This window comes from Schistosoma mansoni, assembly GCF_000237925.1.
Source record: "Schistosoma mansoni, WGS project CABG00000000 data, chromosome 3 unplaced supercontig 0105, strain Puerto Rico, whole genome shotgun sequence".
Classification (NCBI taxonomy): Eukaryota; Metazoa; Platyhelminthes; class Trematoda; order Strigeidida; family Schistosomatidae; genus Schistosoma; species Schistosoma mansoni.
The window spans coordinates 368,164-440,252 of NW_017386009.1; the positions used below are offsets into that span (position 1 = coordinate 368,164).

At 38.8% G+C, this 72,089-nt stretch overlaps 3 protein-coding genes across 3 annotated transcripts in view; 2 read left to right on the top strand and 1 right to left on the bottom strand.

Moving 5' to 3' along the window:
• The window catches only part of Smp_131810 (hypothetical protein), a gene marked incomplete at its 5' end in the record, with an annotated part of 28,496 nt that extends 25,918 nt beyond the window's left edge, over nt 1-2,578 (bottom strand). The window contains 2 exons of the mRNA XM_018791294.1: nt 2,420-2,500; nt 2,550-2,578. Coding sequence (XP_018645508.1) covers nt 2,420-2,500; nt 2,550-2,578 — 110 coding nt within the window. The remainder of the gene's footprint in view (nt 1-2,419; nt 2,501-2,549) is intronic.
• A 9,637-nt stretch (nt 2,579-12,215) lies between these two features.
• Nucleotides 12,216-50,066, top strand: Smp_131800 (protein kinase; the record flags this gene model as incomplete). The annotated part of the gene is made up of 13 exons (XM_018791295.1): nt 12,216-12,312; nt 12,347-12,465; nt 12,504-12,612; nt 18,514-18,655; nt 21,053-21,227; nt 23,937-24,038; nt 24,588-24,773; nt 25,929-26,033; nt 28,149-28,676; nt 31,210-31,312; nt 32,140-32,208; nt 38,800-38,861; nt 48,966-50,066. 13 exons carry the CDS (start codon nt 12,216-12,218, stop codon nt 49,065-49,067), a joined length of 1,899 nt encoding a protein of 632 aa, XP_018645509.1. The 3' UTR covers nt 49,068-50,066.
• A 15,968-nt stretch (nt 50,067-66,034) lies between these two features.
• The window catches only part of Smp_017520 (hypothetical protein), a gene marked incomplete at both ends in the record, with an annotated part of 33,786 nt that continues 27,731 nt past the window's right edge, over nt 66,035-72,089 (top strand). The window contains one exon of the mRNA XM_018791296.1: nt 66,035-66,259. Coding sequence (XP_018645510.1) covers nt 66,035-66,259 — 225 coding nt within the window. The remainder of the gene's footprint in view (nt 66,260-72,089) is intronic.

The following is a 72,089-nucleotide window of genomic DNA, read 5'->3' on the forward strand; positions in this document are numbered from 1 at the left end:
CTTTCTTAATCTGCTAAGTGAGCATATTCATTGTATGACAATGAAAACAATGTAAATAACTGATACACGTTAGGCACTGTGAATAAATTATCTCCACACTACTGATTTACCCTAAAAGCAACTAATAGGATAAAATGGTACTTCAGTTTTAAACTAACAGATACTTAGACATTTAATTCCATATCCAAACATCGAGTGAAAGTAAAACAGCCTTCTCATCCTAAAACTTCCATTAGAGGGTCCTTACTTACATTTATGTTGTCATAAAACTATAAACACACTCGCAATTTAGGTCACGGTAAATAAATAGACAAAATATAACGAATATATGAATAAACTAATATCAAAGTTCAACAAGCTAGAGTCATGTTTGCGAAAAATGTAAAAGGGAAGTTATTTGAATATAAAAATTAAAGTTCCTTTGTAAAATATTTTGAATGATGTAATCTTACTAGTGAAAATAATTAAATTACTATCTGAAACGATAGCTCAATCGTCGGAGGACTGAACCTCGAACAACGTAGTGATGGTATCCCCTCGTTACTGTTAAGCGAAAATTCAGCTTTATTGGCTGAATCTGATCTAGCGAAAGCGGAGTCATTTGCTAACTATTTCAGTGAAGTCTACTCTACGTGTAGTGTTACAACTACTTGTCTCGTTGACAATGAGATACCAGCCATAGGACCTTTACACGTGACAGAGGATATTGTTCTTCCTTTGATAACTAACCTAAAACCTTGTAAGATACCGGGCCCCGATGGGTTACACCCACGTTTGCTGTCGTCGCTTGCGGACATTATCTCAAGACCGCTCACGATGCTCTTCAACATGTCCCTTTCACAGGCTCAACTACCTAGAGACTGGAAAGACGCCATAGTTAGTCCTATATTTAAGGATGGTCAGAGACGGATCGTATCTAACTACCGGCCTGTTAGCCTGACCAGCATAGTAGTTAAGTTACTTGAAAAATTAATTCGGGCTAAGCTACTGAGTCACATAGATTCGTACAATCTGTTAACTCCCGAGCAACATGGGTTTCGTAACAAGCATTCATACTTGACTAACTTACTCATTGCGAGAGAGGATTGGACAGCTGCCCTAGACAACGGCCTGTCTGTCGACGTGATATTCATAGATTTTTGCAAAGCGTTTGATAAGGTTTCACACTTAGGTCTTATGCAAAAGCTCTCGAGCTTTGGAATAACAGGTGATATACAGGAATGGATAGGAAGCTTCTTATGTGACCGCAGACAGAGAGTAAGGGTCAATGAAACGCTATCCGAATGGAAACCGGTCAAAAGTGGTGTACCCCAAGGCACCATCTTAGGCCCTTTACTTTTCCTTCTGTATATTAATGAACTATCTTTATTACTTAAGTCGTCGACGTTACTGTTTGCGGATGATGTTAAAATCTGGAGAACAATAAGAAATGAGACTGATCGTTGTTATCTGCAAACAGATTTAGACGAATCAGTTAAATGGGCTCATGATTGGGGCCTGGAAGTTAATTCCAGGAAGAGCGTGTTCATGCACATCGGGCACGATATTAGTTATCACTATATCATTAATGGTACATCTCTGCCACGCGTTCAAGAGCACAAAGACTTAGGAGCAACTATAAGTCACGACTTGAAAACAACTACGCACTGCAATGCGGTTGCTTCCAAAGGCTATCGTGCGCTATGGTCGCTTCGCAGAGCATTTAAATGCTTCGACGAGGATATGTTTCGAATTTTATATCCCACCTATGTAAGGCCACACTTAGAATAATGTATCTAAGCAGCTAGCCCTTGTTTGATAAAGGATACTAAATCGCTTGAGCGTGTCCAGCGTGTAGGGACAAAATTAGTGAAGGGTCTTTCTAAACTCCCTTACGATGAGCGTTTAAAACGTCTAAACCTTTTCCCCTTATCTTATCGTAGGACACGAGGTGACCTTGTACTGGCATTTCGTATCTTTAATTATGATCTGGGTGTTAATATGTCTTATCTTTTTGCTCCCTCCAGCACTAATAATCGCCGAGGTCATAGCAAGAAGGTTCTGAAACCGCGATCTAATAAACTAAAGGTGGGGTCCCGTTCTTCTCATCGAGTGGTCAATGACTGGAACACTTTACCAGAACAAGTGGTATCAGCACCATCAGTGAACATTTTCAAGAAGCTGGACCTTCACTGGAAGGATATCTGTCAGGATTAACACAGGTTCATCAACCTACTATCCTTATTGCTGAAGACTGAAGACTGACTGAACTGATATGAAAGTTTAGACTCAGCCCTGTCTAATTGAATTTAGGCACATGGACATTATTATTTACATCTATTGAAAAACAATGTATGGTCAAAAGTGAGGTGCGAAATTCCGTACTTATTAAATTACGTTGTTATTTTGCGCAGTTTGTTTTTAACAAAATCACACCTACCGTACTGTATTAGCAACCCGTATATAAACATCACGCCTCAAATTGAAACCTTCTCCATAAAACACATCATAAAATAAATACCTGAAAAGGTTATTAATGGACACGTGCTCGAAAATGGATTATTTGATACCTTTTGCTGTAAATGCAAACTCTTGACATACATGCCAAAATTATTAGGATAATACAGGATAAATTCATTTGGTGCAGTACTTTAGGAAGACTTGTAGTCGATTGAAGGTTATTACCTACAGAAAAAAATTAAAAACTTATTTTTAGCTAAGGACCGGAACCTTATAACTTAGCGCTTCAGCCATTATCGTTAGCAGTGTGTAGCTTGTCTGTGAATGATTAGGACTTAAAACAACTTTAATGATTTAACTGACCGAGAATTTGTATCACATTACATGAGGTGTAAAAGGGAAAAAACTAAGGCTTGCCCGGATACAATCATCAACTGTACAACAAATAACAAAAGTTTTAAATAATGTAAAAGCGTTTCTAGCCTAGTCTAAATTTCATTGTTTTTTCTCGGGATTAAACCCGCCTCCATTGAGGAGGACTATATACATGTTATTTAGAGCAGCTCAAAGCCTGTAATATTTCATACAAGGGTTGATATTAGTAAATCTATGATAATAATGGCCAAGGCCTTCCATACATAATCCTTTTCCCGCAAAAAGATTGTGGATTATTTGGAAATGTAAGCAAAATACCTATAATTATAGTTTAAAACCACTATGATATATAAATGAAGTATTGAGATAAATCAAAATTATCTCAGCAAAATCACCGTTCTCGTTGAAGATCGTTCACAGAAAGAGGACACGCCAACCACATCCTTCTTTTATCCGCACAAAGCAGGAACGACATAGCTACGCGTAACAAATCGTTCGAAAAGCCGCATATCGAAGATAACAGTTTCAGTTTCAGTTTGGAAAGAACAGGAGGTTTGATAGATTGCGTTGGTCTTGGCAATAATGTTCTCTCAGTTGATCCAATTTTCTTTTGGAAGAGTAGACGGATGAAGTCTCAAGCACGTGCTGAGATAATGGATTCTACTCCTTATTCATTCAATGGAAAAGTCGATAGTCAACTGACAGGAAATTTGTTCTGGGTTAGTGAACGTTTTTGGAGTTTCCTCGTAAATTTTCTGTTTTTCAAGACAAGAGAAATGAGGGTATATCAGATGCAAATTTATCACTAAGTAATTTGAAAACTGTAATCAAGTCGCCTTTGGTTCTTCGATATGACGGCGGGAATAGGTTTGGCTTGGCCAGTCTAGCATCATACGGGAGCTCCTCTGTTCCGGGAGTTAGCTTAGTTGCTGTTCTTTGAACCTTTCAAAAAAGCTCAGTCATTTTTATGCAGGAGCTAGCCGCTTGTATGCAGTACTCATCAAAACTACTGTGTCCACTTTAATTGAATTTATATCACTTAAAATGACCTTGTGATTATTTATTTTGACTTTAATTTTGTGTACTTATTGCATCAGCGCATACTTGGTCAACTTTAACTCAATTTCTATCGGTTAAGGTTTGAGATATTTTTACATATCCATTTTCGTGTTACCATTTTTAGTTAGTTTTTAAGGTGGTGGTCTCTACTCTCAAATATGTCCAGCCATATTGCCTATTCCCTATGGAAGAAGGAGTGCAATGTGATAAGTGTATGAATCAGGTTGGAGGCAAGACCCAACCAAGGAAGGTCTTGAAGTTGGTACTCGGTAATTTTGAGGAAAGAGACGTAGTATTGAATAACGCACGCAAAATTCGTGATTCAAATATTCATATTCGACCATACTGGTCGCTTGAGAATCGGATCAAGTGGAAGAATTCCCAGAGAGAGTTAAAAAGTCGAAAGCTAAACAGTGAAACGAACCTTCCGATTAAGGGTTTTCGGGTAGTCAGGTCATAGAAGCCAATGCTCCCGAGATCTGTATGGGTAGAACGTATGATTCCCAAAAACACCTTAAGTGTGTGCTACACGAATGCCCGTAGTCTTCGAATTAAAATGTCCGAGCTAAGTTTGGTGGTGGATGAATTAAGTCCCGATACAATTTTTGTCACAGAAACTTGGTTCACTGCAGATATAGACTGTTCTCCCATCATTGCAGGCTACATCTGTATCAGAAGTGATGGAGTAATAAGCCGCAATGGATGAGGCATAACGTTATATGTTAAGGAACGATTTCGTGCACAATCAATCATATCGAGGGCGCACGTTAGTGGTACAAGTGAGGTAGCATGCTGTACAATTAAGTCTAGTCAGGGGTTGGTGACTTTAGGAGAAATATATCGTAGTCCGTGTTGTCTTGCTGACGACTTTATCTTGAGAAACATCTGTTCTTGGAGTAAGGCATAAGGTTTTCCCGTCAATGGAAACTTCAAAGCACCACATATCAGCTAGATAGAGCTTACGGCTTCAGGTGAGGGTTTCGATAGCGACCTTCTATCAACAATCATTCAGTGTGCACTTGTAAATTTGTCGTAAAACTGACACATATTGGCTTGAAACATGATCACTCATTGCTTGACCTTGTCCCCACACACCACTGTGAGGATGTCATCGACATTCAGCGCCTTCCCCCACCAGTGAATAGTGACTACGTTGTACTTTCCATTAAGTTCCGGACACATGGTATAGAATTTGCATCTGCTCCACCCCATCCTAATATCTGGAGAGACAATATTCCGGCGATCAGATACTGTGCTATCTCGATTGACTGGTCGGTCAATGCTGATGGATCGATCAAAGACGAATGGAATAGGTTTAAGGCTACGTTCGGATCCGTAACTCAATTGTTTATCCCATGTTCAACATGTAAGTTATCACATCGACCTCCATGGATTAATAAGGTAACCCGGAAGCTGTTGAAGCTTGGGAAACACTTGTGGAACTTATTTTTGTCAACGGGACAGGAATCATTTAAATATGCGAATAAAAAAATTCCGGAATATATGTGAAAAGATCATAGCGAGATGCCGTACTATTTAGGAAAGACAGTTGGCATATGATAGCCGTACATGTCCGAAACGATTGTTTTCGTATGTTAAACGCAGAGCAAAACTTAGTGATGGTATTCCCCCATTACTGTTGCGTGAAAGTTCAGATTTACTTGCTGAATAAGATTTGGCAAAACCTAAGACTTTTTCAAACTATTTTAGAGAAGTCTACTTTACTTGTGTTGTTACAAATACATGTCCCATTCACACCGAGATACCAGCCATAGCACCTATGCATGTGACTGAGGAAACTGCCTTTCCATTAGTCACCAACCCCGAACGTTGTAAGACACCAGACCCTGATGGGTTGCATCCACGACTGCTATAATCTCTTGCGAAAATTATTTCAAGACCACTCGCGACGATCTTCAATATGTCCCTTTCACTCGCTCAACTCCCTAGAGATTGAAAAGACGCTATAGTCAGTCTCGTATCTAAGGATGATCAGAGGCAGATCGTATCTAACTACCAACCTGTCAGTCTAACCAGCATAATCGTTAGGTTATTTGAATAGATAATCCGGGTTAAGTTACCAAGTCACATAGATTCGCACAATCTGTTAACTCCCGAGTAACACGGGTTTCGAAACATGCATTCATACTTGACTAACTTACTCATTGCGAGAGAGGGTTTGACAGCAGCCCTAAGTAATGGTTTGTCTGTCGATGTGATATTCACAGAATTTAACAAAGCGTTTCATAAGGTTTCACACTTAGGTCTTATGCAGAAGCTCTGGGGCTTCGGAATAACAGGTGCTGTGCGGTAAGGGATGGGAAACTTCTTACGTGACCGCAGGCAGAGAGTGAGGGTCAATGGATTTCTATCCAACCGGGGGCCGGTCAATAGCATTGTACTCAAGGCACTGTCTTAGGACCCCTACTTTTTTCTCTCTACGTCAATGAATTATCGCTATTGCTTACGTCGTCGACATTATTATAATGATGTCTGAAGCGTGGACTACCAGTAATATTTACCACCTACATACACCTCTTCATAACTATTTTCTATATCGAAGTGATAGGTTGAAAGGACGAGGTAAAGGATGCTTTATTTGCGCTCACTCTAGCTTAAACACACTTATGTGATATGCCTTAACTAAACAAACTGAAGGATTTAGTGTGGATTGTTTTAAAGCCATCAAATTCCATTATCTTACTTTTCGACTGTGTCTACCGTCAACCTAAAGCATAAATAGGTTAGATCGCAACATTGTCAGAGATATTCACACTAGCATGATCCTTTCCATTCACAGGAAAGATTATTTGTGGTGACTTCAACATGCCTGAAATTTCTTGGTTGCCAATCAAGGCACCGAAACGTTATGAATCATTTACTGAATGTCTTGAGTCTGAAAAGTGGATTTAGTGTGTCAGTAGCCCTACCAGGCATCAAAATATCTTGGACTTAATTTTTACCAGTGGCGTCACCCCCAAAGCTGTATATTTGAAAAACTTTCCACGTAGCGATCATAACATTCATGTATGTAACCTTAATATAAAAACAACGACCGCTAGATGTAAAACTGCTACACTTTGTAGAAACTATCACGAGGTCGATCGGAAAAACTTCCGAAACTGCCTCAGAAGCACTGATTGGGGAACTTTCTTTACTGCAAACAACACCGAAACACTAACTATTAAATTCTATCAGAACATCACAAATATCTTCAACAAAATCGCACTTTTAGAATAATGGAAGTGTAAGTTTTCTAAAGATCTGTATATACCAGTCTCAAATCGAAGACGTCCTTAAAGACACTGTACTCGATTTCACAACTTTAATGACTGTTCCTCTTTAGTAACTATGAGAAATATTTGTCTATGCAGAGGCAATACGTACATAAAAGCAGTTGAATAGGAAAAACGTGCTGTCGAACTGAATAACGACTCCTCCCCACTTACCGAACTCCTCCAAAATAAACTTAAACGTGCTAAATCAAAATAAGGAAACGTATTTATTAGGGACAAATAAATATACGAAAATATTAAACTTGTTACAGAACTACTTATTGAACACTTTTGCTCCTCATTAACTAATGAAAAACCACTAAATGAATCAGAACCTATCTCAGTACCTCCCAGTGAAATTTTTGATTTAGACTTCAATGTACAAAATATTTCTAAGGCAGTAACATATTTCATCATAGAAAAAGAAGCAAATAAAGAGACATAGAACTCGAGATATACTGAACACTAGGAGCCGTGTACAGTTGCCTGAAAATTTCACAGTGCAAACTTACACGTGTGATAGTTATCCTTTTATACTTCTCGAATTCGTGATGATTATATGTTTGCCAGATTGCTCACTGACATTTTCAATGGCGTTATCTAGCGATGGTGAACGCACAAGCGACTGTTCCTATTTTCCAACAGAAATCTCCTTGTACATGGGTTGCCAACCATCAGCAAATTATTTTAGGGATAGTTGTGATTCATTATGAAAGATTGTGTAACGTATTCTTTCAAACAAAAACTGGCACTAAACAATTGCGGACAGTAAAGAAACCAAAATCTAAAACGTCACATATAATTCAAAGTTTCAACGGTATTTCCAGTTCTATATCCCGCGATTTACATTTAAAACGAAACGCACACTTAATAACCCTGAAAACTTACTTAAATCTTATATCATTCGAAGCGCCACTCGCTACAAAAGTGCAACCAGTTGGAATAGTCTTAAAAACCATAAAAGTATCCTCCTCTCATATTTCAGGATTTATTCAATACTATTATTATTCATCTCAGTCCATAAAAGATCTTCTGAGTATTGTAGGGCCGGTGGCATATAATGAGTCCCAGCGAAATCGTTCGGCGGGGAGGCGACTAAAACTCTGACAGTGTGCCGACAGTCAAGATCAGGAACAGCCAACACCTATCTACCAACCACACAACACGAACTAGCCCATACAGCTGTGGTTGAACTATAATTTTCAACTTAATCTTACTTACTTACACATGATACCCCTCGAGGGGGAGCGTAGGCCGCACACCAGCACTCTTCATCCAACCCTGTCCAGGGCAGCCCTTTCAACTTCTTTCCAGTCCCTATTCATCCTTTTCATTTCTGCTTCTATTTCCCAGAGAATTGTCTTCTTTGACCTTCGCCTTTTCCGCTTGCCTTCCGGATTCCAAGTTAGGGATTGCCTCGTGATACACATTAGTGATTTCCTCAATGTATGTCCTATCAACTTCCAACGTCTTTCCCTGATTTTGTCTTCATCTGGAAGCTGGTTTTTCCTCTCCCATAAAACAATGTTGCTGATGGCATCTGGCCAGTGAATGGTGAGTATTTTACGTGGACAAATGTTTATAAATACTTGTACTTTCTCGACGATGGATTTAATATTTCGCGTTTCAGCCCCGTACAGTATAACTGTCTTAATGTTCGTATTGAAGATTCTTACTTTAATTTTAATTGATAGTTGTTTTTAGTTCCGAATGCTCTTCAATTGTAAGAATATTGGCCTTGCTTTACAAATCCTTGCATTCACATCTGAATCAGATCCTCCTTGTTCATTAATGATGCTTCCCAGGTAAGTAAAAGATTCCACATCCTCCAGCGTTTCCAAATCAAGTGTGACTATGTTGGTGTTCCAAATCGTCTAATTGATTCGGAGTTATCCATTGTATTCCGTGATTCACCTCAGATGTGGAGGTATTCATAATCCAGCCACCTACAAGAAGAAAAAGTGGCAGAGTAAGCAGCCTTGTCTGACTCCGATCCTTACTTGGAATCCGTCTGTCAGCTGTCCTCCATGCACCACTTTGCCTTGTAGTCCGTCATATGAATTCCGTATAATGTTGACAATCTTCTCAGGAACTCCATAGTTTCGAGGAAGTTTCCATAATGTTATCTTATCCACATTGTCAAACGCCTTCTCATAGTCAAAGAAGTCGATGTGCAGTGACGAGTTCCACTGAACTGATTGTTCAAAGATGATCCATAGTGTGGAGATTTGGTTTGTGCACGACTGATCTTAACGGAATCCAGCCTGTTGATCTCAAAGTTGGGCGTCTTCTGAATCTTTCATTCGGTTCAGCAACACTCTGTTGAAAACTTTTCCTTGTACTGACAACATTGTGATGCCTCTATAATTCTCATATTTGCTCAGACCTCTCTTTGGTATATTGATGAGGTGTCCTTCTTTCCAATATGTCGCTGGCATTTGTTCCTCCTCCAAAATATCCTCAAATACAAGGTGAAGCAGGTTTACGGTTACTTCAATGTCTGGTTTCAGTGCTTCAGCTCGTATATTGTCAGGTTCTGCTGCTTTACCGTTCTTGATTCGTCTGATGGCCATCTTGATTTCCTCGGTCGTTGATGGGTTGACATCTATAGGAAGGTTTGTGTGTGGTGCTTCGATGTCCGGTAGACTCAATGTGTCTGGTCTATTTAGCAGTTCTGCCCCTCCTTCCCTCTGTTCTTGAATCTCCGTGATTGTCTCTCCTTTTTTATCCTTGACTGGCCTCTCCGGTTTATTACATCTCCCTGTTAGTTTCTTCGTTGTATCATATAGTTGTTTCATATTCCCTTCTCTTACAGCTTTTTCCGCCGTCGTTGCTAGTTCTCTTATGTATTTCTGCTTGTCGGCTTTGATGCTCCACTCTACTTACTTGTTTGCTTCTATCTACTCTGCTTGTGACTTGACTTTCTCTGCTCGTGTTCGACTGTTGTTAATTGCTGTCTCCTTGTTCTTCCTTTCATCAATCTTGTCCAGAGTTCGCATAGAAATCCATTCCTTATGATGATGCTTCTTGCGACCCAGAACCTCCTGACACGTTGAAGTTAATGCTTCTTCTATCCCTTCCCAGTTGTCCTCTATCGTAGTTTCTCCTTCTTTGAGTAGATCCTGTAGAACTTGAAACTTGTTGTTGAGGGTTATCTTGAATTGGTTGAGTTTGTTAGTATCTCGAAGGAAGGCTGTGTTGAACCTTTGTAATGCTGTTTCCCCAACTGTCCAGTGTTTCTTTCGCTTTAGTTTCATCTTGACTACAACCAGGTGGTGGAGGTGATCTGAAGCTATGTCAGCTCCTCTCCTGGTTCTCACATATTACATTGTTATTCTGAAATTTTTACTGGTGCAAGCATGATCGATCTGCTTCTGTGTAGTGTGATCTGATGAGATTCATGTAGCTTTGTGTATGCGTTTGTGGGGGAATATTGTGCCGCCTATAACCAATTTGTTGAGTGCACATAGATTTGTAAATTTCCCACCATTTTCATTTCTCTCTACCAGTCCATGTTGTCCCATGATATCTTCATATCCTGTGTTGTCCATTACGATAATTCTGGATCCATGAGATTCTCATCCTACAAGTACATTTCGTGCTTCTGTAAACAGCATTACAACATTTCCTGAGTGTGTGGAGCATTTTCGCTTTCGCGACCGGAGTACAGCACTATCTCCCCCGTATCTAGCCTTTGCTGTCCAGCTTGTGTCCAATGGGTTTCGCTGATTCCAAGTACTGCCAGTTTGTATCTTCTCACTTTCTTTGCTATTTGACTGGTCTTCCCGGTCCCTACATTGTCTGGACATTCCATATACCTATGAAAGTTGTTGCTCTGGTTGTTAGAAGGGGCATCGGCCTGTTGGCTTCCGAAGGAACTCGGCTTTCATCATGAGACGTCATAATTATTCCTTCAACTCCCACGACAGAGTTTAAATGGTTTGAATTATTTTTTCTGGTTAGCGTTTTTTCTTAGCGAGTTAGTTTTTCTACGGGATGGGGTCGCTAACCCCATGCTCAACCCTCCTCCTTTACCCGAGTTTGGGGTCGGCAGCAACTCTAGAAGCGCTACAGGCGGAGTTTTCAACTTAATCTAGCCAATAAAGTTTTCAAAATAAATTCTTGTTACTTCTATACAGTCATCGATGTAGCCTCATTCTCTGAATACCACGAGAGGGTGACTCATGTAAGGTGTTGCAGCGAGGTGTGACCTCAATGTAAGCTGGAGAGCCATATCGTTCCCTCCCAACTTGAGCGGGCTGTGACCTTCCAGAAACATCCCTTACATTGGTTATCTGCTGTATTACAAAGTGGAATGCAACAGTCAGGTTGACTGATACCTCACTCTAATGTGAAGAACCACAGGCGTTGCTGAGTATGCATAAGACAAAATAAGTATCGCACTACCGGTATATTATTTTATTAACTTAAGTACAGTAGGTGTATCTGCTATTTCAGGAGAAGAATGAATATTTAAAACACATTTATTATATGGCATTTCCAAATTCGTGTAGGTTACTGACTCATACACATTCGGAGCATCTAGAATTGTGCGGTTATTCTTATGCAAATTAAGTCCCTCTATGGACTTTATGAAACTTTGAATAAACTAAAGTATTTCTAAAATTATCGATAATTTTGATGTTTGATTATAATTCCTTGAAAAAGCTTGGACCAGATTGCTAGGCGAAACGTTGGATTTACTACAAATTCATTCGCTGAGATTTTACAAATATATTATTCCTATTCAATGTCTTACATCAACTCGGCGCTCAAATACTTTGAAACTATTCGCTCTAATTTAGACGAGAGTTCATACATAGTATTTCTACTTTCAAGAAAAAAAACTATTGCAAAGGAAAAAAATTACAATTATTTGAAATGTCACTCAGTAACAGGCTACCCAGATAATAATAACTCCAAAAAACATGAGAGCTTACACGTGTTCGAACGCTGAATGCATTAAATTTAACTACTCAAGGTCGTTGGGACGAAAGAGCGCAAAAATTCATAGGCATATTATCTTACTTCTGTGCAACGTCCAATTCCAAACACCAAATATTGAGTATGACTGACTTCACTGTTGGCTCAACCGGTAGTCTCTGTGAAACACCGATTCAATGGCCAATGACTAAGGCCTCTTATGAATTCGGGAAGTCTATTGGTTTGTTTTTAGCCTTACCTCACAATAAATTCAGGTCAGGGTGCTACTTCTACGGTGTTTGAAGCTCTTTGTCCCTCAAATGGAAAGAAATGTGCAATCAAAATAATCAACCTTGAGAAATGCAGCACATCCGCGTCGTTAGAAGAAATAAACGTAGGTTATAGCTTCAGTTTTATCCAAAACTGAATTAGAGAGAAATAAAATCCATGAAAAATATGAAAAACGAGAATATAGTAGCATACTATGCTTCTTTCGTTGCCCAGACAGAACTTTGCATCATCATGGACCTATGCCAAAGAGGTTTGTAGAGTTGTTTCGCAAACATTTTTATGATTGATAGTAATTGTAATGATTGGTGGTGTGTACTTTACTCATTTGCAATGATGATAGTAATAATGCTTGTTCTACTTGACGATATACTCAGTAGGTAATTTTCAACATAATTTTTTCAACTGTGGTCGATACATCTATCCAATAGCTGTAATATATTTTTTAGATCCCCAAGATGTGATTTTTGGTGAGACTATAATTTATGGACGACCTTTGAGTGACGCTAAAGTAACCTTGAGAATGTCTTACTAGAGCTAAATAGGGTATGTAAACATGTAGGAAGAATACAAATTATGATTTACATTTTATGACTAGAGTTAGGAATTAGATTTAGAGTTTTCATCACGAACTGACATCAGGTAAAATATCAAAAGGCTTTTTAGCTAAATGGATAAGTGAATTTTATGCCAATAACCGAAGACCTGTTTTCCTAAGTCCTATTGGTTCGTCCATAAATTATAGTTTCGCCTGTCAGTCAGTCACAACGTAGAACTTCGTACGTACGTACATCAGTTCGAGTCGCCATACCACATTAGCAAAGAGATGAAGTTGTCGATTCAAATCCCATAGTGGTAGGAGTAGTAAGAGTATAAGCATTATTTGAAAGATTAAGGTTTGAAGATGTTATTGAAGGAGTATAATCCAATGAAATAAATTTGGAAAGAGAAAAAAGAGACATGAGGAATTTAGAAGATTAGAATTTGGGAGAACACAGAGAGTGGATGCACCTTCGCCATTGTAAACGATTTTGAGCCATGTCATTCAGGGTCTCTAAACATCGATTGCTATCATCTCGCGAATCCCAACCAGGTAGTCTACACCTACCAAAATGACTTAGTCCACTTGTCAGTGACTTCATGGATTTGTGCCATGTTTTGATTTGACCGCCCCTAGCTTTCTTCTAACCTACTCCTACACGATAGTTTTGCCTAGTTTCTATATTATGCGATATAGATTCACATGTTTTTTATCAACGTGAAATCCCTAAAAATTATAAAGAGAAAAAACTCACTTTACTCGGTAAGTTGTGTGCGAAAAGTAATGGACATATTCGCTTCATAGAATAGATGGCTAGTATAACTCTAGGAAAACATCCTGCTAGTAGCATAGCTTTTTTAATTTGGTGTAAGTCATATAAATCTTACGTTTTCTGTAACACTTCGTGTTCAAATGTCAAATCTTTTGTTTAGATGTAGACAGCTAAAAGGTTAAATTCCTTGTGATAAAACTTTTAGACATGTCATATCTTAAAGTAACAATCCTTATCACTGTTTTTTCAAGCTTGCTTTGGCGCTGACCAGTGGAAGTCGACTAAGGATATGGAATATAATAATGGAGTCAGTGAGACTCATAAAGTAGGGGCCATGCAGACCAGATAGAGTGATTTGCAAAACCTTAAGAAATATTTGGACTGGTTTTCAACTATACTTCAGCCACACTACTGACCAACAGTCTGAATCTAAGACGAACGTTTTCGGGGTCTGAAAAGATTCCAACTTATGTGTATCAGGGGTCTTAGTTTAGATATATTTAGAGATACGTGTTTATTTTTGCTATGGGGCTGTGGGTCAGTAGTTAAATCACTTAGGTGCCAATCAGTATGTCTCATCGTAATCCGCTCCACATATTCCGAATTGAGCGACTGGTTAGTATCACTAGCTATCAAACAAAGTGTGGCTTCAATTTAGGTACATAACATGTACTTGACTAATATGCTACATAAACCTTTGTTAGTTATAATTTGGGGATAACTTGATTTCCCGTATTTTGCATTTCATAAAAAACTAGAATCTTTCTATAATAACCATAAAGGAAAGATGTTCGCTTACATTTTGAATGGTCCTTTATAGTCATTTGACGCTCAGTTGGATCTAGAGGAACCCAAACAAGGCTTATACCTGGTTATGAGTATATCAACCAAGTGATTACTTTTTATCAGGTCTTAGAAAACTAACTTTTTTGACTTAAAGGCGTGTGACTTCTATTGAAATGTATAGATTTTTCATAGGCATACAACTAGAGACAATTTTCTGTATTCCCAGAAATTAATATATTCCTTTAAGACCCCTTCATCACCTTTGAATACACAAACAAGATTGTTTAATGAGAATTTTGATATGATGAGTAATGAAAAACACCTAGAGTGACTATAAAATATGTCAATATATCCATTACCGATGCTCCATGATCCTTCCGAATCATTATTTGGTTTGACAATGAAAATTGTACTATCCAATTAGGTTTCATGAATCTTAATACAATGGTAGCTATCAAAATCCTAGTATTTATGTAAAAAGTAGTTTGCATTTTGCCGGACTAAGCCACATATTACCCCAACAAGATGTCTATGTACAGATATAAATAATGCGACTGATTAGTATTACTGTATATGTACCATAACCCTTCAACATGAAAACTGGCGTAATTTGTAAGTATTTGTTGAAAGGTGTTTTTGAAGCATTTCTCACCTGATACAAAGTATCCCAAAGAGTAATGTTAATGCTAGATTCAGTGTATTAGTTAATAAATAGGGTGATAAGATTGTTATTATTCATAAACTGAGATGGTTAGAGCAAGTTAAACAAACTTATCCACATAGGGGGATTATAGACAAAATAAAGATTATCAGACGTTTAGTTTGACCAAACTACTTAGTCTAAGACCAAATGATTATAATAACCATACAATACCAAACTTTCAAATAGACTCTGATTAGCCTTTGCTCATATATATAGTGTCAAGCTGGTTTGGAAAAAAAATGTTGAGAGCGAATAAACTATGACATTGTTTAATTTTTATCCAAATCAAGTAAGATCAAACGATATTGATGCTAGCAAACTATATACTCTGTTTACTTCGTATATGTTTTGTCGACTAATCTTTCTAATAATAACGTAGATATAAAGGCCGAATTGGATAGTGTTTCAGGGAAAACATTTCAGATATTCAACAGAGAGACAAAACGAAATACATTTGAACTTTAGTGGTCGAAATAGTCAACTCATTGAATGATGGGTGACTCAATACTTACAAGCATGAAAGTGATGTAAGCAAGTATGTAGGCACATACATACAACCATACACACATCCTCAAGGTCACATTTATAAATAACAGAATAATTAGAAATGTTAAAATAATTCATCCGTCCTATGGTTATCTTTTTGGAATAAATCACGTAGGCGTGTAATAGTACTAATTACCACAATGCTACGAGTTTATGAAATCAATGACTTAAGTGGTATGGGAATGGTTACTTTTTATGATCAGGGTTCTGAAGATAGTAAAAATTAGTAGCTGGACGTCTTTCAACGTGATTAAATGAGTATATCCATTCCTTATCTTCTAAATCTTTTCGTTCATTCCTATTCCTTACCGTTTCTTCTATTATTCCATCTCTCCCAACTTTCCATTTTTATACTTCTGTCAAATATGACAGCTAGATTTTTTGCATTCTGTGTTTATTTATGTTCGTCTTTGTTGTATACTTGTGCTTACATCAACTCTTCTACATATGCGTTAGTCACTGAAGATATAATCCCATTCAATGTTAATTTATTATTCCACTTAGATAATAAATTCACGAAAGACTTTTCTTTGTAAAAGATCATTTAGACCTTAATTTTGGTGGTATATGTATTGGTCTTCTAAAACCAAACAAAAGATAATTTGCATCCAATTATCCCGTTTCTGTCGTTTGATTTCAGTTGTGTTCGTTATTATGTAGAATTCGACGAATTAAAAATTATAGTTTGATCGGTCTCACATTTAATTTATTTAATATTTTCATCAATCAACATGAGTAGTTAGTAAGTATTACTTTTAACACCGGTAATCTGCACTAATTTATACTAAACGTTTCAGTTAATCAATACAAACTTATTATTGTAGTGCAGAGGTTAAAGTGTTTGGCTCTCGCCCACTAAGCCACAGGTTCAAATATCACTCGTCTTGCTTGTTTGTGGAAAAGACCAAATTTATTGGCTATCACACTTAGTGCCGACAAGGTGGAATGAAGGACACCTCATCAATATACCAAAGAAAGGTCTGAGCAAATATGAGAATTATAGAGGCATCACAATGTTGTCAGTACAAGGAAAAGTTTTCAACAGAGTGTTGCTGAACCGAATGAAAGATTCAGAAGACGCCCAACTTTGAGATCAACAGGCTGGATTCCGTTAAGATCAGTCGTGCACAAACCAAATCTCCACACTATGGATCATCTTTGAACAATCAGTTCAGTGGAACTCGTCACTGCACATCGACTTCTTTGACTATGAGAAGGCGTTTGACAATGTGGATAAGATAACATTATGGAAACTTCCTCGAAACTATGGAGTTCCTGAGAAGATTGTCAACATTATACGGAATTCATATGACGGACTACAAGGCAAAGTGGTGCATGGAGGACAGCTGACAGACGGATTCCAAGTAAGGATCGGAGTCAGACAAGGCTGCTTACTCTGCCACTTTTTCTTCTTGTAGGTGGCTGGATTATGAATACCTCCACATCTGAGGTGAATCACGGAATACAATGGATAACTCCGAATCAATTAGACGATTTGGAACACCAACATAGTCACACTTGATTTGGAAACGCTGGAGGATGTGGAATCTTTTACTTACCTGGGAAGCATCATTAATGAACAAGGAGGATCTGATTCAGATGTGAATGCAAGGATTTGTAAAGCAAGGCCAATATTCTTACAATTGAAGAGCATTCGGAACTAAAAACAACTATCAATTAAAATTAAAGTAAGAATCTTCAATACGAACGTATCAGGGCATTTGGGGGCATCTGTGCGGAAACACAGAATACAATGAACAGGATGGATGCAAATAATTTATTTGGACTTCGCGAATGACCTGACCCTTCTAACGTTACACACGAGCAAAAGTAAGTAAAGACAATCACTATAGCAGCAGCCTCTACATCATTAGGCCTCAGTATACACAAGGAAAAAACCAATATCCTCAGATTACAATACAGAAAATACCAACTCAATCACATTTGATGGAGAAACTTTGAAACAGTTGAAAACTTTCACGTACTTGCCCGGACAGCATCATCGATGAACAAGGAGGATATGATGCAGACGTTGAGTCAAGGATTGACAAAGTAAGGGTAGCATTCTTACAGTTAAAGAACATATGAAACTCAAAACAACTGTCAACCAACATCAAAGTCACAATCTTCAATGTGAAAGCCGAGTCAGTTAATTCTACTATACGGAGTTGAAACTTGAAGAACTATTACAACCGTCATCATTGTGAGCGACCTATGATCCTCCATGAGGAATAACAGGCGAAAGTAAGTAATCGCGTTTGGTGTATTATGGCAGCTTGAACCGATGTACACATATCTTAGGTCCTACTTTGCGTTTGAAAGGTTGTTTATTTTGAAATTAAGTACATTAATCTGTACACCTGGTAAGTGAGCAATAATAATAATAATGCAGGATCGTTTACTAGATAAGTACAACCAAAGGTAATTGTGTATTATCAGACGCCGTTGATGTAACGATTTTGTGGGCTTGTAGGTTACATCTATTTTGGTGCCCTTAATAATTTGTTTATGATCTTGGATGTGTTCCCTATCTTATCTGTTTGTTGACCTTTGTTGTTAATTTTGTGTTTGTTAATTGGTTCGATGAACGTCTCCTGATGAAGTCTGGGTAACCATTTTCTCAAGGATTCAATCTTTTGATAGATTTGATTTAATGATAGGTCATAAAGTTGTGGCGTTGGATGATACCATCGTTTTGACTTTGGTGATTTTGATACCTTGAATCTCTTTAATATTATCTGATATTTCTCTTAAAACACTGACTATATATGTGGTCTTTAAATCAAAATAATAATTTTCTCTATAGGATCATTGTTGGATGTTATCAAGTATACACAAAATAAACGAGATATCACTTATGGTGTATTCGATGAAAATACAATTGCTACCATTCTACGTGATGTCCTACGTGGATTGGCGTATATTCATGAAAATGGTTTAGTTCATCGGTGAGCATTTCTAATTAATACTAATCTTCCAGCTATCATTCGATTTTATTCTTACATAAGATTTATCTATTTATACACATAGATATTGGTACAAGGGGGTAACAGATACATATGCGCCGCACAAATCAAATGAGATTTGTGTGAGGGCTGTGATACTGCTCAGATGCCCAAACTGAAGCAGATGGTTTTCTTAGGGGGCCACACCCGGAGCCTTTGACCTAAAGGTCTAATCCACAAGGCAGTGGAGCATCGTGAGGAGATGCAGTCCCATGGTAGCCGGTGACCAATAATAGGTTCATACACCATTTGTTCCCCCAGGATACTGGAGAGACCATTGGTTTGGAATCAGGGTTTTCCAACTCCCCTAGGTGAACTTTCTGTGTCCATCAACCCGGTTAAAGCACCGAACATTCGCTTTTCGTCCTCTCACTTTCGTGAACAACACCGCCGCCACGAGAAGGCAGTGAGTAGGACTTCCCTGGTAGAGGCTATATACGCGTGGCCATATGAGAGCGTTTTGAGAGGGAGAGCGGACTCTCCCCACTCTCGGCCGTACCAGGGCATTTTGGGGGCTCTTACATAAGAAATGAAAAGTAACTATAATACTAACTGTAATATGTAAGAAAATGGTAAATTAACTTCTTGTCTCAAATACAGTCATAGTTTCCTTCGAAAAATAATTTATTCATATATATATTTGATTTGCTCAGCCAACTGTTTTGTACTTTTTTTTGTCTGAATATTGACTTTTTATTGTTAGCTATTTTACATTATAAATGATTTCAATAAATTTTATCTGAATTTTAAGTTTCAATGTCCCACGATTCATCAAAAATGTACTAGGCTTTGTTGTAATGATAATTAAATAAAATCTGCAGCAGTAAGTCTCAAGTTCGAACCCAACTCACCCCACTTTGGTTCAGGGAGTCGGTTTGAGTATCACTAGTCCTCACAAAGTTTATTTTAAAACAGAACTTAGATCTGTATACTTGGTAAATGAGTGTCAATACTCCATATAGTTATTGACTGTTGATCTGGATCATATTGGTAGGTGTTTAGAGTGCACATGATAACCACGATCAGCGATGGTGACGTTGGGTGGAATCGCTCAAAGCCGATCAGCAGAGTAGATGCATTTACTATTTACTGTGCTCTTGTTATTCAGTTCTGGCATTTCTTCATACATACTTTTTCATTATATCTTCTGGAACTATATTCTCAATGTTTAGTCTTTCTCACCATTACTTTCTCGAACTCCTTTTATAATTCATCTTGTTACCTTTATTTTGATGTACTAATATGGCATACCAACCTGCGCTAACGCAAATCTATTAACGTTACTAAAACTGTCTTGGCCTTAGTTAGACAACTACTGAGAATCAAGAAGTACTGGACAACTGTTTTGTCGTATTACGGGACTGTTTACCAGTGTACATCTACGATTCGACCGAACCCAGGACCTTCATATCTCGTTGCACAATACTCCTAATCGACCAAAGTTGGAAATGTAAACGGTTAGATGATCCATCCAAAACCTGAATGTGCTGGATTCAATCCACGATATTATCATGCGTGTGCACTACTGAAAAGTCTCGTAGTAGGGGGAAGCAACTATCCAGTGCTTTTAAGCTTTCATTAGTTCAACTAAACGCAATCCCTGATATAAATTATAAAATCTAACAATCTCTACAACTCTTCCCCATACTGATAATATTTTGTCTCCCATTATGCTCATATTAATTTGTTGGAATAAGTAAATCGATACACACTTGTACCGGATCTTAAGTGAGCTATCACTAGCTAAATATAGATATGTAATAAAAATATTTTTGACAGCTTTTTGCATATGAACACATTGAATATCAACCTGCTTCAATTGTTTGCGTACACAAATGAATAGGCTTTATTGTTCATAGCTGGATAATGTCAATTGAACTCAATCGTCTGCTGGTATTGTAGTGAACAAAACACGGGTGGGGACAATCGAATGTATTTAAGAACAAATTACAGACCATCTCACTAGATTCTGATAACCATACAGTAAACAGTTAATTTGCAAAAAAGCAACAAGATGTCTCAATCTTAACTGTTCCTTCAGCAAATATCAAACCATCTCTGATTTCATTGTTCATGCATTTTCATGCCAATTGCGCTTCGTTTCAGTTCTTTCCTTATCGGTCTTCTACCAAGATACATTCTATGTCTGACCATCACCATATACTACTTATATAGATATAAGTAGACCACACTACAGTATTAATTCTTAAAAACTCTGATTAAAATCCATGTACATTATGGTAGATAACTTGATAAAGTATCCCTGTCTTTTTTATATGAATTATCTTATTTCCCTTTTTATTCTCTACACAAAATATCATTATTCTTAAATAAATATAGAGATTTAAAATGTGGTAATTTATTAGTCAAAGATGATGGAATAATTCAAATAGCAGATTTTGGAGTTGCTGGTTTTTTAGCTACTCAACCACTTACTGCAACTGGTAGTGTTGATCTAAGACGGTATACATTTGTTGGTACACCTTGTTGGATGGCTCCAGAAGTTATGCAACAAGTATGAATATAATGATTATTGTTATTTCTCTTTCCTTTAATAACATTTAATTATTGAGTGATTATATGTGTGAATTTTAATTTGATCAAAGTTTTTATTACATAAAACTGTAATGTTTTGTTCTATGAGCTGGATGATTTGGTCGTGGAGCTTTCATCGTCCTTCTGAACGACATCATCAGCACAAACGTCGGGTAGAAGTGAAGTGTTCGAATTTCTTCACATGTGGTTCAGTTTGTCCTGTGCACCTCGATGTTGATTGGTTCTTGTTGATCTTGAGTCTGTCATTGTTTACTTCTTTGTTTTGGTTGTATCTCCCATTGGTTTGATTTTTGTTCCTATGTTTCTGCATAATTTTCCTGATTGATTGATAAATTGGATTGATTTCAATGTGCTTATTTATTGCTGATTGACCTGAGTGCCAAGCTTCTAAAATTTCTCTGGTGTTTTTGGAATTGCCTCAATCCAAAATCACATTTTTCCAGTCGAATGTGTGTCCGCAGTTGTCCACGTGCATTAATATACGTGAAGACATGTCATGGCGTTTGACTGCTAATTGATGTTCATGCAGGCGAAGATGAAGAGGGCGTCTGCTTTGTCCGATGTAGTGTTTGTCGCAGTTGACACAATTTATTTTGTAGATGATGTTTGGTTTGTTTTTGTTGGTTTGTGGGCAATACCTATTCCGAAGGTTCTCAGCAGTCTCGTTGTCGTTTCTGATATACGTTTTATGTTTGGTGAGGTAATCCTTTTGTTGATTTCTACACTTGACTTCGTTTCTACTGATGGATGCGGCTGGTTTTTTTGATGAAGTTGATTGGGTAGCCGTTCTTTTGGAGGATGGTTTTCAAATATTTTTCTTCATTTTCCCGTGCTGTAATTGTGTTGCAGTGTGTCCTCGCCCTCTTGAACGAAGTTTGTACACAGTTGATTTTGTGAGCTCTTGGGTTGTTGCTATTGTAGTTGAGAATTCGATCGGTGTGGGTCGGCTTCCTGTACACTCGACTCTTCAGTTTACCTGTGTCGGTTCTGATGATTAATATATCCAAGAATGATAGCTTGTCGTTCGACTCCTGTTCTATGGTGAACTTGATGTCATTGAAGACGTTGTTGATCAGCCTGTAGGTGTTTACTAGTTCATCCTTTTTGACGATAACGAATGTGTCGTCTACACCACCACCATCTCAAAACTGTAATTCACACTATGTCAGCGTCGACTGATTATGAAATGTTAATAGATGCCTTTCTTTTTTACCTTAATAAAGTAGTAAACTGAACTCCAACGTCATAAAATATGAGTAGTAGCTTCAGAGAAAAAAATTTTCATAACCTACATCTCAACACCTCATATTCACTTACGTATCTAATTATTAAATCACAATGTTTTTATTGATTTCTTGTTGAAACTGCACCATCGTTCTTTGACTATCTCTCTCTTTCTAACTATAACCAACCAGATAGATCAAGAATGTTATTATCAGAAGGGGGTTTCGTGGAGATTTAGTATCTTCATAGTTGAAAGCGTGAGTCAATTAAAGCTAGACCACCAGGGAAAACCTGGAAGCACTGGACGGCCGTTTCGTCCTATTGTGGGACTCCTCAGCAGTGCGCATCCACGACCTCGCTTCAAACCACGTCTGTTGTGAGATAGGAACTCACTGAAGACAATTGGTGAGACGGTTGCTCGTCTTCATAGGATCGGTTGGAGTTAGATATAAACACCATCGGATGCCGGCTCAGTGGTCTAGAGGTTAAGTGTTCTGGTGCGAGACTGGTAGGTCCTGGGTTCGAATCTATTGAGGCGGGATCGTGGATGCGCACTGCTGAGGAGTCCCACAATAGGACGAAACGGCTGTCCAATGCTTCTAGGTTTTCTTTGGTGGTCTAGCTGCAATTGACTCATGCTTTCAACTATGAAAAAATGAATTGGCAATAATGAATAAGCTATATAAAATATAAAAAAGTTAAAAATCTAAGTTTTCAACACTTTTTTTAGTGACTGTTTAGAGTGATAGTTCTAGAATGTTTACGATGATAGTATTACATAATATGACAAATTTGCTTTAAGAAGTATGGAATGAAATTAAAGATATGTGGCTTTCACGTTCCGATTATAGCTTATTAAAAAAGGGGTCGAAATGCTTAATTTACTTCTGTGTACCAAAGAAGTTGTAGGTTAATCACTTGCTCCTTTGAAACACAGAGGTCAAAATTAACCTCTCTGGTTGCTACAGCCTCTACAGATAAGATAAAATTGGACTAGTTTTTAACGAGTTGGTGTTGACTTTATCCAATGTGTCTAGCAGGTACTGTGTACTGTTACTTCTGAACAATACTCACCTATGACTGCTTCATCAGGGGTCAAATACACACTACTAGATCTCACGACGAACAATTGACTTTTATATTACTGAATTGGAATCTGATGAGTAGTATTTTCAACTTTAATGAATTTGTAAAACAGCGTGACGATCATTCCATCCATTCTTTGATGAATAACTCACTCCCAATATAATTGAACTTCATCCGTCATAACCCTTCTTATTTGAACCTCCATAACTGATCTCAGAAGAAAATTGTTTTTTAATTGTACCATTGTTTATTTTAGTCTCATAAAATTAACTTATATATGTTACATAAATGTTAAATTGCCCTTATCTCCTGATTATAATTCCAATTCAATAGAATAATGTAATTTAACTATTTCCAGGCTCGTGGTTATAATCAAAAAGCAGATATATGGTCATTAGGTATTACAACTATTGAAATGGCAACTGGTCAAGCTCCTTATGCAAAATTCGCACCAATGAAGGTAATTTTATCATTTATGTATTATGTAATCCTTATTAATTTAAAAAATGTATTTGAATGAAATACATAATAGGAGAAATAGTATATCTAATTAATCGAAACAATAATGTTTATAATGATAATAATAATAAGAAGAACAGACACCCACCGAATCCCAACCATAGTCATGTTTCCCGACTCTAGGACAGCATCTGACTCTGCGGATCAACAGGTTTTATGGCATCAACGAAGTGTATTAATCTTGTACAGGCTCTACCCGAACGCCTCTGACCGAGTCAGAGCTCATGGCTAAATGTTGTCGGGACGTAACATTGTCAGTGGTAATATTAAACATCACACTTAAGGAAATATAATTCGAGTAGAAACTATGAGTTTATCAAATACAAAGTGTAAGTATTTTTCTTAGATTAAGAGACAATACACCTGACCTATTTCAACTGATGAATGTAACACATCAAAATTTTTGTTGTTTCAACTATTGATCAATCACTTCTATCTTTTCTCTCACACCCCCCCCCGACCCCGTTCCCGTAATTCTTTTCAATAAAAGGTACTAATGCTTACATTACAAAATGATTCACCGGATATTGATAGTGTTGCAACTGTTAACAATCAATATTTAAATTATGGACATAAATTTCGTAAATTCACCAAAGCTTGCCTTATGAAAGATCCAGGTCAACGTTTATCCGCTCGTGAATTACTTAGCCATACTTATATCAAATCAAAAGCGAAGGTAATCTATGTTGAAGTGGTCTTATTAATTTTTATAGATCATTATTATTACTGTAATACTAAATTTATATTTAGTACGTTCATAGCAATTATTCCTGTTTTAAAAACTCGGTAAACAATTGTTTAAATATATTGTAAATATTCCGGTTCTACAATATATGTATATATATAATTCTTGTTACCCCTCGTGAAGCACAGGCCGACAACCAGGATTCTCCAACCAACTCTCCTTTCCAGTTGTTGCCAAGTACTATTCATTCTTTTAATACCTGACTCAATGTGTTCTTTGTTCTGGCTCTTTTTAATTTGAGGATTCCATGTTAAGGTTTACTTTGTGAAGCAGTTTGGTGATTTCGGCAATGTTTGTTCTATCCGCCTTCAATGTCTTTTACAAATTTCTTCTTCAGCTGGATATATATTATTTAATATGCTTTAATAACCAATGGGAGCTGGTGCGAATTATCTTGACATTACTACGTTTCAAGAATCGGAATAGTACTAAGGTTTAGGATGTCACCATAGTAATCGTTATTGTGTAAGGTCCGTATATCGACATGTTTCCCTGATTCACTCTCATTACAGAATCTAAAACTGTGTAGCTTCAATTCACTGTTCTGCGATTGTTTTGTTGTCAGTTCCCATGTTTGATAATTGGAAGCAGTCTAGAGGAAGCTATGGACCTAGGTTTCGTGCTGGTCACCACTTGTCCTTAATTTGTAACTGCAATCTTGAGGAAACTGATGCTCCCTGTTAGATTAGAACCAAGTTTTGCTGTCTACAAAAAGTTACCTATTTTGGAATAGACAAATATGACACTGGTCACTGCTCAGTGACTTATCTATGTCATCAATTTCCCATGTAAACTATCATCGCTTAACGCAAGCAATGTGAGTTTGTATTCGTCGGGTACACTTCTGTATGCATTGCTTATCCATTACCCTACTTATCAAGTGTATATTTCTTGAAAAAATCCTTTTCCATATTTTAAATTGTAAACAACTTTCGGTTATAAAGCCACAGCTATAAGGCACAGCTTTATTTATAGATGTAGGCTTCTATAAAAGGTTTCCAACATTCACACTTTAAATAATTCATTATTAGCATTTATATTTATATTCAATTATTATTATTATTATTAACATTATTACTATTAAAGGATCGAGAATTACTTTGTCGAGTTCTGCTTGGCGGTGAGATGCCACCTCCTATTACCCGTGTCAATAAACATCCAGATGATCGATCAGAAAAACGTGATCCTAAGGTACGTGTATTTGTGCTTCTATGTTAAACTGTGTTATCCCTTCTTTTACTGACTAACGAGTATTTTATATCATAACAAATGAACTGTAACTAACAGTATAATCCAGAACCCACGTTTTCTTCTGCTGAGGACACATCTGCTGAGTCCAATTAGCCACTAAATTGTTCAACAGTTATGTTGTTTACATCACTATTAGAAAGGGTTTGAACTATCCCGCCGTTTATATTAAAACCTTTACTATTAATGGTGTAAACATAATACTCGTTAAACACGTTAGTGGCTATCTAGACATAGTGGCTCAGCGGATATTGTATTTTAAAAAGAAACAGTTTTCCTGGACTACACTGTCATCTACAGTCTGTCTATTCTATAAGACATTTGAAAAAACAGCTTTATCTCTACAGAACACCCATATCTCAACAAAGACTGATCACAACTCTGTCTTGAATATCAGCATTTGGAAAATCCAAACCTTATCATTAATGATATAGTTTATAAAAGATTCTGTGTCTTTGCACTGATATCATGTTATTGTTGCCGACATTGTCGTACACGTCTACTACCCTCTGAGATTGACGCTTTTAAACGTTGTATGTCTTTCACTGTGATAATTGAAACACAAAGGAATTGTGAACTGGAAGAATCATACAAAGTGTGAAGGACAAATGATGTGTTCAGTGTATGATTCTCATATTTTACTAAGATATTCTGTAATTTCGTATTCAAATACATTTGGTTGTCCTCACCCGTATTCTCGTTCACAACACTTACTCTCTGTGACATTAATTCTACTACTTAGTGTTTCATTCCAGCTATGTTGAGGTACTACAACAACTTGGGTTGATGGACAATCGTTCTAGGTTCTTACATTGTTTATGATTAATTCACTGCTGTCTTTCATTCTTATATAACTTAAATGTTTTCTTTAACCTGTTAAGGATTTTTCTTTTAAGGTGTAATAGTAGTCATAAACTGCCGTCAGTATTAATAATTACTTAGTCATAATATTAAATGAGCGAGCTGGATCACCAAGGCTGTTACCTATGGACATAATGGAACAAACAAATAGTCCCATTGCATTTTAATCAGTTTAGTCACTATGTCCTCTGTTTATTCAGCTGCTACCATTACATCATCTGTTGAATAAATATTCAATAAGATATGCCAACACATTCAGCAATGGTTCTCTGTCTTTTTTATGGACTATAATTTAATCACCACTCTAAGTCACACCCTCCCGAGTTCAGCAATTCTTGTATTCGAAATTCCCATGTATAGTTGAAAAACCTTGAAACAGTAATGTAAGTGGAATGTATAACGTCCATGGGTTTATAGAACTATTCCGAATAATCGAAGCGCAATCATCAAGCAAGTGTAATTTAAGGAGGGAGACTGGATGAGTGATAAAATTACTTACTTAATGCCTGATGTTCCCCATTGAGCATAGGCTACTACATGGAATCTCCTTGAATTTCGTAAAGTCAGTCAGTCAGCTACAACGTAGGACCAGGCACATATATGCATCGGTCCAAGTTGCCATACCTCGTTAGCACAACAAGATGAACACCGGATTCATAGAATTAGTTAATTTACTGGTGGTTATATATAAAAGAAAGGTTGTATATAAGGATATAGTATAGGAAGGAAGATAGATATGAAGCAATTTTAATCTGAAGGTTTAAGGAAAGACAAAGAGTGTATACACCTACACCATTGTGATCGATTCTCAGCCATGTCATTCAGAGTCTCCAACCATTGGTTACGATAGTCACGCAGACCCCAACCAGGTAGTCTGCATCTGCCAACATGACTCAGACTAGAAGTTAGTGACTTCAAGCACTGATGCCACGTTTTGGTTTGGCCGCCCCTAACTCTTTTCCAACCATCCCCAATACTAGTCAGCATAGAGCGTCGTGGTAATCGGTGTTCAGGCATACGTAACACGTGGCCCAACCATCTCAGTCGATGAAAATTCATGACCTCATCAACTGATTTACCATCATTCCCTAATACCCTGTAAAGTAAAGTAAATTTTTTTATCAAATAAATAGTAGTTTTATCTTTTTATAACGATTTTAAATGCTTATTATATGTCTAACAAAATTTCTTCTCAAGAATAACAGTACAGAATGGAATTTCGATACAGTAGGACGTGTATCTAATAGTGGTATTGATAGTGATGATGATAGTGATGAGAATGACTATAAGATTACTTCATATACTGATCGTTCTGGCAGTGTACTACAGCCTTGTAATTCATCGAGTGGATTTGATTTTCCATCAGAATTATTAACTCAAACAAATACAGCTGCTGTAATTGGTTCATCTGCGTCTAATCAAGTAAATAATGCACTTGCAACGGGAGCAGCGGCTACAACAGCGGTACCAACAACACTACCAGTTGTCGATGAAACTGTTGGTGGTATTAGTCCACGAAGTAATATACCACATTTAGATAGGACAGATAACTATAATATTGCAGTGTCTGGGTCATCATCGTCGTCGTTTCCACCTGCTCCAGCGTGTACACCTGCCTCTCCAGAGACATCGAATTCGATTAGTGCTATGGCAGCGGCGTTCTCGAGCACTTTGACAACTGAGGATCCTGATAATCAACAACAACAGTCTCAAACAAATGATCCTGTAAGTTGTTATCGTTCTTCATGAACCTTTCAACTTGATTTTTACATTTTTAAAATTTGTGTAAATTTATTTGAAAGGTTTCAACTGGAATAGAATTAAGATTATGGGATTAGGTATCTGGAGGTAGTCGACAGGAAACCGTATATAACTCAGATGTCGTATAATTTGCTATTCAATAATAAGGCATATCTGAGTTTCAGGTTCAAACTCCACATCCACCCTACTTTTGACTTAGGTAACCGGCTGTTATCATTAGCCATTAGATATAAGTAGCACCTGGTTCATTGTTTAGGAAATAAAATCAGTTCTTGCTATGATGTTATCTTGCACTCTCCTTCAATCTATACATGTATTGTACAACTTTTTGGCACATTTAATATTTGCTGATGTGCATAATGCCAGTATGTTAACAACTGGTGATCATCTCTTGTTGTGTATCCCCAGTATTATTATCTTCTTCATAGGACACACAATTTTGAACTTATTTCGAAAAATGCGATTAAAACACATGAATCATTATTATTAACCAAGCAGAAAAAGTATCTTCTATTTAGATTGAATATCTTTATTCACTTGTTTAAGTTTCACGATCCAGTTGCAATAAATCTTTGACAAATATGAAAGCGGTCGAAAAAAATGTTTTAGTAACTCACTATGTAGACTGATGGAGTTTAGCTATGTCTTGTTAGTGAGACACTGGATAATACACTTGCTCTGGTGTGAATTCATTTTAGTTGAAATTGTGAACCACCATTCGATAGTTACAATTCATGAATATCGTAACATAAAGTACATTGCTCACCCCAGACATTGAGTAGGACTTCGCTGGCAGAGGCTTTATACGCGTGGTCATGTGAGAGCATTTCGAGAGAAAGAGCGGACTCTCCTCACTCTCGGTTATACCAGGGAATTTGGGGGCAATACTTTCCAGTTGTTATTCATCCTATTCATGTCTGCTTCCTATTATCAGTGCAGTATTTTATTTGGTCTTCCACTTTTCCGTCTACCTTCAGGATTCCAAGTTAGTGCTGGTCTCGTGATGGAGTTTGATGATTTCCTCAATGTGTGTACCATCCACCTCCATCGACTTGTCATAATTTCCTCCTCAGCTGGAAGTTGATTTGTTTGCTTCCACAGTAGGCTGTTGCTGATAGTATCCGGTGAACTGACATTGAGTATCTTGTGTAAACAGTTGTTTAGAAACACTTGTACTTATTTGATGATGGTTGTAATAGTTCTTGAAGTTTCAACTCCGTATAGTAGAACTAACGGACCTGACTTTCACATTGGAGATTGTGACTTTGATGTTGGTTGACAGTTGTTTTGAGTTCCATATGTTCTTTGACTGTAAGAATGCTACTCTTACTTTGTCAATCCTTGACTTAAAGTCTGCATCATATCCTGCTTGTTCATCGATTATGCTGTCCAGGTAGGTACATGAAAGTTTCCACCTGTTCCAAAGTCTGTCCGTCATTTGGGATCCAAGACTCGCACTCCTTCCTACATAGGACTAGTCATCTAGACGTATTAACACACTAGAGTTGATGTTCACTCTGAAGCTTAAACCCAGTACTTTTGCTTCAAGCGCCATCGCTCTATCTACTTAGCTACTTATGCAATTCTAGGATGTAAATACATTCAGCTGAAAAGTCCTAAATATGATCAAACGTGCGTCCTAGATTCTACTGCTAGCTAAATTCCATTGATTTTTATTTAAACTTGTGTCACAATACATGTATCAAGCTAGTTTATACAGGATTCACAGATACAGACGAATACTAATCAGATTTCAGTTAAAATATCATCAACGGGATAATCCGAACCATTTTAATCACTCGTCGTCGCGTGCACTGTGTGACGATGAGATGGTGGCTGGAGGTAGTCGACAGGAATCCCTGGACCTAGGTTTCATGCTGTTCGGCACTCGTCAGCAAGGTGTACCTGTAACCTTGAGGGAAATGATTCTCCCTGACGGACTCGGTTTCGTGTCATCAAGTTTCACAGTCAGAGACGTTACCAATGAGCTATCCAGGTTTTCCTGTTGACTACCTCTAGCCACCATCTCAGATCGAACACTTCATTGAGTAATGTTAGAATGATAAGATTAGTTATAATAATCTTAGAAATTGTTGATCAAACAAATAGAACGAAAGTTTTCGATATTTTAAAAATGAGTGATTTATAGTAATGAATCGACGGACTTAGCAGTTCTAGATAAACCAGGAACTATGCCTCGATGACAGTTAAAATAACCAATAACTGCTACTGTATTATGTACAGTTCTATCTTATCGTTTAAGTTACTCTACTTGGGATCTACTACAGTATTATATTCATGATAAATCTACTTATGACGTTGTTGATCAATTTGAGACTATATTCACTGTCGAATTTCTTGATTTCCATTCTTCAAAGATTCTTCTTTTACATAAAGCCCTTATTGTTCCTTGAATATATTTTCCGAATAAATAGGTTTGACTAAAAATTTAATTCCATACTAATAATTTTATTTTTTTTCTTCCCCCATCGTCTAGTCATGCGGCAGTGGTTTATGCTATCGAATAACATTACGTAAACGTAATCCAAAACAGAATAATGAACTTCAAGATATCAGTTTTAATTATGTTCCAGGAGAAGGTGAGTTGATTTCTTTTTTCTCTCTTTTAAACCTGTATTAAACAAGTTACTGACATTAGTGAATAGACTGATAGGCTTCATTTAATCTTAAGATGAAGAAAAATGTCAAGTTGATTAATGAGAGGCTATGATTCATTTTCGATTCGAGATAATAAAAAAGAATGTTTTACTCATGAACCGACCCAGTTGTTGTGTAATGATAACTCCCATAAGAAGAGTAGATTGGAACTGTAGTCGGCGCTTCGCGTTGCCTTCTAAATTCATACACCGTTGGGATTTATTTAATAATGGTTATCATGATGATTGATAAACGAAGCCTAAGAAATTATCTCGAAGCCAATCCGTTACAACGTTGATAGCTCCAGACCTGTAATTTGAAATGTATGGGCTGATCTTAGTCAACAGTAAAGTGGTGCTATACTGAGTATATGGTAGCGGTGCAGTTGCACTTACTTATACCTTTAAATCTCCAGTTTTATTTTATTTCTTATTTTGGTAAAATTATAGTATAGGGTCAAAGCGATTAGAATCTAGAAAATGACTTTCATGTTTTGCTCAAATTTCACGTTTAACGAGCAGTAGAAATACTTTTGTATGGTGCTCAAAATGACGACAAAAAGTTATTTTTTACCACCATAGAGTCGGAATTATAGCGTTAGATGTATCAGATACTCATTTCTGTCTCTGTAGTTGATATGCTACAGGTAAATCGACAATATCCCTAGATTCTCACATTAAACTCTTATTTATGTTTTTATCTGTTTAGTTGTAGTGTACTGAAATGATAATAATCTTTGATGGTTATTTCTCTTTCCTGACTTTTACAGATTCAGCTGATGTTTTAGCACGTGAACTAGTCCAAGCCGATTTACTAGATGGTTGTGATTCATTATTGGGTTAGTGTTCATTTTTCCTTTGTGTGTTTATCCAGTTTTTTCTACTTTTATGTCCCATTGTTTTATTTCGTCCTAAGAATGACTGTAAAAAATGGTTTCTAAAAGTTAAGGGTAGTAGTAAATTACTAATATTATATCATAGACGCGTTCGATGCTATTGCTCGTGTAAGTTGTGACCGCTGAGTAATCGATTTCGAGATTTAATGCAAAGTACTAGGTAAAGATGACAACTTGCTTTACAAGGTCGTGAACCTTTATCTATTGAGATAGCTAGGATATGCAATACATGCATTCAACAATCTTCTACTTTGACTAATGATACTGGCTCATATATGAATAAGTTAGCGGAAAGCTAGAGGCAGTCGATCGAGAATATCTCATCAGTCCATTAAGTCAATGGTTGGTGAACTGTGATGCAACTAAGTAGAGACTACCTTATCGGAATCCACATGGTTACGGTAATTGGTGATTGGCAAATCTCGGTGGTAATATTACGATGGTATTGATCGACGATTGTCTCGTAATATCGCTAGTTTGTTGATGCTGAGAATATGAACACTACCTCAGTGACTGATGAGTTTTATGCTCATTGTTAGTTAATGATATTGATAACTCATCTATTAAGTACTGGTTTACATTTTCAGCTTTGAGTTCCACTGTGTACGAGGGCTAGTAATACTAATCGCCTGTTTAGATTTGCCACTTAATGCTCGAAAACAAAATACTTAAAGTATTATATTACCTCCTCGCTGTTTTAGATTGGGTTACTCATTGTTAAGTAGTCGCGACAATTGTTTAGCGCTTCCTAATTTCAATATTTTTTTATTATAGAATGATTGTGTTCACGTTTCCACTAAATCATTGAATTCCGATGAAATAAGCATATTTTCAATCAGCATTGAACTCCGATTGTTTTAATTTTTGTAACTTCATGAAGTTAAATGTAAGGGTTAAATACACTTTATTAATTATTAGAAAGGGGGTTTTGTGAAGATTTTAGTCACTTTATATAGTTGAAATCATGAGTCAATTGAAGCTAGACCAGTAGGGAAAACCTGGAAGCACTGGATGGCTGTTTCGTCCTATTGTGGGACTCCTCAGCAGTGCGCATCCTGGAGTTCTAGTGAGAAGCTGTAACTAGTGGAGTTCAACCAGGTCTGTTGGGAGATTTCAACTCACTGAAGACATTGATGAACGGTTGCTCGATTTTGTGGATTGGTTGAATTTAGACATTAACACCGTTGGATGCCGGCCGGCTCAGTGGCCTAGTGGTTAAGCGCTCGCGCGCGAGACTGATAGGTTCTGGGTTTGAATCTCGCTAGGCGGGATGAATTCATCACTATTGTATAATTCTTCAATATTAAATAAATTACATCATCAGTAGTATAATAATCGTTTATTAGTATCGATAACTATTCAATAGATCAGAAGGGAGTCCCATAATAGGATGAAACGGCCATCCAGTGCTTCCAGGTTTTCCATGGTGGTCTAGCTTCAATTGACTCATAATTCCAACTATGAAAACTATTCAATACTAATTTGTGTATGTGTGTGTGTGGGTATGTCAACCGAGCTGCCATTTACACCTTTTTTCAAAAACAGTATTCCAACAACAGAATACATCAATCAAACAAGTGTAGTAAGTAATCTAAACACCATTGTATTTAGTTAATTATTTACATGAATGATTATTATGTTTTATCAATTGAATGATATAAAGGTCATTTAAGGTAAGGCAGAATTTTTAAAATTATTCTCATATGTTAATGAATATTATTATTATTATTATTATTATATTTGATATCTATAACATGATAGTTTAGAAAATAAACCTATTCCCGCCCCCTATTATGCAACAGAAATGTGTATGTGTGTGTGTGTATATGTGTATTGTATACCCGTTTTTTGGCTCACTCCTGAAACCCTTTTTTATGTTAACACTATTTACCATTGCTATGCAGTTTGTTTTTATTATGTAAATGACATAGGTAATCTGAATTCTCATGTTTTTTTTTCTGATTTGAATGATTAAATTATACATTTGAAAATATTTATTTTTGTTTGCTTTTTTTTCAACTGGATATGGTCTTTTATGAGTATATAACTGAACATATTAAAGTAATCAGCATTATTATAGTTACACTACTAATATCTATAAAATTGGGCGACCATACTACGTTGAAAGCACCAGTTCTCGTTCGATCACCGCAGTTAAGCAACATTGGGCCCGGTCAGTACTTGCATGGCTGACCGGATGTCGCTGCCTTTAGCCCCCAAGTGCCCTGGTACGGCCGAGAGTGGGGAGAGTCCGATATCTCTCTCCAAATTCTCTCATATGGCCACGCGTATGTAGCATCTGTTAGGGAAGTCCTACTCACTGCATTCTCGTGTCATTACTGTTGTTTACGAAATTGAGAGGACGAAAACCGAATGTCCGGCGCTTGAACCGGGTTGTTGGACACGGAAAGTCCATCTAGGGGAGTTGAAAAACCCTAATTCCAAACCAATGGTGCACATGGGCTCCAGTATCGTGAGGGAAAAAATGGCGTATGAATCAATTGTTGGTCACCGGCTACCATGGGACTGCATCTCCTTACGATGCTCCATTACCTTGTGGTTCAGACTTTTAGGTCGAAGGCTTGGGGTGTGGGGCTCCCTAAGAAAACCACCTGCTTCGGTTTGGGCCTCCGAACAGCATCACAGCCCTCACACAAACCAAATGAGATTCGTGGGGCGCATATGTATCTGGTGCTTCCTTTTATCAATATTAATGTGTTTAATTAAATAAATAAATAAATCTAAGCATAAATTTATGTTAATTTACGTTGTCATATATTTTTAAAGTTCTTTCTAATGATGTTGTCACGTATGATAAATAAAAGTTTAATCCAGTTAGTAGTCATAATCAACATAAAGCTTAGTACATATGATCGTCAGATCAATAGCAAATGAGTTGAAATAATAATAATATTATCAATAGTCGTGAAAATGAACATATGGTTTTAAAATAAGAAATAAATTGGATCAAATAACATCGAAGCTGTAAGAGATCAAAAGACATTCTGATGTCCCAATGTCTCCAATTGGTGATTGTGGTTATCGTGTGAACCTTACTACCTAGAAACATAGTTCAATATAACAGTCATTGACTTCATGACCTGATGCCGTTCCTAGTTTGTTTATTCTCTAGTTTCTTTTTTTTCAAACTTATTCCTATCCTAGCCAGCATTAGACGTCGATGTTAGGCAGTAATTCATGCATATATTTATGAAAGCCTCATATTTAAACTATCTGTTTTGTTATGAATTTAAAAAATAAAGAAAGCCGTATCCAATTCTTCACGATTTTATGTCCGGCTTTTTTATCACGCAATTTATTCACCAATCCAAATACGACTTATCCAATCTTAGCACTGTGTCAAACCAATGATGTTCCACCGGTATGAGCAGCCTAGCGTCCTTATTGGTCCTTTGCCCGCCTAGTCTGTCCACTTGACTCCAGAACACCAATAATAGCTCCTACTATGCAAATCATTTATTTCAAGCATACTTGGTTTATATACCAAACAAACAGGCCAAATCACACCATAAAATAGAAAATAACATTTGTACAAGATTAAGCCAAATGTGGCTGTGAATGTGGGATACAATAATCAATAAACTGAATATAATTTAGGGACAGTAATTCGTATAATAATAATTCATAGATCAAAATGAAGCTTATAATAAGATGAATATAGATATACACAATCTAATTACTGAATAGTTATACAATAAGAATACTTATAGAATATTAGTCCATTAATAGGTCCCGGAAGTCACCTGTACTTATATCTTCACTAGGATATAACAATCTTCCCAAATCTACTCATCAATTCTAGGATATGATATGATGAATTCTTCATTTTCTCTTTGCTGTAATACCTTTGATATTCTTTTTATAGGTATCATTACCAAGTTTTGCTTTGATAATTTCAAATAAATTTGAGCATTGGGTTTATTTATTTATTGAAACACATAAATATTGGTACAAGGAAGCACCAGATACATATACGCCACACAAATCTCATTTGATTTGTGTGAGGGCTGTGATACTGCGCAGGTAACCAAACTGAAATAGGTGGTTTTCTTCGGGGGCCACACCCGAAGCCTTTGACCTAAAGGTCTAATCCGCAAAGCAGTGGAGCATCGTGAGGAGATGCAGTCCCATGGTAGCCGGTGACCAACGATTGGTTTATACGCCATTTGATCCTTCAAGATCCTGGATCCGATGTACACCAATGGTTTAGAATGATGGTTTTCCAACTCTCCTAGGTGGACCCTCCGTGTCCACCGATTGTTATAAATAAAAATAATACAGTTGTAGTAAATTAAATTTCGTGACTCAATGTAAACCACCTCTTCAGAAAAAATAAATAAATAACCAAAATCTAAATGAATTCAATTTTAAATAGTACAACGGAACAAAACAAGAGTATCAAGTTTTGTTGTAAATAACAACATTATTCGCGTGATTGTTTTTTCTCCCTCTCCCCCCTCTCTCTCACACACACACACACAAATTATACTTTATTCAATAAGTTTTATTAAAAGTAAACAATTTCCAATTGATCGATAGAATAATATGAAACTATATGTAACTGTGTATGTATGTGTGTGTGTTTGTATTTATAATGATATTGGTGAACTGTAAGGAATTGCATTCAGTAATCCCTGTTAGTTGATTCAATTAATCTGTCAATCAAATAATTTTTCAGATGTCACAAATTTACATTGACCTTTGTTGTTAGGTGATTGAAGGTAGTCAGTAGGAAACTCATGTATGACCTACTTTCCATACTATTTGACTTGGAATCCTGAGGTGGCTGATGCTTCCTAGTAGATTCGAATCTTATTCATCCAACTTCACAGTTTAAATCGTGCCACCAGCCGATGATATCGAGTCACTTAGATTAGTGACCACATTGCATCTTAATCGATAGAAAGATAAGAGAAAAATAACTATAGTCACTACTCAGTGATTAATCAATTATAGGTCAATCCTGTTTTCTACCACTGTGCATCATAAAGAAATTCTCTTGAAGGAGTACTTATTTTAAAGGATGGACAAAATAAGAAAATCAAAATGTATGGAATAATGTGATACATTTAGAAATTTAGGAAGAGATTAGGAATTAATGCACTTGTGTCACAACAACAGATTTTGGTCAATAACATATAACATTACTAAACATTGGTTACAATATTATCTCACTGAATTACATTAGTAGACGTTAGTTGGTCGATATAAGTTGAATCAGCAGTTATTTACTTTATGAAGTAATAAAATATATCGATCAGACTATTCCTGGGCTTTTTTTCCAACCTATTTTGGTGCTACTGTTAAGGTTAATTCATCTCCATTTGACTCCCATATATGATATCCCATCAACTAAGTATTTTAAGCAGACCAAATCTCCTGGTAGTATTATGAATTTATTCGAGGTTACTCAAAAACCAGAATACTAGTTGTTGGCAGAGTGTATTCTCAATAATTAGTAAAGTCCATAAGCGTGCAGAAAGCAAGCACACAGGGTGGAAATAGCGTATGTGCTGAGTGTTGAAAAATATCCATATATGTGTTAATCGACTGTGAGTAAGTTATTGATTACCTGTGTTTACAACCAACGGGAGGATAGATAAAGATTGAGGTGCAGTAATTCATTTGATCAGACTCACAAATTTTCGAAATGACAGCAGTTAGGTAATAAAAAATTCAGTGGACTTATTATACTACCCAACATTAGCTTGCTTAGATAGCTTCATTATTTGACATACATAGTACATATATCCTACCCATCTTAGTATTATGCAAATATTCAGGTGAGTCTATGGACGAACCAATCAGATCTAATATAACGAGTCTCGGATTATAGTACGTACTGCATTAATCTATACGGTTAAATAGCATTTTGGCATTATAGCTGATGTCAATTCGTGATGAAAAGCCTAACTCTAACTCTAGATAGACCCCTATGCTAATATGTCACCTTAATATGTAATTTCTTTTGGAACCTAGCAAATAAGATTTTCTCAAAGTCACTTTGGCGTCCCTCAAAAGGTCATCCATAAATTATAGTCTCATCAATATTTAACCTCCCTATAATCAAATTTATTTCACTTTATTGTAGTGAGCAAAACACCGGTTAGGGGACAATCAAAATGTATTTAGACACAAATTACAGACTACCCCACTAAATTCTGATAACCATACAGTAAACAGTTAATTTGCAAAATAACAATCAATTGTCTCAATCTTCATTGTGTCTTCTGTAAATATCAATTCATCTTCTCTAATTCCATTGTTCATGCATTTTCCTACCAATTAAGCTTCATTTCAGTTCTTTCCTTATCGATCTTCTACCAAAATACATTCTATGACTGACCATCACCATATACTACTTATATGGATATAAGTAGACCACACTACATTATTACGCCATTAATATGTATACATTACTGTGTTCTGTTAATTTCTGTACAGGTGGATTTTATATAACGAATAATTTTATTTTCATTTGTTTTCTGTTTATTTTCTATCTTATTTCTGTAGTTGCACATCACATGAGTGAATTGGTCAGTAATCCAAGTGAACGTGAACGTGTTTTACCATTGGTAAGTTGTTGGTTTTCTTATTTTTCAAAACAAATAAATAGTTGCCCTGGATTCCACTGCTATTCACTACCCATCTTTGCTTATAATAATGGTTATAGTTTCGATTTTGTTGTATATCTTCAAAAAGAAAAGATTATGTTAGTCCACGTCTGATTGGGCAGTTTCTAATTGATCAGGTTGTATTATGTAGTCCGATTGTTGATTTATACACCAGTGACCGTAAATAACGACTAAAGAATCCTCATGCTTATTGGCATTCGCAAACACCTTACAATTAAAAGATGAAGTTAACATATAAATTTATTCTCTATTTGTACTCTATTCATTCATATTTCAAAACTCATACAGTAGTATGCCTCAAACACCAGACTGCACAACAACTTATAAAAAATCATGATGTATACACAAGTCAATCATAAGTCTTAAAACAACGGAGCAGTGATGAATTAAATAATTATCAGAAAGGGGTTTTGTAGAGACCATTGTAATCTAATGGTTGAATTTGTGAGTCAATTAAAGTTAGACCACCATGGAAAAGCTGGAAGCACTGGACGACTGTTTCACCCTAGTATGGGACTCCTCAGTAGTGCGCATTCACGATCCCGCCCGCGGGATTTGAAACCAGGACCTTCGGTCTCACACGTAAACGCTTAACCTCTAGGCCACTGATAATTAATCGGGAACAGTAAGACACATGACAATGGCTCGTGGGTCAAATGAAGTATCTAATGATGATTGAATAAAAATATAAATAATAAATTTTATGGCTTTCTCAAATCCTCTTCGATATAACAACTTGGTTATGTGTGTTTTACTACTACTCTTGGATAATTATCAGTATATTGTATATGAGGGTAGATTTCCTTGGTGCTAGATAATAATAATAATAATAATAATATATTCTGAAAATAATATTTACAGAATTCACACCAGTTTACAGGCATGATCAGATTGTTATAAAAATCAACATTTAATGTAGAGAGCAAACATGAAATATAAGAAAGTTTTGTTTGCTGGTTTAGTAATTGATAAATAGTTTATATATGGCATATATCACGGCAAGCCAATGCAACACCAGGGAACTTGTCGTTTTCTCTTAAGTGGATAGCCTGATGATTTATGAACGTTGTTCTGTAAGGTTATTTCCAGTGCCAGAGCGAGTTATTGATAATTATCTACAACTAGAGAAAGTAAGATTAAAGCAAAGAGCATGGAAAAACAAAACAATGATAGCAAGTAAGAGGTTAAACACAAAGTTCCGATAATCTCACTTGTGGAGTAAGATACACTTACAGGCGCTAGAGCATTTAATGCATTTTCAGAGGAGCAAAAGGCATTAATTGAGCGAACAAACAATGGGAGAGAGTTTAACATACGGATAGTTTGAGGTAGATTATTCCAGAGCCTAGAAAACTTACAGGTAAAGTAATTCATATAGAGAGAAGATCTAGAATATGTTTGTTTCGCTAAAGACAAGGAGTTACGAATATCGCAATGTGAAGCTTTAGCATATTGAATCACCTGGTTGGATGTGAAGGATAGTTTGTTAAGTATTTTGAAAAAGAAGGTAAGGTAAAGTTTGAGTCTCCTCTTCCATAAAGGGTCAAGCCCTAGTTTACTACACCTAGAATTATATGTCAAGACACTATCAGGTCCAAGAGTACGAAGTGTAAATCGTCTCTGTATTGATTCCAGTCTTAATTTATCCTTTATGCGCGTGCTACTAAGGAGAAACGCTCAGTATTCGAGGAGTGGTCGAACACAGACTTTGTACATTAGAATACGAGATTTGCTGTTATGAAGGTTTAGAGTTATGAAACCTATAAGGCGTTGAGACTTGGACGTTTGTTTCATTATCTGTTCAGTAAACGACAAGTCGTCGGAGTACCTAAGTCCTAGATCTACCACTGTGTGTAACCTAGATAACATTTCCCCATTTATGGTAAGATCGAGGTTGAGTGATGTATCACCGAAGCATAACCATCCACATTTAGCTGTATTAAGCTCCAGTTGCCATTTCGAGCACCACTGTGCTACCTTGTTAAGCTCCGTGCTGATACAATTTTGAATATTGCTCAGCTCATGTGGAGAAAATGAGTACACCACCTTACGATCATCTGCATACAAAAGGGACTTACCCACACTAAAACACTCACAAATATCATTAATGAAAACTAAAAAGAGCAAAGGACCTAAGACACTACCCTGAATTACCCCACTTTTAACAGGGACGGCATTCGACAATGAAGAGTTGATTTTAACTATTTGATGTCGATTGCTGAGGAAGGAATCAAACCAGGCTAGTAACGGGTTTTGGACCCCATAAGATGCGAGTTTACCTATGAGAAGTTGGTGGTTGACCATATCGAAGGCCTTAGAAATGTCCAGGTATAACACTAATACTAGATATCCTTGGCTACGAAGAGAATAGACTAAATTAAAGAAGTCAAAGTGATATGTCATACAAGATCGATTTTTAAGAAATCCATGTTGCGAATCATCAATAAATTGTTCAGTCAATAAATAGTTGGATAGTTCATCACTAATAATTTTTTCCATAATCCTAGAGATAACTGGAGTAATATTTATTGGCTGATAGTTGTTCATGTCAGTCTTATCTCCGGATTTGTAACGTGGTATGATGTACGCGGTTTTCCAACGGTCAGGATAAGAGCCCGATTCCATAGAGAGAGTAAACAGCTTAAGGAGAAGAAGTGGAATATCTGGACCACCATATTTGTAGAGAAATGATGAAATCCCGTCTGCTCCGTGACCTTTCGAAACCTTGAGGTTATTTATAACCTTACTAATTTTCAGACATGTGAAGGAGATAGATTTAATTGAGTTACCAGTCATGCATATAACTCTGGAAACAGAGCCATTTATGGATTCTTTGCCATTTGCAAAATTACCACTGAAAAGGTCTGCTATAGTTTTTGGGTCATATATAAAACTATTATTATGCAGGATGCATGGTATATCAACCTTTTGAGTTGATTTAGCACGTTTATTGTAAAGGTGGATTAGGTTTTTCACTTTTGAGCTAGTACTTAGTGCTAATTAGATGAGTTGGATTGAGGAGTAGATCAATAGAATATGATACTTAATCACATGGTACATTCACACATGAATATTCGACGACCGATTAAGAGCCACAGTAATGATATATTATCACGTCATACAAGACAGTAAGAAAGTGAGATCAAAGTAAAGCGAAAATGAAATCGACTTTACATATAAGTTAATTTCTTATTATTCTATGTGACCAGATATATCTATCTCCGCGTGTCAGCTAGTCACAACTTACTTTAACCGACCTATCACGTACCCATGATCTTGAAGGCAATAATACTCCCTGTATTATTAAAATCCGTATCAACCATCCTCACAGTCTGAGACTGGTTTGTAGAAGGACTGAAATATTACCTACCAAGTATCTCGAACCATCTAGCATAAATATATAGCGTTTAGCCACTTAGATCAGTAGCCAAATTGCAACTTCACCATTAAAATTAGATCAGCACCAAAAAGGATTATACAAAAATGACATTAGTCCTTACTCAATTATAAATCGATTGAGCCTTTAGCAGTATAGCTCATTTAATAATTACAGGTTTGTGTTATAACGAGTGGCGTCCGAAATCTGATACTGATACACGACGTGCTACGCGCTAACCCTTCAATCGACTAGTTGAGCGAGAACACAACAGTGAAGAGAAAGTATATTAGGGGCATGGAATAAAATATATATATATATATATATCTTGTGAAATCAATCCATCTCTTAGCCAATGATATGCACTTGTCCTTCAGTTCATTTCTGATGGACATTCTCATTTGGTCTCTTCTGATTGGTTTATCATTTTGGTTTGTATACTCGATATTAAACCACACGTTTTGTAAATTTGCGGCTAACTATATTACCTATGTGTAGCTTCCAAAAATCTTAATTGGTTGTAGACTGTCATCGAAAGACTAGGTAGTTGGAAATTGCTAATAAGGTATATTTCCAATCTTGATGGAATTGATGCTCTTGACAGGATTTGAGCCTACATCACCTAGTACCAATTTCAGATACGTTTCTCCTAAAGTATTCTAAGTGGTAGGTTCATATAAAATGAAACTCTTGTGTTATGGATTTGTTTGTGTGATTTAGTTAGTAGTATTCACTCTTACTTACTTACTTACGTACGCCTGTTACCCCTCGTGGAAGAGCATAGGCCGCATACCAGCATTCTCCATCCAGCCCTTTCCTGGGTAATCATTTCTAGTTCTCTCCCGACCGTTGCTGCTACCTTGATGTGGTGGTCGGGCTTGCCCATCGTGATGAAGCAATCGAGCTATGCTGGCTGGAACAATCGTTCCTCGAGGTCCTACCATGCCAGACAGGTCGGTTGAAGAGTGGTAAGACTAAAAGCAGCAATCCCAAGGTCCGAAGGCGAAGTCGTACTGCCGACTGTACAGAGGTGTGACGGCAGTAAGGTGTTTCCTTCAGACAACCAGCATGACAGCGATGCTGCCTTCCCACAAGAAGGGGTGGGGTTAGAAAAGGTCGACCCTAAAAATGCACACCTCACCTTATCCCACGGATTTCCGTCTCCGGCGGTAAGGTCCTTTGAAGAACGGAGCTAACACGTCAAAAATCCCCCACAAAAAGGCCGTGCATGACCGACCTCAAGCAGTTGTCCCTTGGGCACTGCGGTCACGCTCCCAGGTCGTTAAGACCAACACTAATCCAACTTCCTTTTCAGGTCCCTCAAGAAATACCCTTCCACGGTGTGGGCAGCCGGGAAGTGATAACTGCCCTCATACCCCTAACAGCACACGAGACCAAGTTGGTCACTTTCAAATCCTTCCTACACCTCCTAATAACTCTCTTATCTCCGCGACTAACCCTTTCCACGTCCTTTTATCACCTCGCACCGCTAGGGCAAACGATTCAAGTACACGGAACGTTATTCCTGGTCTCCTGAAACCACGCTCTAAACTACATATAGGAACTTTTAATGTCCGAACATTGTGCCAAATAGGACAACAGGCTTCCTTAGCTAGGACTCTAGAATCTTACACCATCGATGTGTGCTGCGTCTCCGAAACGCGCATACAAGATCCGAGTAGCGTCATTCATTTGATCTCACCTAATCACAATAAAGAACCATCTCGATACACGCTTCGTGTATCTGGAAGCCCTGATGCTGCTTCCCGTGGCCTCGCTGGAGTAGATATAGCATTAAGTCGTAGGGCAGAACTAGCTCTTTTAGACTGGATCCCAGTAGACAGTCGTCTATGCGCTGTCCGACTAAACGGATCAGTAAGGACTCGGAAAGATAGGGAAACCCGTCGTTGCCTCTTCGTCGTCTCTGCCTACTCTCCCACTGACTGCAGTTCAGACAATATAAAAGATGAGTTTTACAAGAAACTTTCTGACCTTCTCAGAAAAGCTAGGCGTTCTGATGTAGTAATAGTGGCTGGTGACTTTTATGCTCAAGTAGGTAAACTAAGTGAAAGGGAAAGACACCTGGGTGGATCTTATGGTGTCATGGCTCAAAGAACAGATAATGGCAACCGTCTGTTGCAGCTGTGCTCAGATAACCGCCTATTTCTTGCAAATACTAACTTTAAGCATAAGGAAAAACATCTTTTGACATGGCGACCCCCGAATTCGTCCCAACGTTGGACCCAATTAGATCACATCGCTATCAGCCACCGATGAAGGGGCTCGATAGAAGACTGTCAATCATTCTGGAGCACATGTTCAGACTCAGATCATGCTCTAGTGCGAGCACGTATCTGTCTGCGTCTTACTGGACGTAGGAGAGACACTGCAGGGAAGCCTCTAAGGGTTCTACTTAATGATAAGCAAGCTAAGAATATATTTCAGGAACAACTGGAAAAACAGTTAGACAGACATGTAAGTTGTGCCCACCCCGAGGCAGCGTGGAATGACATCCGAAAAGCTGTGGAAACAGCAGTAATATCCGCTAGTAAGATAAGCCATAAGGTTAGGGAGAAACAATGGATCTCGGCAGCATCTACCGCACTGATAGACGCTCGAAAACTCATCCCACCTGGCTCTGAACATAACGAAGAGCGGAGTCAGCTTAAGCGAAGGCTAATAAGAAGCCTACTCAATGATCGTGAACAGTGATGGGTAGCGAAAGCAAGAGAGATGGAAAAGGCAGCGGCAATAGGTAACAGCAGACAGCTATTCAGACTTATTAAAGAAACCGGCATTAGGAACACAACTATTAGCGAAACTATCTCAGACAAAGATGGGCATATCATTCATTCTCAATCCAGGAGATTGGATCGATGGGCAGAACACTTTAGGGATCAGTTCAACTGGCCTTCAGCCACACTTCAGTTACCCACGATCCCCAGTCGTCCTGAATGGCAAATTGAGGTAAGTCCTCCAACTCTCTACGAGGTTGAAAAAGCTATAGGAAATCTAAAGTGAGGGAGAGCTGCAGGCCCTGACAGGTTTACCCCTGAGATTTTTAAAGATGGTGGTCCAGTACTAGCAACGAGATTGACTGAGGTCTTAGGTAGAATCTGGGAACTGGACGTAATTCCATCTGACTGGTCCCAATCACTGAATGTGCCAGTTTATAAGAAAGAACAAAAGTCCTCTTGTGACAACCACTGAGGGATCAGTTTGACTAATATAGTGTCTAAAATATTAGCTTCAATAATACTTAGACGCCTATCGAAAGCTCGTGAAGAGCAGACTAGAGAAAATCAGGTTGGTTTCCGACCTGGACGTGGTTGTATAGACCAGATATTCACTCTACGTCAGGTCCTAGAACATAGACATACATTCAGACGTCCCACAATAGTAGTATTTCTTGACCTTAAGGCGGCATTTGACTCCGTTGATCGTGAGGTTCTATGGCAGTGTTTGTCAGTGAAAGGAGTACCAAAGAAGTACATTAACCTCATAAAGGCTCTCTACTCGAACACAACTGGTCGAGTTAGAGCCTATGGCGAACTGTCATCAGAAGTGGTTACCTCAAGTGGTGTTCGTCAGGGCTGTCCACTCTCCCCATTCCTGTTTAACTTTGTCGTCGACATGCTTTTGGAGATAACACTTTCATCATTTCAATCTCCAGGAGTTGAACTTTTACCGGGAGATTCACTTATTGACTTAGAATACGCCGACGACATAGTTTTATTTGGTGAAGACGCTGACAAAATGCAGAGTCTTCTGACCACTGTACGCAATTATGCAGGCATGTTCGGGATGCGATTCTCTCCCTCGAAGTGCAAAATGTCACTTCAGGATTGGGTTGCATCGACACCTGAACTAATGATAGGGAGTGAAGTAGTTGAGCGTGTTGACCGCTTCACTTATCTTGGGAGTCTCATCAGCCCATGTGGTCTGATGTGTGACAAAATCTCAGCACGGATACAGAAGGCTCGTCTAGCTTTCGCCAACTTGCGTCATTTATGGCGTAGGCGAGATATCCGTCTAGCAACAAAAGGACGGGTTTACTGTGCAGCAGTTCGTTCCGTCCTACTTTATGGCAGTGAAACATGGCCGATAAGAGTAGAGGATATTCGTAGGCTACTAGTTTTCGATCATAGATGTCTTCGATGCATTGCTCGTATATCCTGGGACCACCGAGTAAGTAATGCAGTTGTTAGGAAACGTGTACTAGGTAAGGATGGCAAATCGATTGATGAAGTAGTGAGACTTGATCAGTTGAGATGGCTGGGACATGTGTTACGTATGCCCAACCAACGACTGCCCCGACGTGCAATGTTTTATAGTGTAGGAGCAGGTTGGAAGAAAGCTAGGGGCGGCCAGACCAAAACATGGCATAAATCCATGAAGTCACTGACAAGTGGACTGAGTCATGTTGGTAGGTGTAGACTACCTGGTTGGGATCAGCGAGATGATATAGCAACCTATGGTTAGAGACCTTGAATGACATGGCTGAAAATCGTTTGCAATGGCGAAGGTGCATCCACTCTTTGTGTTCTGCCAAATTCTAATCTTCTGAATTATTTGTGTCCTTTTCCTTTTTCTCTTTCCAAATTTATTTCATTGGGTTATACTCCTTCAATAACATTTTCAAACCCTAATCTTTCACATTAATGCTTATACTCTTACTACTTCTACCACTATGGGATTTGAATCGACAACTTCATCTCGGTGCTAATTTGGTATGGCAACTCGAACTGATGTATGTACGTACGAAGTTCTACGTTGTGACTGACTGACTCTCTCCAGTTGTTATTCATCCTTTTCATATCTACTTCTATTTTCCAGCTTAATGTGTTCTTCGACCTTCCTCTTTTTCGCCTCCCCTCCGGAATCGAAGTTAGGGCTTGCCTCATGATTATTCACTCAACATAGATAAATATATGTATTCATTTCTCACTGACATATAAAATTCCAGATAATGCATATAACTTACAACCTAGTTAAAATTGAATTTCCAAAATAAAAAACAAGAAGTTTAATTTTTCAAAAAGAAATCTTATTTGATTTTGTATAAAATATGATTACTTATGCAAATAATTCAGTAATAAATACTTTTTTATGTGTAGTATCTGTGTTAATGTGGTATGGCAACTCGAACTGATGTACGTACGTACGAAGTTCTACGTTGTGACTGACTGAGTATTTTCTTAACGTTTATCCAATAAGTTGTTAGTATATATATATATATATATATATATATATATATATGAACGAAGTTGTAATAATATATCTACTTAATTGAGTGATCACGGAGTAGTAAACAAGTTTTAATCCTTTTTAGTGCTAAATGAATTCTATCGATCAAGTTTCTATATGACCACAGATTTAAGAGACTATATGCCACGCACACTATGCTTTGACACTAGGTGATTGGTAGAAAACCCTGGACTTGGATTTCGTGATACTTTTCAGTCGTCAGGAAGTATTTTTATTTATTTATTTAAACACATAAATATTGGTACAAGGAAGCACCAGATACATATACGCCACACAAATCTCATTTGATTTTTGTGAGGGCTGTGATACTGCTCAGGTGCCCAAACTGAAACAGGTGGTTTTCTTAGGGGGCCACACCCGAAGCCTTTGACCTAAAGGTCTAATCCACAAGGCAGTGGAGCATCGTGAGGAGATGCAGTCCCATGGTAGCCGGTGACCAATAATAGGTTCATACACCATTTGTTCCCCCAGGATACTGGAGAGACCATTGGTTTGGAATCAGGGTTTTCCAACTCCCCTATGTGGACCATCTGTGTCCACCAAGTCGGTTAAAGCACCGGACATTCGCTTTTTGTCCTCTCAATTTTGTAAACACCACCCCCACCACGAGAATGCAGTGAATAGGACTTCCCTGGTAGAGGCTATATACGCGTGTCCGTGTGAGAGGATTTCGAGAGGGAGAGCCCACTCTCGACCGTACCAGGGCATCTGAGCGGAAAAAGGCCATGCGAAAGTAGCGGATGTGTCATGCATCAGGAGAGTCGGCATCAGATGCCCTGTCTAACCTTATGCAGGGGACTGCCAACCATCTCTCCTTTTCTGATGGCATGCTTGCAAATCTACATCACTCAACTTTTCAGTTTGAGACGCTAACAGTAAGGTGCTCGATAATCTGTGTGGAGATATTATCAGTCCTAAATGAAGATCATCTACCAGCACGGCTCACTCCATTAACCAACAATTAATCAAAAAAATTTTAGATTTTCCACTCCTAACACATTTTTTAACTGTCTGTTATTGTGGATATCGAAGTAGTTGAACTTACTAAACCCATGTTCCAGCTATCTCAGTTAATGAAGATCCATAAGCTCACTATCTAAATTCCCATCTTACTCAAATACCGTTGCACAACATCAGTATTTACTCATTACATTGATTCTTGTGTACACCAGCAATACTTCAAAGATTGGTAGGGTTGTTTTACAACCGTAAATTGTAATGGAACAGACTAATATATGACACCATCTTTTGGATTGACATATTTACATCTTATCCATATCATGGTTTAACATAATGAAAGTTAAACGAACTATATGAACTCACATTGAGGTTACTTCAGTGATTATCAATTTACATATAACTTATCATAATAAAGTGTAATTGTGCTTTATTGATTTTAGAATTCACAACCAGCTGCTGGTCAAGTTCCAATTGAATCCGAATTACATGGTTATGCAAAAGTACTTATCCGAGTTATTAATAATACACCTACAACAACATGAAAACCACCATTATTACTACACATAATAATAATAATAGTAATAATAATGATTAGTATTAAATAATCGGCATTTTACAAGTTTATTCATAGAAATGATCTATCTGTTTATCTATTCCTTTTTCCAAATGGTGAATAGCTCCCATACTACTACTAATAGTAGTAGTACGAAATTGTGTTCTGTTACTACTCGCTATACTATTTTGCGTGTTTTTTTTGCACTACTCATTGATAGAAAGATTTCAGTGGGGGAAAGAGAAGCCACATTCTTTTGTTCCAGTTCTTCCTATTCTATTGTTTCCAGTTAACTTCCTCAGGCATAATTGTCTACCCTTCTCTACTCTTACTATTTAATCACTGGCATTATTTCAGTTTGATTGTTGTTAATTCTATAAGGAGATGTGCATATTAACAGATTGACTAACTGCTTTCAATTCTATGGTGTATATGAATGAATGTAGATGCTTGTCTTAACAGGCTTTTCTCTGTTTTGTTTTTTGTCTTCCTTCTTACATGTATGTTCAATACAGGAATACATATTTATTTTTTTTGTTTATTTTTTGGCATCCAATGTATACTAGACCATATAAGATACTATTTTTTATATCCTTTTCATTTAGTTTGTGGTTCATTTGATGATTACTAGTGTTATCTAATGATCCTTTTTTGAAAGGTAACTTACATTATTAAGCTACCTTTATAATGTCCCTATGCAGTTCTCCCCATCTCTCTCTCTCACTTTTCCATAAATTTAACGGACAATCAATCATAATCAGATCATCTATTGTCCTCCCCCCCTCTCTCTCTCTCTTTGTCTCTATCATATTGAAACCTTTACTGTGTAATTGTTGTAATCACCAATATATAACCTGTTCAAAAATTGCATATTATCACTATAGAAACAAAAGAACAATAATTCTTGTACTACATTTCACAATATGAGAATCAAAGTAAGTGGGTGATGGCAATGATGTATATGTTTACATGTCAACTATAATTCTTAGTTATTGTTTTTTTCTTGGATATACAACATAGTAAACTATCTAAACATTTTTAAACCTGCTTCTTTTGTCTTCTTGCCTTTTTGACAGCTTTTGTTTGCATAATGACTTTCAATTTAAAAAAAAAGTTATGTATTGTTCTTTTTATTAAAAAAAAAATTTGTTGACTTGGATTTGTTCTTGTTAGTATTATTATTACTACTGATTTTTTAGTTCTTTTAAAGTAGTATGTTACTTACTTACTTACGCTTGTTACCCCTCGTCGAGGAGCATAGGCCACTCACCAGCATTCTCCATCCAACTATGTCCTGAGCCTTCCTTCACAGTTGCTATTCATCCTTTTCATATCTACTTCTATTTCCCGGCGTAATGTGTTCTTTGGCCTTCCTCTTTTCCGCTTCCCTTCAGGATTCCAAGTTAGGGATTGCCTTGTAATGCACATTGGTGATTCCTTTAATGTATGTCCTATTCACTTCCAACGTCTTTTCCTAATTTCCTCTAACCACAAAAAAATAGTATGTTAAGCTTATGTAATATCTATTTTTGCTTGTTCAACTCATTGGAACTAAGAAAAAAAGTTGTCTACTATGATTCTAACGTATATATGAGTTGTTTATTATTCTCTATCAACTTCTTACAATGGGTTGAATAGTCTAGGAAATTTAGCTAATGAATTCATTGGAAAGTTAAACACTTCTTAATCTACCAAATAATCGTCTTTCAGTCAGTCAGCTACAACGTAGGACCAGGCACACATATGCATCGGTCCAAGTTGCCATACCTCGTTAGCACAACAAGATGAACACCGGATTCATAGAATTAGTTAATTTAGTGGTGGTTATATATAAAAGAAAGATTGTTTATAAGGATATAGTACAGGAAGGAAGAACGTTATGAATCATTTTTAATCTTAAGGTTTAAAGGAAGATAAAGAGTGTATACACCTACACCATTGTGATCGATTCTCAGCCATGTCACCTAGGGTTTCCAACCATTGGTTACGATAGTCACGCGGACCCCAACCAAGTAGTCTGCATCTACCAACGTGGCTCAGACTAGAAGTTAGTGACTTCAAGCACTGATGCCACGTTTTGATTTGACCGCCCCTAACTTTCTTCCAACCATCCCCAATACTAGTCAGCATTGCGCGTCGTGGTAGTCGGTGTTCAGGCATACGTAACACGTGACCTAACCGTCTCAGTCGATGAAGATTCACGACCTCATTAACCGGTTTACCATCATTCTCTAATACCCTATGTCTAACCTCACTATTACTTACCCGGGAATCACAGCAGACACAAGCAATATTTCTAAGGCATCTGTGGTCAAATACTAGTAACTTACGAGTATCTTCAACTCTTAATGGCCATGTTTCATATCCGTAAAGTACGACAGAGCGAACTGCTGTGCAGTATACTCGTCCCTTAATTGATATACGGATATCTCATCTTCGCCATAGGTGACGTAAGTTGGCAATAGCCGGACTAGCTTTCTGAATCCATGCAGAGATTTTGTCAGACACCAACACAATAGGAATTTGTTTAGTAATAGTTTAAAATGATATAAAATATCAATTTGTACGGGTCGTATGTACGTGATGAAGATAAGATGAATCCGAAGAGTCACTATATTGAAGTGTAAGATAAGGTATTACGTCATAACTACAAATTTCGGATATTGAAGAATAATATTCATTTAAAAGGAAAAGAGAGCGAAAGAGAAAAGAAAGAAGCAACTAAAGTGACAGATGATCATCTATGATAATGGGAGTATATTTAATATTGACCTCTTAAGTCGCTCTCCCACAAGAGATATTTATCTGTTCACATGTTTTCATACGAGTAGATTCGGTACGCAAACCTGTGCGACAGCCATACGAAGGACCTTTTCACATGATTTGCCGTTACGAAAAGACCTTCAAGGTTGATCGACATAGCCGAGTCGAGATAGTTAGCATTGATCGTCTCAAGCCAGCACACGTCGATGACAGTGCTCTACCTGATAAGCCGAGACTCAATGCTAGACTCATCAAACCCAGCGGGATCTCCATATATACCTCGGATCCCGCACTTGATAAATCAAAGGTTTCATTCTCACGTCCCAGTCAACAGCACGTGCCATTCGCACCATCTACGATCGAGACTTCAGTTTCACGTCCAGATCAGCAGACCACGCTGCACGCCGCCAAGTACGCCTACCCATACGCTTTCACGACCAACCTCTCAATCAACAACAAATACGATGTAGGACTTTATCCCTATACTACATGCATGCCACACTTTTCTCTTCTTTTCTTTGATTTTTTATCCTGCGCCCACGTCTCGGACCACCACCCCGTTTAAACCGTCGAATTCAGTCAACCTTGGCTAATCCTGGTCTGATCACCCACGCCCTTGTCGAAGCAACCAATCGATGTTTCTGTCTCCGAATACGTATGGCATACATTAGATCCCGAACTTGGTTATTATGGTCGCTTCTGGTTTCTTGGCTCAATGTGGTCCAGTCTTACGACTACAGTGTTTTCTGGTCCGTGCACCTACGAACGCAATCCTCAGATTCTGGATATAAACCACTCTGGTGTGTCAGGCTAACTCAAGCAACAGATACAGTTTTTTATTGAGCTATCGGAAAAGCCCTAGAGATGAATTTTTCAGTAATAGTATTTCTTACTTCCAATTTTTTAATCCCTTCTTCGACAGATCTTGCGAGTAGAAAAATGACCTCTACGAAAGAGAAAATTCAAGTTGCTAGAAAGGGAACAAACGAGCAATATGTAAAGGGACATATTATTTGGCTCATGATCTATGTTTGACTTATTCGGAATCTCATTAGTTAGCCAGCCATCACCTCATTAATGAATGACGACTGATGTGCTGCAACGAAAATAATATGGTACTAAGTGTCAAATAAACCTCCATCTTTAAAGCTAAATTTTATGAATCTTTTTTTTCTTTTTTATTTGCTCTATCCATTTTCTCTACGTTCCGTCATTATTTTATTTACTTCTGATTTCTCTGGAAATTTCGCTATGACGAGAGTTTTCATTCTCATTCACTATCAGGAGGACTAATATAGCTGTAGTATTCCTGTAACAGCTTAGGTTGGACGGTTAACAGTCGACTGAGAAACTCTTGTTATCATCCGGCTTACAGATCAGTGAATATCGAACATTTTACAGACCCTCATCAAGGTTAAGGACAAGCAGCGCGTACCAATGAACTGCTCGCCATGAGCTGGTGGCATGAATTATAAGTAAAGCTATAAGTTCTCGCACGCGTGTTAGGCATTATCAAGTGTTTCTAGAGTGCTTATTTCTAAGTTTGGGATATCATTTTAGTTGTCTACTGTCAATTTCTTTAGTGTTTGTGCTTGTTATATATCTTTAATTCCAGGAAGTACTAGATTGACATAATTGTTGTTCTCGATCTGAGTGAATTTTAATTCGAATTTGATGTGTTTATTTGTGTCAATGTGAACTCAAGCAAGCAGAATGCACTGATTATCAAAACAGAAATAGCTTATTGCCAACTTTTTTCAACAAAATAGGGCCCTAAAATACTTTTAAATGTCATTAATCCACCTAAAGGATGTTGAATTATGGTCTAGGTAGGCATTAGTAAATTTACCTTTACTACTGAGATGATAGATTTAATCTGAAAATCGTAGATTTGCCATCATATGACAAAGTTCTTAGGTGGAAGTCGCATCATAGTCTACATTGACTCGTCCTACATAACAGTCAGCAGTATAATATTTGGTAGTTCTAAAGAACCTGTTTGAGCCGGAGATAGAACAATAGTTTGCTTGCATCGAGTCTATTGCCTAAGAAAATGATTAACTATGAAGTTTATACAACGTAATTGGTGATTATCTGTAAGAGTATGTCTCTTTATACATACCAGTATCTGAAGAAAGAGATGTTGGCTTCAAATAAACGGCATTTGTTCAACGACTTAGATGACTGAACACATAATATGTCATTGCGTTGCAGAAATCACTCCGAAAGTCAATCCAGGTAGTAAAACTTGTGGGTCTTGTCGGATGAGGCAAACAAAAACCTTTTATGTGGCTTAATGGAGGAGTTACATACACTAGTGAATATACTTCACCTTGATTTTTAACAGTACAAACTCTCCATAATGTGGTTGTTAGTGTAGCATATGGGAATCTTGATTGAATTTCTCTCAACTTAATATATCCCCGTCTCCATTCCGATTCCATATTCATGAAAAGAGTCTTGAATTAATCTCTTCTTATCTATTTCCCAAAAAACATGGCTTTTGATTAGCAAAATTTTGGATAATGTACCACAAAATTGTTAACCATCTGGAACAGCCACACTCTCAAACTCTTATGCGAAAATTCGATACTCTTGACATTCTACAATCCTGCAAGGCATTTGATAGACTAGATTCTCGCATTACATGACATAAAGAGAATTATGCGAGCATAAGTACGTTTTAGATGAAATAAGTCCCAGGTTACGTAAAGGAGAGGCTACAAACTGTCACAGTTTACTCAAATCAGTCACACTGGTTAAACATGATAAGTAAAGCACCCAAAAATAAAATCACTTCTCTGCTCAATTCTCATAAACGGTATGCATGATACTTTATGCTTTCAAACTATTAAAAACAAAAGATTTAAAGATTAGCAGGGAGATACATGGCTCAACTGATATCCTGACTTTTCAATAAGACCGGCATATGATACACGGTTCAGCCATCATATCGTTTATAGTTCCTGCATCTCTCATAAACCACAGAAGTGAACAACTCTGAAGAGGACATCCGCTCAGGTTGGAGCATAAAGAAGCTCGAAAAAATACCTATGCGGACTTATGTAGGTGACTGCTTAATGGCAACTTCGGACAGAGAATCTAATCCCCAGCATTTGGACATCGTTTTCGGACGACCGATGAAACACGTCACTACTGAAAACCTTCGGAAATTTCATATTGGAACTGACACCCTGGACATTCTAGGACCCACGGTCTCAGTTTAAGGTAACCGTCTAATTACATACATTCAACGGCATGGTGAGATTAAGCCGACGGCCTATTCCGAATCATGTGTCACTCATGCGACCCTTAACAGATCAATTTCACGGAACACTGAAAATCATAATTTCGGACAACAACGCCTAAAAGGCGTTCTCCACAGTAAGGAATGTTATGTCAAAAGCAACAATGCTCGCACATCAGGAAATTAATGCATACATTAGTTTAGTAGTGGACAAGTAAGATTTGATCATAGGGGAAGTCATAAAACAGTATGTAAATAACATCTGGTGACCTTTGGTATTCTTATCAAGACAGTTGCAAGACACTGAATCAAGATGTAGCACTTTCTGTGGGAACTCCTCACCATGTATTGTACTGAACGGTACCTTCAGCACTTTGTGGAAGGCCGAGAATTCACTTTCCTTGCCGACAACAAAACTTTTACCTTCTCCCTAAGATCGTCTCGAGACAAGTACTCCCCCTCCAGAGTCTCAACAACTAGACTAGACTAGAGTTACCTTTGACAACCCTGAAACTACGAATCGATCAAACAGGAGCAGGTTAGGACACTCTACTATGTGGCACATCTACAGGTACAGATCATCCAATCGTATGGACACATTATCGATCCAACGTCACCAACATATTGCACCGATTCCTCGTACATGCGTTCGAGAAACCATCAAGCTCATCGCAGAACGACTTTACAGACCTCGTATGAATTAATACGCGAAGAAGTAGGCACGCTCCTATTGACGTTGCGAAAAAATTAAGGTGATTAGGCACGATAATCGTTTCTTGAGTGCTTCGCAACTCCTGACGCTTGTCACGATCATGTTCATTTCGATTTGGTAGGACCATCGTCAGACTGAAATGAATACTCTTGTCTCCTAAGGTGTGTGGACCATACCACACGGTAGCCTGAAGTAGTATTCATCAAGGACATTACTTATGAAACACTGGCCAGCGCCTTCGTCGGCTTAGCATCACCCATAGGGTGACGTGCTAATAGTGTCCTCAATCGTTCCTCTCTTGATGGGAGGAAATGTCGAAGGATGGCATCCTTAAGACGGTCATAAACGTTCGGAACGTTCGGATTGAGGACAACCTCACGGACAGCGGTTAGGTGATCCCCGGGCAATGATTCCAAAGCGTAGGCGTACTTCTGCCTTTGATTGGTTATGCGGCGGATCTCAAATTGAGATTGCAGTGCCGCGAACCAGACTTCTGGATCATGAGGGATGAAAGGAACCGGTCGAAAACTGATAACCTGTATCTCGGAGTCTATCATATTTATGTTATTCTTATCGTTATCTACCATATTAAGTTGCCAAAATATTATATATTGAAAAATATCAATACGAATATATGCAACAGATGTGGATAGATAAATAGACTCACCGGATTGATCTGGTTTGGAGAATTGGCCAAGTTTGACTTGTGCTCGATGGATTGGGTTACCAGCTGTATTGCGTGTTCTAAATACGGCTCACCAGTTGTAGTGGATGTCGAGTCGTGGACGGACTATGATCACCACTACTATTCAATTACGCGTCCAAAAACGACTTGGTTCCCTTGATAGCCCGTAAATCAGAAGGCTTTACTAGTCCAGATCAAGTATATTTATTGGCGATCTCGTGGTATCGAAATAATACCGAGACGTGCCAAAGAGTACAAGCGAATAAGCAGTGCGTGAGCAAGCTCGAACCAAACAAGGCGGAAAGCGGAACAAGAAGTGAAGCTGATACAGTTAAACAAATACAGTAAAACAATCTCTGGTACAATTGGTTACAATAATAATAATTGTTTCTGTTATTCCAATCGTGTTCTTATCGAGACTGGCCGGTCACTACAGGAGCCCCGCGCTAGAAAGGGTTTACTCTTTCGATACGTAGCGGTTTCGTTCGTGGGACTGATCGCGAAACGTGCCATTGTAGGACGAAGGCGTTGGCAGAACAGGGAGTGATCGTTGATCCTCGAGTTGCCACCAAAAGTCTTTGACGTAGAACGGTACCAGAAGGAACGTACTGTATTGATTGCTTGGATTAGCATGCTACACCAGAGTGGTTTGTATCCAGAATCTGAAGGTTGCGTTCGTAGAGGTCCGGACCAGAAACGCTGCAGACGTAGGACGAAACCAGATTGAGCCAAGGAACCAAATGCGACCAGGATAACCATGTTCGGGACCAAATGTATATCATACGTATTTGGAGTCAGAGAGATCGACTGAGTGCGTTGACTAGAGCGTGGGTGATCAGGCCAGCTTTCGCCAAAGTTTACTGAAGTCGACAATACCAGAACAGCGATGGTCAGAGGCGTAGGCTCGGGGTAAACAAAAATAATGAAACAAAAAAGAGAAAAGTGTAGCTTTCGTGTAGTATAGGGGTAGATTCCTATACTGTATCCGTAGTTGGTTATGAGGTTAGTCGAGAAAGCGTACGGGTAAACGTACTCGGCGACCGGAACGTGAGACGGTAGTCTCGTTCGAACCTCGTGAGCCTGCAACCTCATCCGCAGTCAAGGGCGGTGTGGTCTGCAGGTCTGGACGTGAGACGGAAGTCTCGTCCGTAGACGGGGCAGATGACACGTGCTGTTGACTGGGACGTGAGAATGAGGTCTCAGGTGCATCTAGCGTGGGATCCGAAGTAGATGTAGAAATCCCGCTAGAAGCTCTGATGGGTCTAACATTGGGTCTCGGCTTATCAGGTATAGCACTGTCATCGACGTGTGCTGGCTTGAGACGATCAATGCTGACTGTTTCGATGCGGCCACGTCGATCAACCTTGAAGGTCTTTTCGTGACGGGAAATCATGTGAAAAGGTCCTTCGTAAGGCTGTTGTAGAGGTTTGCGTACCGAATCTACTCGTATGAAAACATGTGAACAGGTAGATAACTCTCGAGGGAGAGCGACCTGTCGATGTTGTATACGAGTTGACACCGGAGTCAGTGTTCGCATGAATGCGGACAGTCGTTGGACGTAGTCTGATTCACCGAACTTAGTGCTGCTCCGTGGTGTGAAAAATTCCCCAGGCAGACGCAATGTCGTGCCGTAAACAAGTTCAGCGGCGGAACGTTGAATATCTGCCTTTAGACTCGTTCTGATTCTCAGGAGGACGAGAGGTAGGGTTTCGTACCAATTGTTGTTTTCGTGTGTTCGAAGAGCACTTTTAAGTTGGCGATAAAACCGTTCAACTAAACCGTTTGATGCTGGATGGTAGGCGGTAGTGCGTATGCGTTCCGTACCAAGCAGCCGTGTTAGTGAGGAGAATAATGCGGACTCAAATTGTTGTCCTCGGTCAGTCGTGACAGTCGAGGGACAACCGTACATAGCTATCCATCGTTCTACGAAGCGGTGAGCGACTGTCTCCGCCGTAATAGACGTGATGGGAATAGCTTCGGGCCATCTTGTGAAACGATCAATGCACGTGAGTATGTGATCATACCCGTGCGATGGTGGTAATGGTCCTACAATGTCTATGTGAACGTGATCGAAGCGAGCATCAGGCGTAGCGAAAGTGCCAATAGGGGCAGCTACGTGCCTGTGCACTTTTGATCGTTGACATTGTAAACATTGTTTTACCCACATACGGACATCTTTATTCATGGACGGCCAGACGTATCGTGCAGCGATGAGGCGTAGTGTGGCTGCGATACCAGGATGAGATAGACCATGAAGGGCATCAAAGACGAGACGGCGATAAGCGGAGGGTACGATGGGTCGAGGGAGGCCCGTAGAAGTATCGCATAGGATAGTACCTGAGCTAGTAGCTAGGGGTACTTCCCGACACTGAAGGGACGTAGACTGTTGTGCTTCCGTGCATGAAGTATCGTTTGCTTGGGCGGCGGCCATAGCAGGTAGGTCAAGCACTGGCAAAGTAACTGCATTAAGTTGGATACGTGATAAAGCATCAGCAACACAGTTCTACTCGCCTTTGACGTGACGAAGGTCTGTCGTGAACTGGGAGATATAGTCCAAATGTCTGCACTCTCGTGGTGAGTAGCGGTCAGACTTGGTATGCAGAGCATACGTTAAGGGCTTATGGTCGGTGAATAAGATGAAATTACGACCTTCTACAGCGTGCCGGAAACGTTTGATGGCGCAGTAGGCTGCTAGCAGTTCGCGACCAAAAGCGCTATATCTCGTCTCCGTAGGAGTGAGGCGTCGTGAGAAAAATTCGAGGGGCTGCCAACTACCGGAGATATTCTGTTGCATAACGGCTCCTATGGCGAAATCCGATGCATCAACCGCCATACTAAGCGTGGCTGATGGGTCAGGATGCACGAGAAGTGTGGCTTGAGCTAGGGCCGTTTTGATATCTGAAAATGCAGTACGTGCGGCGTCGTTCCATTCCAGTTTGCGTGGATTACCGCGAAGTAAATCGGTTAACGGTCGTAACTGTTCTGCCGCGTGCGAAATGAAGCGTCGGTAGAAGTTGACCAAACCGAGAAATGCCTTCAGTTCCTTGAGTGTGGACAGTACAGTGTACTCCATTATAGTACGTACTTTATCCTCACAAGGTAGAATACCCTCATGCTTAATAACATGACCTAAGAATTTTATTTCCTTCTTCCCGAGTTCACACTTGTCGGGGTTGACTATTATTCCATTATCCGAAAGGCGCTGGAATAGTAGCGTCAGGTGTTGGTAATGTTCATCTACGTTTGATGATGCGATTAGCAGGTCATCAATATAGACGTGAACAAAATCTAGGTCTCGTACAATGCTATCGATAAACCTTTGGAAAGTTTGAGCAGCATTCCGTAATCCAAATGGCATTCGTAGGAACTCAAATAAACCGAAAGGAGTCGTGATAGCAGTTTTCTCTATATCTTCAAGAGCGACTGGGATCTGGTGATATGCTCGAACCAGATCGATCTTGGAAAAAATTGTCGTGCCCTTGAGTGATGCCGTGATGTCATGTATGTGGGGGATGGGATAGCTATCGAAACGTGTAGCTGTGTTTAACGCTCGGTAGTCTCCACATGGTCTCCAACTAACCCCATCCTTTTTTCGAACCATGTGGAGAGGTGAGGCCCAAGGACTGTGAGAAGGACGAATAATACCAGTAGCTAGTAAATTGTCGAACTCACGTTTAGCGAAAGCTAATTTGTCCGGTGCCAGTCGGCGAGGTCTTGCCGTGACTGGTGGTCCGCGGGTGACTATGTGGTGTACCACACGATTGGTCACCGATGGAGTCTCCTCGAGAGGTTTAGTTAATTTGGGGAATTTCTGAAATAAAACGTGGAATAAATCGTCACGCGAATGAAATACACCTGTGATTCGGTACGCGTTTGTGTGGGCTTTAGAGCCCATAAAGTTGCTGTTCGACGAAGTATCAATTAGCTGCAGCCTACGTGAATCGACTAGCAATTCATAGTGCTGTAGGAAATCGATACCGAGTATAGCTGTGGGAACATCGGCAATGATGAACGTCCACAGATACTGTCGTCGGTTGCTCAGGTTGACCGTAAGTTGTCGTGTACCATAGGTGGGAATGACTGAGCCATTCGCAGCGCGTAGTCGAAGCATAGTGGCTTGAGACTTACTGTTACCGATAGGTACGACAGAAACTTGGGCACCCGTATCCACAAGGTACCTAGCGTTGGTGCGATAATCGTGCACGTAAAATAAACGGCCAACCTGAGGTGAAGTGCCGGCGAGTACGGCCGCATTTACTCGCCGGCTGAGGAGTTTCCCGCCTTGTATGAGCAGGGAGCTCGACAATGACGGGCACCGGCCCCGAAGGCACGGTGAAACCAGCACCAACCTGGACTCGCTTCCGAAACCGCCTTCTGGCGTGGCTTGGAAGATGCCCGCTTGGGGCGAGTCGTTACGGCCTTACGAGATTGTGACCTGGGTCGGGGGGCGTAGGGGGCTGGCACATTTGCGCGGTCTCGGAAACTGAGACGAGTATGGATACATCTGTCCCTATCCCCATGGGCCGGAGGTCGTCTAGCATCGAGATCAACGTTAGAACGGGAAGTACTAGCAACCAAATAGTCGTCTTTGGTGTTAACTCGTGCTAGAATCTTATCTGCTATGAGAGGCACAACTCTTTGACTATCTCAGAGTCAACTGTCATGTTTCCTGCAAGAGGTTGCAGGCGCGTGAGGTGGTGGCTCGGCTTAGCATCACCCATAGGGTGACGTGCTAATAGTGTCCTCAATCGTTCCTCTCTTGATGGGAGGAAATGTCGAAGGATGGCATCCTTAAGACGGTCATAAACGTTCGGAACGTTCGGATTGAGGACAACCTCACGGACAGCGGTTAGGTGATCCCCGGGCAATGATTCCAAAGCGTAGGCGTACTTCTGCCTTTGATTGGTTATGCGGCGGATCTCAAATTGAGATTGCAGTGCCGCGAACCAGACTTCTGGATCATGAGGGATGAAAGGAACCGGTCGAAAACTGATAACCTGTATCTCGGAGTCTATCATATTTATGTTATTCTTATCGTTATCTACCATATTAAGTTGCCAAAATATTATATATTGAAAAATATCAATACGAATATATGCAACAGATGTGGATAGATAAATAGACTCACCGGATTGATCTGGTTTGGAGAATTGGCCAAGTTTGACTTGTGCTCGATGGATTGGGTTACCAGCTGTATTGCGTGTTCTAAATACGGCTCACCAGTTGTAGTGGATGTCGAGTCGTGGACGGACTATGATCACCACTACTATTCAATTACGCGTCCAAAAACGACTTGGTTCCCTTGATAGCCCGTAAACCAGAAGGCTTTACTAGTCCAGATCAAGTATATTTATTGGCGATCTCGTGGTATCGAAATAATACCGAGACGTGCCAAAGAGTACAAGCAAATAAGCAGTGCGTGAGCAAGCTCGAACCAAACAAGGCGGAAAACGGAACAAGAAGTGAAGCTGATACAGTTAAACAAATACAGTAAAACAATCTCTGGTACAATTGGTTACAATAATAATAATTGTTTCTGTTATTCCAATCGTGTTCTTATCGAGACTGGCTGGTCACTACAACCCTTCAACTATTACCACAGACCCTCGAATCAGTAATATTCCACTGTCTTACCACACTACTACGGATTGCACGATTCTAAGCGATCACCTACCACTCATAAGCTAACGAATTGGTAGAATGATGTCACTGAGAGTTGAAAGTTTCACTTTCATCAGCTGACGTTTTACAGCAGACTGACGCTTGTCCACTAATGTTACTCGGTATTCGAAATGCAGTGAAAGTTGATGTTGGATGCACTGGAGCACAAATTGTTTGTGGAACGAAACTTCATATCCGACTTCTGATTTCATTGGGTTGGTATACTTCGATTATAATGGTGTTACGTGTGGAGGTGTTGTCATACTCCAAATACTTGTGACATCTATAGATTGATTTTACTGAACCCATAAGAAAAATTCCGAAGACCGGTGCTCACAACTTCACAGACAGTGTACCTTGTTGCTGGTTCAGGCTGTCGAAAATTCAGTTTCATCCAGTGACCCTAGAAGAGCCCGGATTACTTTTCCTCTGTTGACATTGGAGAAAAACTAAAAGTAGTTATTAAGCTTCTTGCATCTTGACACTTATCTGTGAGATTAAATTTATTGAAAAAACTGCCTACGTGATAAGCATTAGGATATTATCAATCTGGACTGTTAAACCAACTAGATCTTATATTGACTCATTATGAGGATGATGTTGCAAACCTGGATTACATGCCGCCCCTAGGCAAAAGTGATCATGCAGTTTTAAGCTTTGACTTCCATATAACTGTCGATCACGAGTACGCTTCAGCTCAATCCAGACCTAACGTCTGGAAAGCAAACATACCAGACATCATGAAATCAACATCATCAGTAGACTTGAAAATAGACCCAGAGTCATCAATCGAAACGGCTTGGGACATATTCCGGAATATATACTTGGAAGTTACCGCCCCCCACATCCCTTGGACTACACCTAAGAGAACGAGAAACTCCCCACCGTGGTTCAGTAGGGAGGTTCGCATCCTTCTCCGTAAAAGAAGGAAAATGTGGGACAGATTTAGGTTACTGGGGACTGACGAGGCAAAATCTCAGTATCAAAAGGCTCGAAATACCTGTGCCTCAACCCTCCGTAAGGCCAGAAAGCTGTACGAAGAGAAAATCGTTAGGGAATCCATAGAATGCCCTAAACGCTTGTATTCGTATATAAACCAAAGGACAAAAAGAAGAAGAAATGTTCCTTCACTATGGGGAGACAGTACTGCCACATCACTAGTGGAGGACGACTTTGGCAAAGCTCAAGTATTCTCTAAATACTTTAGCGATGTATACACCATAGAAACACCCTTCTCACCAGTCCATGAAAATCCACCCACACAAGCACTGGACAGCGTAACCATTAAAGAACTCGATGTCTTTGGTCTGCTAGTTAAGCTTGACATAGGTAAATCCACTGGACCCGATGAACTGCATCCTAGGTTACTAAAGGAATTAGCTAACTTTGTTGCGAACCCTTTAAGTGTATGTTTTAATCTATCCGTAACCCAGGGTCGTCTACCAAAAGACTGGAAGAACACCATAGTAAGTCCAGTCTTCAAAACAGGTACAAAACATAAGCCTGAGAATTACCGACCAATTAGCCTAACTAGTGTGGTTGTTAAAATCTTAGAAAAGATTATTCGGAAGGAGCTGTTAAAGTATCTCGATGAAAACCGGCTCCTCTCCGAAAAGCAGCATGGTTTTAGAACAGGTTACTCTTGTCTCACAAACTTATTAGTCGCTCGTGAAAGCTGGTGCGCTCTTAAGGACCAAAAATTACCTATAGACGTAGCTTACATCGATTTCAGCAAAGCTTTCGACAAAGTTCCGCATAACCGGCTATTATATAAGCTAAGGAATGTCGGGATTGGAGGCAATCTATTGATGTGGATAAAAGACTTCCTGGTTGGGCGTCAACAAAGAGTAAGGGTGAACTCCAAGTTGTCTAGCTGGGAAACTGTGCTTAGTGGAGTCCCCCAGGGTACAGTTTTGGGGCCAGTGTTATTCCTCCTGTACGTAAATGATCTCCCTCGTCTACTATCGTCATCGGTCTTACTCTATGCTGATGATGTCAAGATATGGAGAGCGATACAAAGCAAGGGCGATAGCTTAGAACTTCAAAATGACCTGGAGAGATTATCTGAATGGTCCCAAACCTGGCAATTGCCGATAAACACTTCCAAGTGTATTGTGATGCATATTGGCCACCAGGGTACAGATACATACACGATGAATAACACTGAGTTACCTATTGTTCAGGCACACAATGACTTAGGCGTCATCGTTAGTCAAGACTTAAAGACTACTGCACACTGCCGTGCAATAGCCGCCAAAGGTTTTAGGACTTTATGGTCCATACGCAGGGGTTTTAGGCATCTTGACGCTAAAACGTTTCTGACTTTGTATACAGTGTTCGTACGCCCTAAACTTGAGTACTGCATACAAGCAGCTAGCCCCTGCCTAAAAAAAGACAGTGAACTCTTGGAAAGGGTTCAGAGAACAGCAACTAGGCTGATTTTTGGAATAGCGAAGCTCCCGTATGGTACTAGACTGACCAAGCTAAACCTATTCCCGCTGTCATATAGAAGAATCAGAGGCGACTTGATTACAGTTTTCAAATTGCTTAATGATAAATTTGCACCTGATATGCCCTCATTTTTCTTGTCTTCCAAAACAGAAAATCTACGAGGACACTCCAAAAAAGTTCACAAGCCCCGAACGAATTACTTGTCAGCTGACTACCGACTTTCCCATCGAATAATCAACGAGTGGAATTCATTACCTCAGCACGTGGTTGAGGCTCCATCCGTCGACTCCTTCAAAAGAAAGTTGGATCAGCTGAGAGACCATCATTGCCAGGACTAACACAGGCCACCAAGCCTCCTGTCCTTTCCAAACTGAAACTGAAACTGAAACTGAATTCAATGAATGTAACAAACATTAACTTTTTAGGCGGCTTTTTCACGTTTTCTGCCTAAACTCGCGTTCCACCTAGACATTGTAAGCATTGTAACTCTAAGTTAGAATAGTCACCGAACCTTGCTATTGTTTGATATAACTTATTTACCTTCATGGATGTATTCCTATATCTTTCTATTGACAAACTAATATATACTGGAAAATATGTAATACACGTGGATGATATATTCTTTTTGATACCAAAAATAATTGTTACATCGATGAGATATTTTCTGAGGCTATTATGCTCTTTACCGAGAAAAAGAGAAGGGAAAGTTATTATGTATTTCACTACCAAAAGGAACTCTTCATTGTTGCATTTGATGACTTATACCACTTAAATTTGTATGATACTAAAGTATCACAAAAATTTTGAAGAATATTTTCTCTAATAGATTGGAAAAATAGCCCCATTTTAGCTTGAGCTAGACCAGTAGTAATCTGCTTCATTTAGTATTCTTTAAACATCCAGATGATATGAATGAAGTGGAAAGCATTACTTATTCTGTTGTAGCAGTGCGTTTTCCGAAATACAGCATAGAATCCGTAATTTTGTACACGTACGAGTATCGTAATTGTGCATAATACAATTCCGTAATTATGTTGCTGATTATCATGTTTTTTAGCCATGTTTTCTTCACTAAACTTATCGATTTCAGAATGAAATGTTAAATACCTACTTGGTTTAGAGGTTATTGAATTGCAAAAAACTTTTATATATTTTCAGTTGGATTCTTATCCCCAGTAAATACCTTTCTTAGATAGCTGGTATATGGTTATTATAAATGGAAAAGAGTGAGTTCCTACTTTTATTTTGTTAACCGATTTATTATCCAACTAATATGAGTAAATTTTCCTTTCCAATTTTAGATCTAAGTTATGATATGGTCCATACACCAACGAAAATAAGTTTTAGAGACTAAAGGCTTTCTGTTACAAACATATCCCGCCAATATTCATATACTATTGTTCTCTATCTGGAATGCTAAGCAGAGTTACATACTAAATGAATAAAACTGATCCACTGTGTGTCCAGCTGTTAAAAAGTTTAATTCTATGTAGCGAAAAAGCTGCTGTCATAGCTCGTACAATTAAAAGGCAAACTAGCATCTTTCAAGCACTTGTACAAGTGAAAGATTCAACTGAAGCTAATTTAAGATTCAGCGTAGACGTCAAAACTTTGGCCGATGTATTAATTCAAGAAGTTGTGAAGTACGATCTAAATTTACTTGTAAGTTATGCTCATTGATAACGCTCTATTTTATTTTGTTCCTTCTTGATACGTTTTCAAGTTGAAGATCAAGCAGTTTATAAAAATCTACATTTTGCTAATAATCGGACAGCTTGTTTTCAGTCTTCAGTCTTCAGTAATAAGGATAGTAGGTTGATGAACCTGTGTTAATCCTGACAGATATCCTTCCAGTGAAGGTCCAGCTTCTTGAAAATGTTCACTGATGGTGCTGATACCACTTGTTCTGGTAAAGCGTTCCAGTCATTGACCACTCGATGAGAAGAACGGGACCCCACCTTTAGTTTATTAGATCGCGGTTTCAGAACCTTCTTGCTATGACCTCGGCGATTATTAGTGCTGGAGGGAGCAAAAAGATAAGACATATTAACACCCAGATCATAATTAAAGATACGAAATGCCAGTATAAGGTCACCTCGTGTCCTACGATAAGATAAGGGGAAAAGATTTAGACGTTTTAAACGCTCATCGTAAGGGAGTTTAGAAAGACCCTTCACTAATTTTGTCCCTACACGCTGGACACGCTCAAGCGATTTAGTATCCTTTATCAAACAAGGGCTAGCTGCTTGGATACAGTATTCTAAGTGTGGCCTTACATAGGTGGGATATAAAATTCGAAACATATCCTCGTCGAAGCATTTAAATGCTCTGCGAAGCGACCATAGCGCGCGATAGCCTTTGGAAGCAACCGCATTGCAGTGCGTAGTTGTTTTTAAGTCGTGACTTATAGTTGCTCCTAAGTCTTTGTGCTCTTGAACGCGTGGCAGAGATGTACCATTAATGGTATAATGGTAACTAATACCTTGCCCGATGTGCATGAACACGCTCTTCCTGGAATTAACTTCCAGGCCCCAATCATGAGCCCACCAACTGATTCGTCTAAATCTGTTTGCAGATAACAACGATCAGTCTCATTTCTTATTGTTCTCCAGATTTTAACATCATCCACAAACAGTAACGTCGACGACTTAAGTAATAAAGATAGTTCATTAATATACAGAAGGAAAAGTAAAGGGCCTAAGATGGTGCCTTGGGGTACACCACTTTTGACCGGTTTCCATTCGGATAGAGTTCTATTGACCCTCACTCTCTGTCTGCGGTCACATAAGAAGCTTCCTATCCATTCCTGTATAGCACCTGTTATTCCAAAGCTCGAGAGCTTTTGCATAAGACCTAAATGTGAAACCTTATCAAACGCTTTGCAAAAATCTATGAATATCACGTCGACAGACAGGCCGTTGTCTAGGGCAGCTGTCCAATCCTCTCTCGCAATGAGTAAGTTAGTCAAGTATGAATGCTTGTTACGAAACCCATGTTGCTCGGGAGTTAACAGATTGTACGAATCTATGTGACTCAGTAGCTTAGCCCGAATTAATTTTTCAAGTAACTTAACTACTATGCTGGTCAGGCTAACAGGCCGGTAGTTAGATACGATCCGTCTCTGACCATCCTTAAATATAGGACTAACTATGGCGTCTTTCCAGTCTCTAGGTAGTTGAGCCTGTGAAAGGGACATGTTGAAGAGCATCGTGAGCGGTCTTGAGATAATGTCCGCAAGCGATGACAGCAAACGTGGGTGTAACCCATCGGGGCCCGGTATCTTACAAGGTTTTAGGTTAGTTATCAAAGGAAGAACAATATCCTCTGTCACGTGTAAAGGTCCTATGGCTGGTATCTCATTGTCAACGAGACAAGTAGTTGTAACACTACACGTAGAGTAGACTTCACTGAAATAGTTAGCAAATGTCTCCGCTTTCGCTAGATCAGATTCAGCCAATAAAGCTGAATTTTCGCTTGACAGTAATGAGGGGATACCATCACTACGTTTCGTCCGCCTTTTAACATACGAAAACAGTCGCTTCGGACAGGTACGGCTATCGTATGCCAACTGTCGTTCGTAAGCCGTGCGGGATTTAGCTATGGTCTTTTTACATATATTCCGGATTTTTATATTCGCACTTAAATGATGCCTGACCTGTTGTCAAGAATAAGTCCCAGAAGTGTTTCCTACGCTTCAACAGCTTCCGGGTTTCCTTATTAATCCATGGGGGGCAATATGATAGCTTACGTGCTGACCATGGGATAAACGGTTGAGTTACGGATTCGAACGTAGACTTGAACCTATTCCATGCATCATCAATCGATCCATCAGCATCGACCGACCAGTCAATTAAGATAGCATAGTCCCTTATTGCCGGAATATTAGCTCTCCAGATATTAGGACGGGGTGGAGCAGATGCAAATTCTATACCATGTATCCGGAACTTAATGGAAAGTACGACATGGTCACTATTCACCAGTGGGGGAAGGTGTTGAATGTCGACGATATCTTCACAGTGGTGTGTGAGGACAAGGTCTATCAATGACGGATTATGTTCCAAGTCCATATGTGTCGGCTTTACGATACATTGTACAAGTGCACATTGAATAGCTGATGATAGAAAGACGCCATTGAAACCCCCACCTGGAGCTGTGAGCTCTATCCAATTGATATGGGGTGCGTTGAAGTCTCCAACGATGAGACAAGATTCTGCCTTACTCCAAGAACAGACGTGTCTTAGGATAAAGTCGTCAGCGAGACAATACGGACTACGATATATTCCTCCTATCGTCACTAACCCGTTTCTAGACCTAATTGTACAACATACTACCTCACACGTACCACTTACATGCGCCTCCGATATGATCGAGTGTATGCGGAAGTGGTCCCTAATATATAATATTATGCCTCCTCCCTTGCGACTTCTAACTCTATCACTTCTGACACAGATGTAGCCTGAAATGACTGGAGAACAGTCTATATCTACAGTGAGCCAAGTTTCGGTGATAACAATTATATCCGGATTTAAGTCGTCTACCATCAAACTTAGTTCAGACATCTTATTCCGAAGACTACGAGCATTCGTATAACACATATTTAGGGTGTTTTTGGAGACATGCGTTCTACCCACACAGGTCTCGGAAGCATTGGCTTCCAAGACCTGACTACCCGAAAACCCTTAATCGTAAGGTTCGCTTCACCGTTTAGCCTTCGAGTTTTTAACTCTGTTAGGGCATTCTTCCACTTGATCCGATCCTCAAGTGGCCAGTCAGGTCGAATACGAATGTTTGAGTCACGAGTTTTGCGTGCGTTATTTAGTAATACGTCCCTTTCCTCAAAATTACCGAGTACTAATTTAAGGATCCTTCTCTGTTGGGTTTCGCCTCCAACATACTTACCAAGTCTGATGACTTTCGAGATATGTACCCCTGGGACCTCCTCTGGCAGTATATTTCTGATGAGAGATCCCACTAACTGCAGGTCGTGGGCATGTCTCTTAGCGGGATCGGTGTCTTTCGATTCTGCCAAGTTCCAGATGATTACACTAGGCACCTGTTTAACTTCCTTAAAAGTCGTGTTCACGGCCTTTGACCGTGATGTCAGATCCTCCCGGTTAGCTACCGGCTTCTTACTGTTAGCTTTCTTTATAACAGTGTCATGTGGGTCGAGCGAGTTACTCCCAACAACATTTGGTGAAGTTAGACTATTTCCATCCACAACAGTATTAAATATTTTCTTACATTTAGACTTGAGCGGAGTTGCCTGATGCTCAGGACGTGAGTCCAACGATGACTTATCGACTATACGCGCGCTTTCTTTGGGTATTTTTCCGTCTCTTTTGCGTTTCCGCGTAATCCATTTACCACTATTCTCAGCATCCAGATTGGAACTATTCTGGACGATAGTGGTTCTAGCCGGGTCATCAGTCGCTGCTAAAGCGACTGGTCCCTCAATGCTTAATGGCATGGCTTTCATTGGTTGTACCGGAGTACAAATTTTTGCTTCATGTTGCGAAATTGGGTGTCTGGTACCTGCCATGGCAGCATTTACGACACTGATACAATCTTCATTATCAGTATCCATGTTGCCGGCACGGCCTACGTCGACCTTTTTAGCTAACGCTAGAAGGCTGATGGCTTCCTGAATGAGTAATGTCTTGCTTGAGCAACAAAACATACAGAGCCAATGAGAATTTGGTTTCGAGCACCTTTTATAGGCAGTAGGGCTTAAGCGGGTGCACATTTTATGAAACCACTTCTTACATTCGTCACATTGCATCCCTTCTTCCACGGGGAATAAGCAATATGGCTGTCCACACTTGTGTACAGAGCCGACCATCTTAGAATAAAGCAAAATGATAGGCAAGGTAGATATGTAAGATAAATCACAACCTTATCAAATAAACAAGCCGCAGTCGACCAAGAATGCTTTGATGCAGTAAATACACAAAAGCAGGATCAAAACACACAAATACAATGTCACGTTAACTGAAATAAATTCAATTAAAGTGTAAACGGTAGTTTTGATACGTAATTTACGATCAAAACAGTGAATTAAGCTCAACGTGAAACAATACCACTGTCCTTTTAAATAGCTAAAGATCTTAAAATTAATTAGCTTTTCAGACATATAAAAGGATGGCTTTTCCTATAAGAATAATGTGAACTTAATCCGGTAATTAGAAGCATTTGAAACTATTTACTAACTAAAGATTCCCGAAATAGTGCAATTTAAGGCAGGTAGAACTAGATGAGCACAAATGATCGCAGTATTTTTGTGATTCGTAATGAGCACGCAATCAAGTACAAAGAAATTATTAGTTGGTACGAATGCCACAATTAATAAATTTCGTATACTTTGGATACTTTACTTTGACATTACTTGTTATGATCACCTAAAATTGCATATATTTGAAATGATTTTCGCATAACTGAGCTTTTGTAAACAGAACAAACACCTATTATTCTTTTTGTATCTTCGGCATTAAATTACTTTCTTTCGATTGAAGAAAGCAATTATTGTAAAATAAATGCGCATGTTTCTTTGTTATGAATAATGCATTCATCAATACCCACTATGTACTCGGTGTTCAGTTTCTTTTCTTATTGCCCCCCAAATGCCCTGGTACGGCCGAGAGTGGGGAGAGTCTACTCTCCCTCTCGAAATGCTCGCACATGGCCAGCGAATATATAGCCTCTGCCAGGGAAGTCCTACTCACTGCCTTCTCGTGGCGGGGGTGTTGTTTACGAAAGTGAGAGGACGAAAAGCGAATGTCCGGCGCTTTAACCGGGTTGGTGGACACGGAGGGTCCACCTAGGGGAGTTGGAAAACCCTGATTCCAAACCAATGGTGCACATGGGCTGACTCCAGGATCCTGATGGAACGAATGGCGGACGAACCTGTCATTGGTCAACGGCTACCATGGGACTGCATCTCCTCACGATGCTCCATTGCCTTGTGGATCAGACCTTTTGGTCAAAGGCTCGGGGTGTGGCCCCCTAAGAAAACCACCTGCTTCGGTTTGGGCACCCGGGCAGTATCACAGCCCACACACACAAATAGTGTGGCGCATATGTACCTGGTGCCCTTTTGTACCAATATATATGTGTTTAAATAAAATAAATAAAATTCTTTTCTTATTAACCGATATCTGGCTATTATTCTAGAAATTTAGGGAGTTATTTTATTGCTGTTACATTGTTATTATTATAATAGAACTTCCCTTCTTCCATAAGTAAATCTATCTAAACCAGTGTGATTCGATTATGTTTCTCTTATATAATGTTTAAATTACTTATGTCTTTACTTTTGGAGAATCTGTCTTCTTTCATCACAAACTTCATAGTTAGTCTATTGCATAATAATGTGATATTGTTTACTTGGTGACGTAATCAGTGTAGGCATATATTTTATTATGGTTCCCACATTTATCTTTTCTCCTCTCACCTATGCTTCAGCACGACGAAAAATTAAATTGTATACTATAGGAGA